At 32.7% G+C, this 72,089-nt stretch overlaps 3 protein-coding genes and 2 non-coding genes across 5 annotated transcripts in view; 2 read left to right on the top strand and 3 right to left on the bottom strand.

Moving 5' to 3' along the window:
- The first annotated feature begins 617 nt into the window (after positions 1 to 617).
- Positions 618 to 690, top strand: Trnar-acg. The gene has a single exon. It is a non-coding gene; the product is annotated as a tRNA-Arg (tRNA).
- A 1,247-nt stretch (positions 691 to 1,937) lies between these two features.
- On the bottom strand, positions 1,938 to 2,010 carry Trnar-acg. The gene has a single exon. It is a non-coding gene; the product is annotated as a tRNA-Arg (tRNA).
- Positions 2,011 to 9,785: 7,775 nt separating this feature from the next.
- LOC111028793 (fibroblast growth factor receptor 4-like) lies at positions 9,786 to 47,446 on the top strand. Its single transcript, XM_022307550.1, is given in 17 exon segments — positions 9,786 to 10,260; positions 37,896 to 38,018; positions 40,474 to 40,630; positions 40,714 to 40,997; positions 41,274 to 41,450; positions 41,546 to 41,745; positions 42,057 to 42,189; positions 42,261 to 42,452; positions 42,654 to 42,845; positions 42,995 to 43,182; positions 43,848 to 43,986; positions 44,089 to 44,330; positions 44,434 to 44,665; positions 44,762 to 45,060; positions 45,227 to 45,420; positions 46,251 to 46,391; positions 47,112 to 47,446. Coding segments are annotated over 16 exon segments (3,081 nt in total). The 5' UTR covers positions 9,786 to 10,260; positions 37,896 to 37,906; the 3' UTR covers positions 47,311 to 47,446.
- Positions 47,447 to 51,103: 3,657 nt separating this feature from the next.
- LOC111028824 (cationic amino acid transporter 2-like) lies at positions 51,104 to 61,332 on the bottom strand. The gene is made up of 14 exons (XM_022307585.1): positions 60,848 to 61,332; positions 57,505 to 57,730; positions 56,365 to 56,493; positions 55,858 to 56,013; positions 55,341 to 55,445; positions 55,094 to 55,249; positions 54,891 to 55,015; positions 54,422 to 54,519; positions 54,185 to 54,324; positions 53,986 to 54,088; positions 53,762 to 53,904; positions 52,940 to 53,106; positions 52,619 to 52,727; positions 51,104 to 51,352 (listed from the first exon to the last, which is right to left on the bottom strand). The coding sequence occupies exons 1-14, from the start codon at positions 60,872 to 60,874 to the stop codon at positions 51,258 to 51,260; spliced, it is 1,779 nt and encodes a 592-aa protein (XP_022163277.1). The 5' UTR covers positions 60,875 to 61,332; the 3' UTR covers positions 51,104 to 51,257.
- A 373-nt stretch (positions 61,333 to 61,705) lies between these two features.
- Positions 61,706 to 72,089, bottom strand: part of LOC111028817 (cationic amino acid transporter 2-like) — an 11,332-nt gene continuing 948 nt past the window's right edge. Inside the window, exons 2-14 of the mRNA XM_022307580.1 lie at positions 68,500 to 68,725; positions 67,926 to 68,054; positions 65,641 to 65,796; positions 65,123 to 65,227; positions 64,875 to 65,030; positions 64,660 to 64,784; positions 63,987 to 64,084; positions 63,757 to 63,896; positions 63,565 to 63,667; positions 63,331 to 63,473; positions 62,566 to 62,732; positions 62,237 to 62,345; positions 61,706 to 61,959 (exon numbers count right to left, since the gene is read on the bottom strand). Of these exons, the coding sequence (XP_022163272.1) occupies positions 61,865 to 61,959; positions 62,237 to 62,345; positions 62,566 to 62,732; positions 63,331 to 63,473; positions 63,565 to 63,667; positions 63,757 to 63,896; positions 63,987 to 64,084; positions 64,660 to 64,784; positions 64,875 to 65,030; positions 65,123 to 65,227; positions 65,641 to 65,796; positions 67,926 to 68,054; positions 68,500 to 68,725 (1,752 nt within the window). The 3' untranslated portion in view covers positions 61,706 to 61,864. The remainder of the gene's footprint in view (positions 61,960 to 62,236; positions 62,346 to 62,565; positions 62,733 to 63,330; positions 63,474 to 63,564; positions 63,668 to 63,756; positions 63,897 to 63,986; positions 64,085 to 64,659; positions 64,785 to 64,874; positions 65,031 to 65,122; positions 65,228 to 65,640; positions 65,797 to 67,925; positions 68,055 to 68,499; positions 68,726 to 72,089) is intronic.

Genomic DNA, 72,089 nt, shown 5'->3' on the forward strand with positions numbered 1-72,089 from the left:
CCTTCGACCGTGCCAATAATATTTTACCTGTAAAGGCGTTGTGCAGGATGCAAGCGCCATTATTTATGAGAATATATTATAATTATCGTTATGGGCACTTAAATCTACTGTTTTTTATCCTACGATTTAAAATTTATTTTTTATATGGAAATCAGTAAAATACATTTTTATAGGTTCAATAACGTTTAAGCGATTACCGCATTTGCCTATATGGTTTTACCTGGTAGTCCGTAGTCGTATAGTAAATTATTTCACTGCTTCTTCGAAATAAGAACATTACATTTTTCATGCCTGCATCCACTATAATACGTATGTTGTAAACTAATAAATAATAATAAATAGGGATTAGAGACTACATTTCATATACAACAACCTGTTTTGATATTATAATACATATTTTACTATCGGCATTATTACCGTAAAACCAACACCTATTAGTACCTTTATTATAATATTATCTGTACATAAATTAATTTAAAAAAAATTTAACTAAGTTTAGATCCATCGAAACAAAAATGAAAATTGTACCATATGACTGTATACGTTTCACGAATATTGTTATCTATGCATTCGACAGGTCGTTCTAATATATTAAGATCGACATGACGTAGGCAGCTGGCCCTGTGGCGCAACGGATAACGCGTCTGACTACGGATCAGAAGATTCCAGGTTCGAATCCTGGCAGGGTCGACGATCACACGTTTTCTATGTTTTAATTTTGTGAAACGTTACCCGCCACCCTATTTTTTTTTTTTTTTGGCACACGCTCTCAACCGTAGCGGGGGTACCAATTTTGTCTGTATCTCTTTAAAACTAGTTTTGTGATTCAAATTTGACGGGTATATAACACACAAGGACTAAGACCATAATATATTGTTCTACCTAACCACGACGACTGAACATCTCCGATATCATGTTTAAACAAAAAAACCACGAATTTCCAATAATGATTTAATTTTATGATATGCCGATAAAACGATAAAGACAATACGCCTTTATTCGTTGTTTGATGTGATCCAGCAATAGTGTTTCATCAACATAGCTTGTACACAGAATGTATTAAATGTAATGGTCTAATGGTGTCGCTGTCAAAATAATATAGTAAAGAGTAAACCATTATCAAATTCAATTGCAGATCGTGGTAATAATATGAAAATTATTAAACGTCCTACTGTCTTAGGAAAAGTTGCTATTTTTGATTTGACACTATTTTCACAACAACCTCCAATCTCGACCGAAATAACTGCGCAATACAATATTATATCCTTTTTCCGCGGCAAAGGATTTGAATATATTTTGTTTTCCTCGCGCAATATAAGGCCTGGCGTATATTCACTCGGCTTGTGTAGTCATACTAACTCCTTAATCGCCATAATGTGCGTGTTATGCATGTAAACAAATAATAATGGGTAACATAAATGTGATTTTAAGTTGAATGTTACAAGTGCTTATAACCTGGCTGGGTTTTTGACGAAAAATATTAATACTACGTTGTTGTTAAATAATTAAAGTCGGGTAGGTCGCCATAGACTATAATATGTCACATCGTCAATTTTAATATTCTAGTGTTGCAGGATATTGTAATGGGTAGGTAGTTTTTTTTTCGTAGGTTTGAATCACTTACGTGGTAGGGAAAACATCTTTGGAATTTCCTCCTCGACTTTTTTTTGTAGTTGGTATTGTGTACTCAGTAGTCAGTGAAATGTTCTATAACCATATATTACGTTACTCATTTATAGGTTATATTCTTACACTACATAGCAAATTGACCGAGTAGCACTGTACGACCATATATAAATAGTAAAAATAAAATAATGATCGTAACACCAGAAAGATGTATAAACAGTTTAAACCAAACTTATTTACTCAATACATATTCAATATTATATACATCACCCATAAACATTGTTTGAAATAAAAATGCAAAAAGTATACGCCGACCTTGCCAGGATTCGAACCTGGAATCTTCTGATCCGTAGTCAGACGCGTTATCCGTTGCGCCACAAGGCCGTATGATGTAATGGCAAGGAATTAGATTATATTACATTTTATATTATTATTAAAAAAAGAATATTATCATGTTTCTAGTTTTATTCAACCCTAGAAGAACCATGAATCATGATCATTATTATGATGTAAGATATTTCGTATTCATTTTGATAATATTATGTTTGCTCGTCATTAAAATTATTAAACAATAATATTATTAAATAAATATTTCTTCGTTTTTTTTTTTTTTGTTTTGTTAATAATCTACACAACATTATTTTTTGGTCAAAAATTATTTTTAGAACTATACTGTTATTTATAAAATACACTTATTGAAACAATATTTAAAAAAAATTATTTAATAATTACTTATTACCTACCTACTTTACTGCATGAGTTCCAGTGATAATAAAAAGATAGACATGTTTTCATTCGAATTTTTGATTAAATGTCAAGACATTAAATAAATAAATAAAATAAGAGAGAAAAAAAAACAATAAATAAATAAATAAAATGTATACATAGGTACTATTTCGATTTTTCGATACTTGAGGGTAAAGCCGTAAAGGTATATTAGTATTATTATTATTATTATTAGTAGTAGTAGTAGTAGTATTACACTATTATTGCCTATAATACTTTTAAGTTTTCTACATATTATCTATTTATTATTACACTTAATGATATGATTTTGTTTTGTTTATAATTAAAACAGAGTATGATCAAGTGCACCTACTTGTGGTTATCAAGCGGCCATGCCCCCTGCCCCGTTGATTGTATTCAATTTTTTTCGAAATTTTAACAGCATCACAGATAATATATTATATTAAGTCGTGTCCAGATCGTGTATACATGGACTAGGGAGTAGTACGAGTAATTTGTAGCGAATGACTGTAGAAATCGTTTTTATTCATTGCCCCCTCCCCATTTTATAAATGTCCCGAATGCGCCACCGAAGTATGCGATGGGTAATGACGTACCGCACAATAAGTAATGTTCAATAGCCAATAATCTGTGATACATTTATAATCGTAATTTATCGTTGGAAATATTTTTAAAATTGGGGTTTTCATTATTTTCTGTTTTTAAGAACGATTAGAGTATTATAAAAATATAACGTCACATTTTTAGGACTGTTAATGGTTTTTCTACAACCGGCTGTTTCCTAAGCAAATCGAGAGTTCGACGGAATGCAGTCATTGAATCTCGGATATTTAATGCGTAATACTGCAGTTTGTCTGCATTTAAAGACATCCGTCGTGGGGAAGTATACAATACTATACTACCTAACACCTATTATTTTATATTACACGAGTATGGTATCCAATATTTTATAATATATTATACAGCCTCAAAATCATGACTCGGAAACGTCTGCACATTTCGAAACACACGAGTAGGTACTGCGCACGGCGAGCTGCGGCGGCGGTTAGGATACACCAACGGTTTGGGACATATTTTTTTCGTATACAGGTCGAATTTCGGAAAACTCAAAAGGCCAACGACGACGTCTCGGGTCACACGCGATATCGTTATATTATATATATTTTGTAATAGCATATATATATATATATATATATATACGGATACTGCGGAGACGACGACGACGGTGAGCCGCTGCAGCGTGTGCGCTACATGTGCAGGTCATCAAATGTCCGCGGGACTCGTATAGAGTCACCGAGCACAATAATATATATATATTATAATATACACGTGTGTGTGTGTGTGTGTGTGTGTGTGTGTGTGTGTGTGTGTGTGTAGCGAGAGCTGTATAGACGAGCACGTCATTAGAACAACGTTCTGGTCCCACCAGAAACCCATAAAACCATATTATATACATGTATTACGAGTTTAATATTATAATATGTGCTATATAGCACGACAACGATTCCTACCGTCGTCGGGTATTATTATTATTATTATTATTATTATTATCATTATTATTATTATTATTGTTCCAGTCGCGACCATTTGGAGTGCACGTGGATGGACGGCCGGCGAAGAATATTACACACACGTCAACTACTCTCGACGGCTCGTCTCTATCTGCGGTGTACGGAACTATCGTACACATGCAATCGTAATTGAAGACATATTTTTTTTTCTCGTTTTTACATACCCTCTTCCGATATGAGCACCTTTGCGTATCGTTCAGACGGGAATCAACGGCGGGCTTGTGTGCGCAACACACGCACACATATACGTGTGGGCACCTATCCTACATAATGTTATAATGCGTGCACCTTTACACACATCGTGCGCGCCCCAAATCCGTCTCCCCTTACCGCGGTACCGGGTGCGTTCACCGGTCCCTCCTCGGGTGGTATAATATTATCAGCTCGTCGGGATTGCGTGTCATCCGGCCCCGTGTACAATATTATATGTAAGCCGCAGAAGCTCATCGCGGGGGCACGTGCTAATTTGGCTGGAGGTCTCAACAGGGCTTCCGGACATCTTGATGATGATCCGTCGGAATTGTATACGATAATAATATATTATAGGTATATTATATTATCGCGACGATGTCAAACAGTTGTCGTCGTCGTCGCTCTCAAACCGTTTCTCTGACATTTTATCTCAAACACGTGTCAGAAACGCAACGCGTAGCCGGTACCTACGCGTATCTGACACGAGTTACTGCGATGCGCATCGGTACTTTGCAGAAAAATATAAGTAATTAACGCGGCAGAAAATATAACTGGAAAAAAAAACCACGCTAAATGGTGTAGGTATGTGGTATACGGTCGTTATTATATTATATTTTCAACCCCAGAAACAGCGTGTGTACGGCATAAAATATCACGACGTCGTGTTCCTAGAATACATCTCCACGAAACTGTTTTTTACCTTTAGGAAAATATAACGAATAACCGATGTACGCATATTACATAATACATTATAACTAAACTTCGTCCGTGCTGGTCAGCTAAAATTTTAAATGCGTGTAAACAAACTCGTACGAGTTAGCTGCAGTTGGATTATTATATGGTATAGGTGGGTATAAAGGTAATGGGTACATTAAATTTAAATTACCATAACGTATACAACAAATACGTGTAAGATATGGCTTAATTTAATTTACATTTCGTGTTTTTATTATGCCGATATTTTAAAATTAATTTGAATTAATAATAATAGTCGTAAGTAGGTAATAAATTTAAATATAAATCACCTTATTAGTGAAATCATAACATAAAAATAAATAATTTATTGTTGCATACAAACGGAATTAGTGGTTGCGTTGATAATTTAAAATATCATAAAAAATGCTGTCCGCTCTAAGTTCCAATGTCCAATAATAAAAAAGAGAGAAAAAAGCTATTAAAGTAAAATAAATCATTAGGTGGTTACTCAATATAGATAATTTTTTAAAATTGTCTACGTTATAACGACACTTTTGAGTGCATAAAACTAGAACATATGTTTTATTTATAATAAACAAATGGACATAAAACCAGTTATTTACGAGTTTGTGTTTATTATTCCAAGTCGCGGTTGATAGCAACTGCGCTCTAGGCGACTTTGAGTAATTGTACGATTTACACCACTAGCTATGGCACCATATTATATACATAGTTCATCGTAGGCCTATATATGTCATTTTTTCGATGGTTTTTGTAATTTTAACACTAAATTTCACATTTTCAAATATATTTCCTTATGCTGTTAAACGTCTGAAACTAATTGAAACACGATATCAAAAAAATGACTCAGACTAAAGTTTTATCGAAACCTACCTCTATTTGTTTCGTGGTACAAATGCAGACATTTACTATTTATTATATTATATATTATTCTATATTTATTTAGAATGTCGTTTTGGATCTCGAATGAAATAGTGTATTGATTTTACAAGGGGAGTGGGAACGTGACGAGTGCAGCCTTGTTATGAAGTTTCCAACTCGTCCCTGCAGCATCCGCAGTGCTTAAAAATGAATAAAAATTGAAGCAAAAACATAAAAAACAATTCAAGTATAGGTATCCGAATATTTACAAGCAGATTGAGACTTGACGAGTGCCTATGAATTTTCCAACTCGCTCCTATATATATATATATATGTATTATATATATATATGTGGCTATATCTTACACGAGGTTATATAATTAGTTAAATTTTTTATTAGTTAATATTATTACGTTTGTATGTATAATATTGGAAGAATATATACCTGGAAACAAATTATAAAACGTCTACTTGGATAATTTCAAATTTGAACGAGTTGAATAAAAAATGAAAACTGACGTTTTATAACAAACTAATTATAATTCAATCTAGATTATAATATCATAGGTATGTACTATATATTAAAATGAACAAATATAATATATGTATGTACAAATTAATGGGGCCTATATATTATACACTTTGGTAATAATTAATGCACATAAACTACCGGCAATACTACATGAATAATGATTTGTCCTATAAATATTTGACACATTTTTAATTTATTTGGTAGATTAAAAGCATACGTATATATACTCCGATATTAATGCCTTGTACTTTCACGGTTAATTAAAATATATTTATATCTTTGAGTTGAAATATATTTAATTATTATGCATATATTTTTTTTTATGTTTCGCGTGAACTTAAAAATAATATCTGATCCACTGGTGTTAGATAGTACAGAAGTCAAGTTCTATTTATACGGCCAGTTGACCGAGTGCGCCGTTAATACTCCCAAATAGCGTCTCCTGATTCCAACTTTATAATATTATGAGAAATGAGAATTTCATATTTTATGCCATTCAATTTCGAACTTTATGATTTTTCAAGTATTTTTAAACTATTTTATTTTATGTGTACTTAATAATCTGCGGTAATCCAAGTAGGTATAGGGTTTTAAAAACTCTAATGCAAACTTCTCAGTTTTTAATTTAATGTAATAAATTTAATATAATACTATTTGTTCTTTGTTGTATAATATCATGGGTTCTTATAACGGCTGTTATGACAACATAAAATATTAAAAACGAAAATGTTTGACTTCAAAAAAAACAACAACATAATTTTAGCTGATAATAGAATAAACACACAAATCTTATAACATTATGTTACCTACTTTATTATAACGGGTGCAATTTAATATGAGTTTTCTATGTTCATGTATTGCAAGCGTATTAACTATTTACTACTATAGTATATAGTACATATATGAACCATAATTAAATTGATTGATGACCGTGTAAAATATTTACTAAATCGTATTATTATATTCACTGATAATTAAAAGTTCATTCATTTCAGGCAATTATAACCGTTTACACAATGTCGGGGAAACGAATCAGTTGAATTTTATATTAGGTACATTATATATTTAGTATCTGTTTGTATAATATATTAAAACGATATAATCATTATCTATATATAAACAATTTATACCACACCTATATTATAATAAGCAGACTGCTATTTATTGACTTATGACTTTTCGATCGGAGTAAATCATCTATTGGTCAAAGAAAATAATAACTACAACTGCTGCTGCAAAGTGTATAATATAACCATAAAAAGTTCGTAACGCGCGTATTGCGTATAAATTGAGATAACAGTATATATAATATTATGGTGGGGGCCATTTATGATGTTGTGAGCATTTGTAATCGTTGTGTGTTTCGCAAAGTTGTATTATTTTTTAATATAAAAAATTTAATTAAATCGTTTATTTACCCAAATTATTAATTATAAACAGTACGACCACGGGCCTGAAATTATAATAAATATATATACTGCTCTTGAAACATTACGGTGATATTCGATGTGCTCATATTGTATAATACATAGATGTAATATGAAAACTATTGCAAAGTTTAAGAAAAAACGTAATCTTGTCACAGGTGTGTTGTAGCCTTCATATGTAGACAATATGTTCCAGACATATTATAATAGGATATTAAGTAGTTCGACGAGTCGGAAGTGCACATAGTATGGGTAGGTATATATAATACCAAGATAAAATTTAGTGTGCTCGAGTGAAAAAAAATTCTTTGATTGGATTCGAAAAAATTGCAAGCTTGCACAGTGGTGGCAGCTTATTTAAAAAAAAAACGTTTTGAGTACCAGCTTCTTCTTGGAAAACGTGTCCTATGAATAAATAAATGTAAGTAGGGTATACAATATACATATACTATTATTTTTTTGAATATTTCAATCTGAACGTGAAATTTTATATTTTTTTTTAGTATACGCACTGATTGTTATTTCGAAATAGTTAATTATTTTTATAACATTTTAACACATCTTCAATCGTATTAATTTTATTTTACATGTCACCTATGTATGAATTACATTAGCTCTAAGCATTACGTATCTATTATGGTACAGATGCAATACAATTTACTGCTGTCCGATACAATATTACATTATTATAATAATATTACATATTTTAAGTTCATACAAAATTAACTGCAGTAATGCTCCGATACAAACCACGCGTATAATATAACTATTAGTACCTATACACATTATATAGCAGGGCAGGAAAGTATTTGAGACAAAAGGTTTACAACAAGTAATGCAATTCGAATAAAATAGTTCAATTTAATATTTTGATCACCAAATATTAAAAATTATTGATTTACATTTTTGAGAAGTTTAATTTTTTTTTAATGAATGATTTTTTTTAAAAAAGCAACGTCAACAATTTACAATCCAAAATATTTTATAAAATATTCAAACAAGTTTTAAACTTATAAAATTTAAAACATTTAAAAAACCGTTATTTAAAAAAAATCTAACATCATGGTTTTAAACGAATAAAAACGTTTGTTTTGTTTAATTTAAAAAAGCTGTTTTTTTTCAAACCTGCACTATAGACATCAACACCTTTCATATGTATTACTCAACTCCATTCGACAGTTCGACTACGGTACAGTTACCAGCTACTAACCTCGTTTACCTATATTTTATATAAGTATAATTGTTTGTACTTGGTAAGTATTTGATGGGCGATAAAAAAATAACAATAACAGCTGAAACGGAGGTTCCATTTTTATTTGTTTAAACACATTAAAGATGTATATTGTATCTACCTGCCCCTGGTTACGGTAGTCGGTAATTTTATCTACAACCACTACAGTCTCCACAACTCTCCCTGGATATCTTATATTTAATAACATTCCAACTTTCAACCCTCTGGTCACTTTAAAATGCATACAGTATTATTATCGAGCATTATAATGAGTATACCGATAAACCTAACCTATATAATATGTAGACAACGATACTCATCACTATCGAAGCTTACACAATTATGACGACAAATATTTCCATTTAGAATACATGAAAAACAGTAATTATTAAATTAAACCCAAGGTAAACGCTGCTAAACGTAAATAGACCTGTAGAATTCCACTAAATCTGAAAATATTTCTATAATAGAATAACGAATACATAAACACCGTAATTATTGTAGTCCGAATGCACGGGACGTGTTACAATAATTCAGAGAAATTTTTGAAATTTTCTCATTAGAAATTTCATATTAAAATAAAATTTACTATAACACATAATATAGGTACTATGTACCTATTGGAAATGTCCAGCCGAAGCGGTCGCCGTTGACTTGGCGTCCAATCACATATTTATGTAAAAAGTAAATATAATATTTATACTTATTTTATTATTATTTTTATTCAGTTTGTACGCACGACCGGCGTCTGCGTCGCTGGCGGCGGCGGAGGAGGAGGGCGACCGTTTACCCTGGCGCGGCGGACCAATGGCAGCGGCGCGTTTCCCGACTCTGGCCAAAGGATAATACAGCGCGGCGGCGCGCAACACAAGAATAGTACTTACGCCGCCGCCACCGCCGCCACAGTGTGTTTATATATTATTATTATCATCGTGTGCCACACGCCAGACACAGTCCACCCGTCGACCGTATCGCTCGTGTGTTCCGCGCCGGTGTGCATTCGATCGCGATTTCTTTCCGTAAAAAAACAACAATAATTTTTTGCAAAAAAAAAATCAATCGAACGGTGCGCGTACGACACATCGTGTTCGCCGTTTCGTCTCGATACGCGCGCCTACGCAGGCAGATCGAATTATTGCAGCACACAATCGATATAACCCACCCACATATCTGCGGAATAGTGGGCTGCGTATAAAATATCATCGCACCGGTCTAATAATATACGCCTTTCGACCATGGATTTCGTCGAGTCCCGCGAATTCGCCTGACGACCGGCGTTCCACAAGAGTGTGTGCATCAGAGTTATTATACACGTCATATAATAACAGACCAGACCGCAGTCGACCAGCTCGCCAAGTAAGATTTTACGCTCACACATTTCGCTTAATTTTATACATTTTTTTTTTTTTTTGCGCGTACAACTGCGACGTTGTTATGATATAGCTCGAGTCCTGCGGGATCCCTCTAAATATCCTGCATGTGCGTTCCACTTGTAGACTACTATACTGCTGCTGCTGCTGCTGCTGCTGCCGCTCGCTGCAGACGTTTGAAAATTTGCCGGTCTAATAATTACTATAATATTTTTCGCCGTGTAGAATTTATTAAACCGCAACCGACGCAAAATCGGCCGTAAAAAATTGAGATGACTTTTAGCCAGACTATATTTTTACCGCAGGCTTTCAGACACTATAACCATTTATCAGCTGAAATTTTGAGTAAAAGCGGATTTGACATTGGCGGCTGTGGGCAGCAATATATTACAGTGCGTATAAATAGGTCCCTGTAGGCTGTACAGTTTACATCACATAGCCATACATACGTATAGCACCGTATAAGTGCATTTAAGCGCAAATCATCGCACGTTGTTTTTCGATCGGAGGACACATGCGGGGTCGATCGTCGGTGCCATCTGTTTTTCTCGAAACGTCCAAAATGTGGACCATGTCAACCCTGCGCGCAAGAAAACACATTGCACGGTGTAAACAATAACACGTTGCAGCAAAGATAGACATTTTATTATACACCCTTAACACATATCATACCCTGAGAATTCGAATTGGATTAAAATTTGGAGTTATAACAACAATAATATTACAGTCTAATTTTATGCAGGCTTATATTATAATATACAAATATATTCAAATAGATGTTATATATTGCACAATAAATTGAACTGTTTTTTTGTTTCTCTTGTTCGTAACTAAATGTTGACTGAATTGAGTTAGGCGCATATGATCGCAGGCAATATTTGATTACAGTTGTGTATCCCTATTTATAGATTATTTCGTTACATGTATTACATGATACAGATTACAGCTGGTTATTTACTTTTGATGGAGCTTGGTTTTAAATTATTGCGTTTTTAATCGAGATTTTAAAGAGCCGATGCCGTTACGACGTTACCTGCAAATACAAAAGTTTAAGTATACAGAGCTTGTAATTAGATTAGAAAACTTCACGGTGCTTATACAATATATATATTTATACCGACGGGAATATTATAAATCTCCAGTTTAATTGGGTTCTGGAAATGATGTAGGCTCTGTCACGTATAAATAAAAATCAGAGCTCAAAATAATTCATTAGCCAGTCGTTTTCTCCTACTCCCTAGAACACCGCTGCAGCATACGTACATAGAATAATGTAGTGGCCGCCGCCATAAATTGTAACACATTTAAACACCATCTCCTCGATCTCCCCACGTTGATCATAGCTCATATTTATCACATTAATATATAGGTACCTACATGCACATATAAAGAAGATTCATAAATTTATCGTCGTGATAACATGACAACCTCCGCAGTATATTATATGTTTTTCCACAATAAGATATTAGTACCTAAAATATTATTTATATACATGCATATAGCTCGGACGCATTAATTCCGAACCATCAATCCATATAATAGATAAGACGTGTGGGTACTAATCTTATTAATAATTCAGTATAATACAGTATCGTACGGTTTTATGAACATTTATTTAGTTCGAATTTTTACACACACTACTAACCTGTGCGATTTGTAAACCTGAATATGAATTTATACAGACAACAACAATAATTATAATCGCAACTTATTCTTTTGTGTAAGTACAGCATTATGGTTCGTGCGACTCGCATTATGGGCAATAATTATTGATGTCGGATAAAACCGCATTTAAATATTCAAACCTCGGTCGTAGACACATCTCGTCGATGCTCTCGAAATCCCATACTTCAGTCTGTATCACACGTATAAACCAAATAAAATCGTCTCGAGTTACGATTCGCAAACGTGCCCCGGACGTAATCTTTTCATCCTCCGGCAGTCCGTCTACATACAACACCGTATTATATAGGTATAGTGTGTGTGTAATATGCCACAGCGAGAAAGAGACGTTTTGCGACCACATCATCACGTCATGATGTCTTCAAGCATACATCATAGTATATCCGGTTCGGAGGGAAAAATAACAAATCCATCTCGACGGACGGACATCACGAAACGTCCTCTTTGTACCGTTTGACTTCCATCGACACCATGCGTATAATTTATTATAATATAATATGTGTTTCTCGTTCCCTAAAACCATGTATGCACGTTCGTAACGACTCGCATTCAGACAATAAATTTCGGCGTTTATAATGTGAATCGGTCACACGATACGGTTTTTACGAGTTCAATATGATGACAGCTCACTGAATCTCGAAATTAAATTATTATACTGTGAAAATAATAATTGTGATCGGAGCTCCGTTCACATGCTAATCTCACACACACACACGCCGCACGCTGACTTATCACATGGTGTTTGTGGTCGTATATAGTGCGACTTATATAATATATTTTATTATGTATATTATTATGAACAATAATAATTAACTCAATGACCGCGGCAACCAAACATCAAGACCGCGTATCATTGAGTTATAACCCATAATATATTATAAGAGTGTAGTCACTTGATTTGATGGTTTAATGGTCGTGTATATTTCGAATGAATATTTTTTTAATCTGAAATACATAATATACGAATACGATAAACTGCACCGCGGATGGGTCCGTTGTTGACGAGCGTGTAAAATTATACGATTCCATCGTTAGGCTGACCTTTGAGTACCTATATGTCCTCAAGTGTCGGCAGGGCAACAACCATTATTCATACATACATGTATATTATAAGCCACTCGCAGTCACAGACTATGACAAAGTGTATCACAACAATATTGTAATAATTCAAGACTCCGGCGTGTATAACTATATATATATCCGTTCGCGGTCGTAAAAAAGTTATATTCGTTCGTCCAAAATGTTAACGTAGGTAATATGTTTTCGATAAGACGCGTACGAACAAAACACACACTTATCGTTAATAGTTGAATAATAATTAAATTCAAAACGATTAAATATTTATTATCCAAAATATGTGCAGGCACACTTTAATATAATAATTGAAATAGAATTTGTTTCACTGATAAATGCACGCGAGTAATAAATTACGTGTAAGCGCGACTACACCGCAACGGTTCTGTTATAAAAGAGCGAAATAAGTCACAAGTGAAGTAGGTAAATATAATAAATGATTTTAGGGGAAAAAAAAGAATCTGTACACTGGTTTTTAAGCCTATATCAATATACACACCGACACCGCTCGTTCAAACATAATATTATTATAATCGTCAAAATCCAATTAAACGATTAAAAAATAATGCGTTTTATGTATATGCGATGAGTTTCGAACGTATAATGTCTCAATAATAGTGTTATTTATTACGATTTACGGGTACCGGTTATGGCGACGCCATGTCGTTCGAAATAGGTATTATGAGGGAATAAATCCGTTCAGAAAAACATCTCTTTATATATACCGCGATCGTATTATAATATTATTATATTAAGAATTTTATGACATTTAAAATATTAATTTAAAACATAACACAAAATGTGTCGTTCGGTAAAGAACCGAGAAAGCTGCATTCATAACTGAGAAACCAATCTCTCACCACTATTAGAACAGAATTTCAACTGTGTCGTGGCGTTTTTATTTTTTCAATAGAAGACCAATATATCGAAAGTTATTTAAGTTTGGCAGACGTAAAAATATCAGATTTTTAAAAGTATTATAACTTTTTTTCTAATTAATTACATCGAACAAATAAAAACGACACAATAAATATCACTTCCTACATTAAGTGAGCTTTTGTTGTCTCGCCTAGGACTACAGACTGGGTGGTTACTTAGTATGGATGGGTGCGCAATGAGTTCGTTGACGTATTGTGTGTAAACACCACAGACCAGACGGAAAATGCCCATCCTCGAGACACAATAATAATATATTAAATCAAATACAGTTTGTCGAATATTTGATGGTATAATAATATATAAGGTATATTTGTTTAACCTTCTTTATCTCGTGTTCGCTTTTATATTTGTTTAATCCTTGTACGCCGTCTATAATCGCAGTGGCAGGAGCATCGGCAGCAGTGGGGTTAATCTCGTATCATTTGTGACGATTTTGAACAGCCAACAGGTATTTAGACCTACAATCCATACACACACACACACACACACACACACACACACACACACACAAACACACACACACATATATATATATATAATATGTATATATGTATAAAGTGCGTAAAATAATGTAAATCTCGCTTCCGTCACACGCCCGTCCGTCATTCGTCGTCGTCGTCGTCGTCGTCGTCTCAATCGTCACTGCAATATGACGAGGTACCTATAAATATGGAAATGTAAAAACCGTGTACCCCTCGTCTCGGGACAGCTCAAAACATTGCGTTATAAACTCGGCAAGCTATTTTAGGGAAACGACTCGCGTCTTTCACACAGGGGTGTGCATGCGCGCTGCGGGGTGGGTTTTTTTCCGGGGGTTGGCCGCCGCCGGGTGGTTGACGGACTCAAACAGGTGTTGCGTGCGTGCGCGCCGATGCTGCAGCGCGATGATGATAAGGGACCATCCCGGGATAATAATATGTATTATTATATTGTGTTATTGTTGGAGGCGCGTGCTCGTGTATCATGCGTATGATATACGTAAATATACTATTTTATAACACACGCGGGTGTGTGTGTGTGTGTGTGTGTGTGTGTGTGTACAGAGCGTACATAATAATAATAATAATAATAACGTAGATAAACACCGGGCCGAGACGATGTGCAGACGATGTGTATAATATATGACGCGCATCATACATAGTATTCTAGGGTGTTGATAAAACCATTAAATCCGTGACGGCCGAGCGTAGGACGGACAATAAACAGATATCGTCGTCGCGTATCGACGGACGTTGTAATGAGTTATATGACGCATAAATGTATAAGTGAACTAGTACAACAATAATAATAATATGCAGGTACGCTAAATTGCCTCAGATATCCATCGTAAAATAAGCGAGATGTCTGAATCTCAGATCATGTGCGGTGCATATAATAATACGATCCAAGGCAGGGGTCGCCAATTAGGGTTTTTGAAAGGCCACATTCTGGAAATCGTTCGAGAGCCATTAAAATTGCAGACGTCGGTAAAAACCGATGGACAGAAACGATAAACGACAACACTAGAACGCACCCATATGATATTATGATATTTTGCTTTTTTTTCTTGTCTGCCATTTGGTGACCCCTGATCCGAGGACTGTCTGCTAATTTATATTCTGTTACTGATAATAATATTTACACTTGATTATGATATGCAAATTCTGCTGAGATTAGAACGTACAAGTGGTCGTGATAACTATGATATGCGAAACAAACCGGCTGCCCCCAAGTATTTAAGGTATATAATCGGAGTATTAAAATATTCCTATATTTACGGACGAGTTAGTCCTTCGATATGGACCTTCGCTATTTTTTTCATTTGTAAACCTGATGATTCCTTCTCGGTCCACTTATGCGATTCCACTCCATTAATTTGCACAAACTACAAACTATACCTACGGCCGTAACCATCCAATCCATGGTAAAATAATATGATGTGTTCGACTATAACGAATAACACGTATCTCATACCTAATAGAAAATATTTCTTTGCACTTCAGCAGATTACTATGTGTATTCTTCAATATTCTCGTGATGAGCCTGTTTTGTAATAATATAACTGAATAAATTTGATTTTAGTGTCACGCGAGTTCGGCGGGGAAGTTTGGTGTAGGCATCGCTTGCGGGTGACGCACCGGTGACGACCGAATGTCGGACCGTGTACGTCTCTTATCTACACTCTTTTGTTCGGTGATACCTATGTCGCATTATTGTAATGTGTACCTTTTCCCCCAAAAAACACTGCGCCCACATTATGTATTATGTACCTATAGTATATACGCACTTTACTCGTCGACGTTTCGGATATTACATTATTATATAGGTGCACGCACTCACGATCGAGTAAATCAATAACAGCCACGTTGGATGTAAAAATACAGATATCGGTTTTCGTGTGCTTCTATTTACACTCGGGAGACCAACGATAATCACACCGAAATCGGACGGCGTTTTTATCTAATCTCCCGACGAATAACCATCACCGAGCCCGGGCCAAAGTACCTACCCAAACAATATCGTACACTCCGGCAAGTTTTTTTTTCAATTTTACGGTGCATTATATCGTGTAAACATTATTTTACCGACTCGAAAGCGGTCATCGTAACACACACACACACACTCGCACACACTCACACACTGCATATATACCCTCGTGTGTCGTAATGCACACATGGCACGACATCGCGGCACCACCGCACCCCGACGGACGGGGAAGAAATATGACGAATAAAAACGAAAAACCATTCGTTGGTATATTTTATGATATAATACAATAATAATATGTAGGTAGGTACGTATCATTACAGTAATATATATATATATATATATGCTCGGGTTATCCGTCTGCAGCATCATTAAAACATGGCCGGCGAATATTTTATTTGAAACACGACGCGCGGGGTGTATAATAATGCGAGCCACTCTCGCTGTATGCGTTATAACGATGTGTCGGGTGCGATATTTCACGAAATAAAATATATATAATTAATAACGAACGTCGAATGGTAGGTAATAATATGCGCTGCGCCGTTCCCCAAATTGGCGTTACACGACGACCCGACGACCCTGCAAAATAAATCGCCTAATATCGGATTTCACGTATAACGTATTATATTATTATATCATTATACTATTTCTGCTGCTATGATGTTGCGCGGGAGTCTCGTCGCCGCGACGGTCGCCGGGAGCTATACCCAAAAGCGCGGGGGATGATGGAAAAATTTTCAAAAAATCCGGTATTCTTCCGGTTCTGTTTGGGGTCCCGCTATCCACTGGTTACCGGTTAAATGGTTTCGTCGAGACGGAGGAGGGATGAGGATTGTGCGTTCGATTTACCAACACCATTATTGTGTGAAACATCCGAAAGGGCCCTGAACGGGATATTCCACCCCCCCCCTCCCCACCAGTTTGACTACGGCCTACAGTGTATATACCTATACCGCGACTGCGCTTATAATCGATGTTTCGCAATAATATTCCGATGGTTGGTTTCACGAAACATCAGACCCCTCGAGTCGTCGAATTGTACAAACAGTGTTTTTTTGATTTATCTGAAAAGCTTCTTTCCCTGCGCAACCAGAAGCGGTTATCGGTTGAGCCGTACCTTATCGAACGTGTCGCGACACGACATATTTGGGAAATCTCAAAATGTTCAGTCGTTCCAAAACGACGACGTGCCGCCTGACACGAGAGCGCCGATCTAATATTGTGTTTGATTTAAAAAATCTACTCCGTAAAACATTACAATATTTATTTTGTGCCGCACATTTACGACGTCTTAAGCCCATCGTTGAGTGTCGCTGGATTTACGATCGAAACTGTAACGTATTTGGTATGATTGCGTGTACAACAAATAGTTGTACATCATAGCTGTATACCATAATACTCGTATATAATCCTCTATACTCTCGTCAATTATAATTACATCAATCCGAGTTATAAATTATAATATATATACATTCTATAATATAATGGATAATATTATAAAATAGCCTTTCGGGCCATCGCTTTCCATTCACTCATCGTTTAAAAAATATATCACAATTATTTATAATTAGATACACTGAATTATTAAACTACCTATTGAAAAATAAAAGATATTTTTTAATTACATTAAACGATTCCTGTAATGTTATAATATGTTTCTCGACGATTATGATAATTATTATATCTTTAAAAATAAGTCGACTGCGGGCATTACTCGTGTTTACTGAAATGAATCACGAATGATCTCACAGACATAAAAATTTAATGGTTCGTTTCAAAAATAAAACTGCGATTATTACCGCGACTATAAACTAATACATTGCGTCTTGCGAAGAGGTGTCAATAAAATATGAGATTATGTTTGCAGTGTAAAAATATGTGAAAGTATTGTGTGCCCATAATATATATATATTATATATATATAATCACACAAAGGCTGGCGACTTTTGCACAAGACGACCGTGTTGGAAGTGCCAACAAACAATCGAACACATCACACACACGCCATATTACGAGTAAATAATTATTTGTGTCGTGCAATAGTTATAACGATATATTGTCGTGGTTGCTCGCGTTTTTCCGTATTTCACCAATTATTTAAAATAGAATTGGATACGACACAGTATAATATATCGTAGTATATTGTAATATAATAATGGGACGCATATTCCAAGGGCCTAAATCGTGGAGGTAATATAATATTTGACACACATGTTTCGTGTGTTTTTTCAGTCACACGTGTCGAAGGAACGAGGTTGGGCGACCGACATATTATATGTGTACAGATTATTGTACAATATAATACACTATAAGGGTAGTTTATAATACGTAATAATATATAGTATATACAGGGCGATTTACCGATCACGCTCACCCCCTATTTTTCTTCAATAATGCGTATATGGTTGTCCGAACTCTTTGATTCTTGTAATATACATTATATATATATATTCTTCAACAATATTCAACAATTCAATAATATGTAAGTACTTCAACATATTCGAGTCGATTATCCACTACGGTGAAAAATCCATAAAAATCAGAACATTCGAATAGATTCGTTCTTAAAAAAACGGGGGCAAGTATGCTCGGCGAACCACACCCTTTATACGATAAAACACATGGCGACTATAGGTCGCAGTGCGCATACCCTCGACGAGGTCTTACGAGTATACATGATCGAACAATGTGTAATTTTATTATTATTGTTCGGCAATGTGATTTAAGACAATATATATATTTTTTCGTATTTCAGTTGCACGTGTGCAGTGACTGCAGCGATGCGACACGCTTTGAAAGTGGTATATATATATATGTATACGTATATTATATTTACAAAAAATGGTCCACTGGTTTTCGTGGCAAAAAAAAGGCGTGAAATGCGACGCAGCGTTATTCGAATAAAAAATATGTATATAATATTTGGTTTGGTCGTGTTTTTTTCGTTCAACGGCCGGACGGGTCGAAAAGGCTCGTTCATAATAATATCGTAGTGCGTCACATAGATATCGCCATTATCATAATTTACAATAACAATAACGACAATAATATAATGCGATAATAATATAATACACATAAGATATTATATACACGATCGTTAGTTATATATATATATATATATACATTTTAGGGTACTTAATGATATCACAAATACTGCTCGTCGTCGTCGTACAACAATGACGTGTAATAAACCATATCGTGAAGACCTCTGTATACGACTGGTGCGATCGAGTGAAAAGGAGAGGAGAGAAAATCGTCACGTTCTCTTGAAATCCGACTATGTGTTGCCGGACACGCGTTATTGCGTTAATGCGGAGAACAGCCCATTGTGTCGTATATTTTGTTATGTCCGAGATGTCCGCCTGGTCGTCCGTGGTCCGTGGTTCATCGAAACGTCCGAAACCGCACGACCATATATACCATCGCGGTATATAAATAAAGCGGCGCGTATGATAGTATATTATATACAGGGTGGTACGGGCACGATGCAGGACACGGCCGCCCCGCCGTGTCATTAATAGTTAATTATTTATTCGGGTCTTGATGTTTGGAATTTTTAATCGAACTCTAAGACACCGGTTTTGAATACTCGGATTTTTATACCATTTGAGTGTCTGTAGTGTGATTCGCGTTTTTTTTCCAAATTGAAAACCGCCCTTTTCTGCGGGTGCCGCGTAATTTGTTGTTTAATTTCGACGCATCCAAATAAAAATTTTAACGAGTAATTTTTGAACTGTTCAGGCTCAATGTCATAATCTTTTTTGTCGACCAATTTCCACACATCTTCAGTCCGTTTTTCATACTTTATAGCCTGCATATACTCTTCAAAAATACTATCGACTTCAACTAAAGTTTCGTTCGCAAAAGTCTTTAATTTGTATCGACGCACAGGGCCCCGTACCGAATGAATCATTTACGGTTTTTGACACTCGGATACTTGAGGGGTCGTCATCGCACTGTCCTGCCCTGTCCTGTAGCATATAATATGCGTTTCTGTTTTAAAAATAACCGTCATTCGGGTGTGAGGCGTTTTCACGGGAGACGACCGCCGCTACATATTACGAGTCCGGACCGGGGAGTCGCAACCGTATACCGGGTTTTAACTACCTTCGCAGATGAGGAGTCGCCCGTGGCCATAAAACGACGACAGAAATGGTGTATTCCTCGGGGTCTTGGGCACACACACGTGAACGGCACATGTGTCGCGGGGTTGTCGATAATCTCTGAGTGCCCCCGCACTGCGCCTGCGCTGTTGTACTTACATCGTAGAATTATATAGTAAAATGAAATGTACGTTCGGCGGAGGTACTCTTTGATTCGGGGTCGTCCCAACGGAGAGGAGGGGGGCAAAGGAGTATTCGCCACCATAACAATTTTTAATGTATAAAATTACTCTCATTGTCAACAAAATAATAATTATCAACATTTTAATTTGTACCCCTCCCCCCCCCCTTGAAAACTGTCTGGGACGCCACTGTTTTAATTTCTATACGATTAAACGTTCTGAGTCCAGTGATGACCCAACCTATTTTCCCCAGCGGTAAACCCATTATAAAAGTACGAATAATGTCAATCTTAATCGAATAATATAATTTTGTTGCAAATAGAAGATATCTACATGTTTTCTCCCCTTTTATTGACTATTGAAAAATTAAAAATGTATGTTGAGCAATAATTCTCCGAATATTTTGTTTTATTTTAAAAATTTCGGACGGGCCACTTTTTTGGCACCACTGAGTCTTATATACTGCGCGGAACATATTTAAATTGTGGAGAGCAAACAATTTCGGTGACAAACATCAAATTGTCATAATATCATCACTACTGGTTTTAGTCATTTTTTTTAACCGTCTATTTAACCCGTCGGAATTCAGCCAAACACGTGCGCTAAAAAACGGTGAAAAAAGGGCGTTAAGTGCTTTACCGCGGAGCGGGCGCGTCTACAACAGGCAAGAAACAGTATATGATTATGTGGCGGGTGTTCGAGACGCTTTTACGAATTTTTTTTTTTAACTGCTCGCCATCATCGCCGCGCGTATATTATTATATTATAATAATATACGTCGCTCGCGCCGTTTTATTTATTTTTTATTTTCGGGAAGACGCTCAAAACTTCCTCCCCCGCACACGTGTGACAGCATCGCGTCGTCGCCGCCGCTAATCGTTTCCGGTCGAACGTCGCCGAAATTCGTATTCCTATACGCATAAGATATAATATTATAAAAATAATAATAATTTGTTTGTGTGGGTTATTATTATGGAAAAAAAAAACGAATCAAAAATAAACATCGATGACAAGTCCAAAAACTTCATCGTCACGTCGATTTAAACTCATACGCGTTTTCCGGTCGTCGCCGTCGTAATAATAATATTAATATATTATTATACATTTCAGTCGTTGTTATATTATTATTGTACTGCGCTAAGACGCATACAGGGTGTCCCTTGATTATATACCCACTAGTCGTAGAGGGGGATTCGGGGCCCGGGCAAAAATCGGTTGTTTGCCCGTTGAGAGGTCGACATTTTCAGAAAAATAAACTCTACAAAATGGATGACTATTCAGTACCGTTTCAAAATAAAAAAATAGATTTTTTAACGTTTGCGCCAAAAAATTTAACTAAATATTACAAAACAAAATATTACAATATGCAATCCTTGTCTCTGAGAGTCAACAATAAAAAAAAATAAATACATTTATATCATACTTATTTTCTCAGGAGATATCGCAATGGATAATATTTGCTGGACAACCTGTATCTTTGCGTGCAAGTCGGCAAGGATGATTTTATGCAACACTACGTCGACGGTAGAAATAATACTATTTACTCCGAAATGTTGATGGGACGGTTAAAGTCCGATAAAGGTCTTTTTTTTCGTAATGAGATTTCCCGAGTATTATAATATCTCGACAATTATTACGAATATACAACAACCATTGCGTATAATTTGATAAAGCTCACTAGACTTCAAGGCCAGATCGGAGTAATAGGTACTTTTATACGAACGCTGTTTGAATATAATATATAGGTACCCGCGGAAAAAGCGATTTTCGAAAAAATAAGAGCCCGAGCTCCCATAAATTATTCCGATTGTATATTATGTTTACGTACATTTCGACCAAGCTAGTAGATAAACGATCCGCTGGGTCTTAACAGCCCACCATAATTATTGACGTATTTCATTCTTAGGACCATGATCTGGATTATCTATCTGAGATTGACTCTTCAGTTTCCGGCGCTAGTGTACTCCCCGGCCTGGAGAACTCCAGGAAGTCGGATTTCGTGGTGAATTGTAGCGTATATTGGTGACGTTTGAGTATAAGGTTCTCAATCTTTTGGTAACCAAATACAACATTTTGAAAAATTTCTCTTACCGCTATTCTTAGTAGAACAACCTTTATTTTTTGCTTATTAAAATACAAGTTATTTTACATGTATGCGGAGAGGCTTTTACTACATAATTGTGTAGGTATGAACGTTTAACGCACACGAGTAAGACGAAACATGTACTCACAGTTATTTTAATAATTATTATGGTTTAAATATATACTTAAATGAGACGATTGGTGATGTGGCTCCGTGGCAACTTTAAGTATTGAACCTTATTCTTGTTCAATTCATTTCTATATTTATTGTTCGCGGCTATATAATGTATTTTTCAAAACGGATTAGAAACTGTAGAGCTCGTCTGGACAACACCGATATTAATAATAATTCCAAATTGTATTGACGAAACGCTTAAAACCTTTATGAGTTTTTTGCTTAACACAAATTGAGAAATGATGAGTAGGAGATATCATGTCTTACAGCACATATGTTAAGCCTCACAAGTTGGGTTCGATTTCTTCACACGTCTTTGAATCATCATTACGACGACATTATAATATTGAAATTGCTTTTTTTTCAATTCATTTTGTCCAAGTATAGAAATTGATTGAACCCCCTCTCAGTACTTACAATAGGTATGCGGGAAGAAATACAAACGTACCGTCAACAATCACGGTGTGAGTATACCTATAGCAAAAAAAAAAAAAAACAACAGACGTAATCAAAATTTATTTTTGTAAAACAATTTACAAGGTACATCGACCGCCGAGGGTAAGTACACGTATTATATAGTGTGTACACATCGTACTCGTTTCAAATTTAGCAGAAATATTATTTCCGCTGCATATATTACAAATCACAATACCCAGTGTATTATAATATTATTATTGTGTTTACGAGGCCACCCCGGTGTCTGAAAATACACTTTTTCAACGGCGGCAGTCGTATATAGACGTGGTGAAAGAGAAACATACAAAAACACAAAAACAATAATATATATATATATATATAGGTACCTATAATAATAAAAAACGCACACGTGTCCCCCTCGCGCGCGGACGCGGTCGTTTTACCTAAACAGAGAGAGACGACTGTACTTGCGGTCGGCGCGCGCGCGCTTTGGAATATTAACGAACCGAATAGAAAGAAAAAAAAATGGTAGTCTCCACTTGGGTACCTACACACACACACAAAGTTTAATATTATCGTCGTGTACCTACCACATAAATATAATAATATTATAAATAAAATAAAAGTGCGCGGAGTTTATTATTATTATAATAATGTGTAAACGACAGTGCTCACACACACACACACACACACACACACACACACACACACACACACACACACACACCACACCGTGTGTGTGGGACTATTGTGTGTGTGTGTGTGTGCCGTGATGATACGAGGGTGGAGACGCTAATTTACGGCACGGCCGGCCGTGTCAACGCGCTCGGACGTTATATTATCATATTATACTATTATCGTACCTGCCTACCTATATGTTGCAACAGGTGTACAGAATAATATATTATGTAAACGATGTTTTTTTTTTTTTTGATTTTATTTTAATCAGAAGACCATTGTCGTCATCGCGTGCGCGAGATGATTTACACCTCCACCTGCCGTACAAGAATAATGATAATATTTATGTGTTATTATATATGTAACGCAGTCGCAGTAAGTGTATACAATAATATGCGTAATACATTATGTACGTACACACCGCGATCCATAACCTATCCACTGACCTGCAGTCCTCCCCCCGCTCGAGGCGACTCTCACATGTGGGTATATACAGGGTGCTCAATCGAGTACGTATTGTGCACCCCCTTTATAATCAATTAAGTCAAACTCTGATTTTTTGAGATTTTCAAATGCTCTGAAAGGCTATATTATCTCAATAAAGTTCTCGGATATTATTTCTACTACTTAAAGAGTTGGGTATAGTCATTTTGAAAACAGAAATTTGTATCTCCACAAGATGCGCATCACTACACGGTTGAAGTAATCAACTTCACGAATTTAAAAATATTGTGGACTTTAAGTGCGTTTGAAAATTCCAAAAATCGGGTTTTTCATAACTGCGGCGTGTACTATTGAAGAAAAAAAGGGGTGGACATTTTTGGCGAATCGCACTGTATGCATATTTGCTCGTTAGTGATATAAATTATTGCATATCACAGTATCAATAAATCACATTATTATAATGTTAAAATGTTATGTATATAAAGCGTAAAATATATTATTATATAATATTATTAGAGTGCGAGTCAAGTACGTAGCCCGTATAGGTACCACGCCATTACAATCCTGTGCGAGTATAAAAATAATACCACTTCTTTGAAAATCTTTATTTATCAAAAAAACATGATGGGACTTTTGGTAAATCAATGTCTGGAGTAGATAATTAGAGTTTATTTTCAGCAGAACAGCCGTCGTCGATCCACTTTTGACCCAAACGATAAAAAGCTTTCTGTAGAGCAGTTTCCCCATCATAAAACCCTTTAAATATCTTTACACAAACTAACAACACAAACCAACGAGCCTTGGGCATTAAATACGGTGAAGGACGCTCATAGGACATCCTCGGCGAAACAATCGGGAACTACAGATAGCCACCCGAACGACGAGGGGTTGCCCTCAGTATTACCGACCAACAGAGATATAGATTTTCAAAGATTTGGTATTTTTTTTTTTTTTTTATTCGTGGCTTACAATATACGAGTACGTGGTCCAAGAATGTTTGTATTTTCTTTTCTTTTATGACCAGTCGAGTTCTACGATATTATATAATATGTAGACCACATATTTTTTAGAGAATTCTAACGATGCATGTAATAATTATTGGAGGGTTGCAGAGCGGATATAAGTGCCAGTATATAAATGTAAAGACGTATAGGTAGATAGGATTTTTTTTTTTTTTTGAAAAACCGAATATATTGAACGGATCAAAGCGGTTTTTTCAGCAAAATAATAAATCAGAGTATTCTTTTCAGTGATGCGAGCATTTAATAGAGTATAGGTGGTTTTATATAATTTGAGTCTTGCCACGAAAAGTTAGTAAAACGCACTTGAACACTTCTCAAATGTCTGATAAGTGAACGATGAAATAGTCAAATATAATATAATTTGTTTGTAAGCCACGTCACCACTACGTAGTTTTCATAGAATTTCAACAGTGTCATAGTTATACTGAAGGGTCGCAGAGTGGATATAAGTGCGGGTACAACAATATGTATAGACGTAGAGAGGATTTTTTTTTTTTTGAAAAACCATATTTATTGAACAGATCAAAGTGTTCAAGTAAAACATTAAGCCTGTCAAAGAATTATTTTCAGAGATGCGCGCTGTTGATGGTTACATGAGTTCTACCACTTGACATCGCGGATTGTGAAAAGTGTGAAAAGCTTGTAAAACTCACTCGAACGAGTCACGAATTTTCGATAGGTACGTCGACAACCAAATAGTAATACATCATATATTATATTTACAACTATCATAATTTTTTTAAATCGAACTCGTATAATGCAGAACGGTTCATATATGATATTAAATTATAATTTAATATCATATTATAGAGGTAAGTACCTACTGCAGGTCAGTTGGTGGTTTTTAATTGTATCAAAACCTCAAACAAGTGAAATCTATTTAAATAAAAAAAAACGTAACAAATTTTCCAATCTTTATTTGAACCGTTCAAACGGATTTTTAGTACACGTGTATATTATATGCAACAGGTAGGAAGTAGGTATACTATACCTGCGCATAGTTAGATTTCAGACGTTTATGTAATAATTTATAATTACAGGAACGATCAATATAGTGTCTTGGACGACGACGACAAAGAATCTGCGTACGATTTCGACTCCGTGGAAAAATAATATTTTTACCTACACGATGTCGACGAAATAAAATAATAATAATAAACTGATTTGTGTAGGCGCAGGAATAATAATTGTGTCCGCAATTATTATTACATTTTTAAATGCCGGAGAACGCGTTTGTAATCAACGTTTCGAAATTACATTAATTCGACTCTCGTGATTTATTACATCTTATTAATTTTAGTCAATTTTAATTGCGCTTGTTTGTTGAAAACGTGCAGCGATTTTCCTATTAGCTTTAAATACGAGACCGCGGCGGGTGTTCGACGACGATATGTATAAATATTTTTATTTCTTTAAGCATTTTATTTGTAATTATTATTTTATTAACTGCAAGTCCCATTTTTTTTTTTAATTGACCTTATTACACACATTTTTCGCCCAACAAATAACTACTGGCCGCGCAGCTCTCGTCCAACAATATTATCAACTGCTCTTTATTTACACAATCTAAAAATGTCATTCAACGGCGGCAATAATGAATAATGCATTCTTAATTTGAACACAAAAGTAAAATACCATATTGTGTGACCTTGTACATATTTTGTATTTTACATAAACCATAATGTTCAAACAGTTTTTTTCTTCGAAATTACGTTCCGTCTGTTCTTGCCATAGATCAGTTTAATAATATTTTAATAACTTTCATAATCACACCCGATCAGTTCATATTGTTTGCGAGTTCTAACTAAATTATAATAAAGCCATTCCAATGTTGAAAATCGTTAGAAATCATTACACTCTTGCTGCGGGCCATTTGTCGTTTTCACCCAAAAATAGGCACCGCAGCTGAATTTTTTTTATATTTCAGTTGATTCGATTTGGGAAAACTCTCACGGTTTTTGCGATCGCATCCATGAAAATATATGTTTTCCGCTTCAGCGAACATGACGTATGAATTGCGACATTATATTAATATAATAACAATTATTCGTCCAATCGATTCGATTCAAAGTCGTAATGTGTGTTTGGTGATTTATCGAATAACGAAGACGTTATTATTTATTCCGTTTGAATCGCCGCAATCCTACACGAGTCGTGTCGAAGAATGCGTCTACATGGCTACACGCCGTATAATATTATATATAATGTTACGATTGATCGAATCGTAAGACCAGAGTTTCTATACTCGTTTCGCATTTTAAAACTTATAAAATATTCGGTTGTGACACATTTAGCTTCTGTTGATAATTGTTTAATATAAATAAGCCAATGGACGACGTCCACACGCGGTCGTATAAAAAAACGTTTTGAGGAAAATACATTTGTGGGTACTCGTAAAAAGAAAAAAATGAAATGTTCGAGCTCGTCGTTACGATAATGATTCGACTTACCTTAATCGGTAGTAACTGATCAATATGAACATATTATTATCAATGTTATATTAAAAAAATAATTAAGAGACGATAATAAATGAGGTGTAGATATTGATGATTATACTTCTTACTTTAATTATAAATCAGCGTGTTTATCACTGTAACAAAAGCTCGACCGCGAACGACGGTTTTACAGAATAATAATTATTGCCGACCAGCGTACATGTCAGTGCTAGCTCGCGTTTGGGGGGGGGGGGTCTACAGGATTACGCAATGCGCCAATAAACATTGCGAGCGATGTATGTTTCATATTTATAGTAAGTAATAATTAAACGGATTCGTATATTTCCGTTGCGTTGTTAATAATAATTGATGTACCGCGAAATACAACGACCCAGCTGCATTTCCCTCTCTCTCACTCATTCACCACCAGTTGAAGTCTCTTTCACTCTCTTACATTTCTCTCGACGAAATCGGTCTGATGCGCGCGCACCGTCCACTTCTGTGTACACATAATATGGGTTAATCAAACGCGGTTAATTTATTTACTATATTGTAATAAAGAGTATATATATACATATTATTTATATAATGTTTATTGTACATACATAATATAGGATTCAATTATTGCATTATTATTCAATTACGCATGACGAGGGGCCATTGTGCGTGTGCGTAATATTTAGGTACGCGCACGCAAATGTCGGGTCAGGCCGACCATTGTCGCGAGTTCATCCCTCCGGTGGAGGTTTTTCGAACCGTAAGAGGGTAGTCATATTGTACGGCGAGTGTACGCCAGCGAGATGTTTTATTTATTTTTTTGTAATTTTAAATTACATACATATTGTTGTCGACAAAACGGGACGAGGGTGACTGTGCGGTGGCGACCACCGCAACCGGCGACATATGTGGCGAAGAGTGCAGTGTGTGTGTGTGTGTGTGTGTGTGTGTGTGAAAATATTGTACCGTTACGGTTGTTCAGATATACATATATGATACCATATAAGCACGTCACACTATCGGATCGGACGGAACAAACTCTTTCGGCGAGCCTTGGAGCTGCGACGAGGAGTCCATGTCGCGTGTATAATAATATACCGTTTATAGTTGTTTTGTTCACACACCCGTTTACGTCGATGTACGACCGACATAGTGGTGTGTAACTCGGGGAAAAAAATGTTAAGTCGGGAGAGGATACGAAAGATTAAAAAAAAAAAAAAACAATGTATTGCAGCATAATTTCAATGTGCCCCGTGTGTTCTAGTTCCGTACAAATAAGAAGTATAAGCAGTTCGAGTTTCATTGAAATCGAAACAGATAATACCGAAAAAAAAATTATAGTGATGTTATTGGATTCTACCACATTTTCGGTTATTACCACATTATTGAATGTGCAGCGTGCATCTGTGCGTATTGGAAGGACATAAGCGTTTGACCGAAAATCTTCGGCAGAAGCCATGTATATTATTGTGTTCTCGAACCGTCTGCACATAATTTTAAATGTATATAAAATTATTGTTATATACTATATTAATACCGTAAATTGTAATTACTTGAATAATTTTTAGAGAAAATTCTGCAATGATGCTCTCTCGGAGACCATCACAATAATGCAACATCGGACTGCGTTTTACAGACAATTTTTCAATATGTTTTGCTGAACTACATACAATGTACACTGTCACAATATTTTAATGTAATACCTTCCCATAGAAACCGCCGTGGCGCTCAAATAATTATTTACCACCCTCGTTCGTATAATAATAATAATGATGATGATAATAATAATAATAATAATAATAATAAATAATGTAGACAGTCATTGCGTCTGTTTTGACGACGGTCCACGCATCACACTATCTAGATCCTGTCGATGGGGGGAAGGGGGCACACCGTGTACGAACAAGGTAATTACATTATATGCTCGTAAGCCTGCAGGCTCAAGGGTAGCTCATCGTCATATTGTACGATAACAACGACAACAACAATAATAATAATAAACATAATGTTTTACACGCCGCCGCCGTTATGGGAAAAATAATAACACTCGACAGACGCGCTCCGCACTCGACTGTTGTACACCACTCTTGTCACCATACATGTGTAATATATATATAGTTTCTGCGATCGTATCGTACTCGGTCTTCGTCTTGTATGGTAATAATAATATGCGTAATGCACGTGGTGCATACGAGGCGCATATATGTATAATATCTGATTGACGGGTTTTGGGAAGGATTTATGAGAACGGGTCGAGGACGACGACGAGCTAGGTGTCTGTCGTAATGGGGTTGAAGGTGGTGGTGATGCTGCTGCAGCACTCTCTCGTCTCAGGGTATCCTTATAATAATAATAATGATAATGATATAACCATACATCGTATGTGAGTACGAGACAATATCATAATAAAGCCGGTGAGGTGCGGTCGTGCAGGAGCGATATTGTGCGTACCACACAGCTGATATTATCAAGGCTGGGCAATGGTATTATCGGATTTGTTAGGGGAAAAAGTTAGTCGAGTCGATCTGCTATATATATTTTCTGTAACTCGGCGGAGTTAAAAAAATAATGGATAATATAGTATTGTCCATCAATAATTATCACTTGATAAAAAGGTAAAAATTTACTTTCGGCACCTTCAAAAAAAATAATAGCTGGTAGGCACCGATTCGAAACAAACGACCGTCAATCCAAATTATCACCTATCAATCGTGGATTGATCTATAATATTTTTAGTTTGATTCAGCGCATTGATTTCCGAAAATAACTACACTTTCGTGATACGCTGTACTGCACGTGTACAATTTTATTTTTATTTATAATTTATTTTTATTTCGTTTTAATGTGTTTTTGCAAGCACATTTTTAACGGCAAAACTGTTAAATTGTTTGTAACGACTTCAACCTAAAATCATACCTTTAGTGCTTTCAGAACGTCCAATACCAGAATTATAAATATGTACTTGGCACATACTTAAATTGTTAAAAAAAAGGTACCGATAGGTATTAAAAGTAACGATATAGTTACTTAACCGCGCGCTGTAACTTATTGATTTTAATTTTTAATTTTCCGATGAAGTCCTGCGTCCTTGGACATTACGTATACCGAAGACGTCTCGTCGAAGGATTTTTACAGCCAGCATGTAAATACTGTAATATTATCTTAAAATAATAATAATAATAATAATAACATGTAAACATTGTAAACACGCGTGTTCCCGCCACCGAGCGTCCGAGTGCTGTATAAAATACATAATATTGTCGTATACCTAATACGCAGTATCAGCTGTGTGTCGTTTTCAAAATAGATTAAATCGGCCATTGTATATACAATTACAGAATAGATAATGATAATAATAAATTGAATGTAATATATTAAATTTGTTATATCGGCAGAATATAATAGACGTTTAGGTCCTGCGGGGGAAGTCGATAAAAGCCATTATATTAATATGTTGTATACGCTCGTGCGACGGAACACACACATAGCTAATCAAACGCTATCGTTTCGGATACACAAGATAACCTCTTTCTTATCCGGGACACACACAAGGTTTGTTTTCAAAAAAATAATAATTTATAATATAATACGACAAATTGAAGGCTATTAAACATTGAAACTATTTCGGACCCTGTCCCCGCAACGGCGGCAGTAGACAACTAGAGAGAACGAAATATTCGTTCCTTCCAAAATATGTGACTGTTAGATCGAGTATTTGTGTACCCGGGTATCGGTAAACAGCTGCTATCCGTGTAGCTATGCTCAAACCGTAAAATCGATTTTTATTTGAACTGAAATTATGTGTTATTCAAAAATGGTATGCATGATATTATATCTTCGTGATGTAATTTTGAGTATTTTTCCTTATTTGATTACCAATAACATATTCCTAGAATTCTTCGAAGTGTTGTGCGCCTGCAGCTGGGTACGACTAATGAAACTTAAAAAATAATAGTTTAATGTCAATCGATTTAAAATATAAATATGATTTATTTATTAAACGTATGACCTTAAATATATAGTTCGTTGTTGTACATTGCATATAGATTTAAACATTTTATTGAAAACAGTATATTAGAAGTGTCATATAAATTAATAAAATATATCATGTTGCATGCCAGCAACGAACTATGTTTTTGCCAAAACACCTTAAGCTGTGGAAATTACTAATGTCGATTTTTCAAATTCAAAAATAAGTTAATACTTCTATAAAAAAATCTGGGAAATGTAGTCCATAAAATTGAATTACATGTAAATTTACGTGCACGTAAAATAAATCCTCGCCCTAATATTATCACCACCAGCAATAAAAACCAGATTTTACTTATTCTCAATAATGTTGTTTAGGTATCTTAAATTCTGTAGGTACATTTAAATATGTAGTATGAGATGGGTAAGTTGTTTTCCTAGTGTCCGACATTTAATTATGTATTCATCGTCAGTGTCCACTATAGGTACCTATTCAGTTAGTTAAATTATTTATACATTTCAGGCCACCGCAATAATGCAGACGCAGTCGTAATGTATAAAATATACAAATAATAATAATAATAATAATATTATAATAAAGTGTTAAAAATCACTATGAATTATTTATACAAAATATCGTAAGTGTTATGACACAGAATATATAATAATATAATGTGTTTTAAAAAAAGTATTTATTTTTTTTTTGTTCGACTGACCGTTATTAAATTTTACTTTTTTCCGTCCATCTACGTGATGTTTGCTTTATTCAGCTGAAGTACAAAACATCTATACATGTTTATTATTATATTTTGTGCGGCGCAGTACAATACGTCTATATTTAGGAAGGTGGTAACCTCTACCAGCCGACCGATTTCGAAAAATAATAAATAATAATAATACACCGATGTTTTTTAAGTGTTTTTTTTACGGGGGTGTGCGTTTTGTACATTATATTTTACGGTTTCATTTAAGAATTTTGTTTTTGTCCGGTCGCACGTATGCACGCTTATAGGAGAAGGTTCGCAAAATCAATTTCACGGTGCATCGTCCCTCGACCACCGTACACACAATATAATGCTAATAATGGTGACAATAACAACGTAAACAGTTAAAGCATATTAATGCCAGTAGAAAATTTTAATTTATAAATTTCTGATTTCACGTTTCTCCAAGACAATTTTAAAATAAATAAAATGTATTTTTTGCATTTATTTTTGATACATATTTAAATTCACAAAATTGCAATTTTAAATTTTGTATCAAACATATTGTACATATTTCAGTTTTGTATAAGTTGTCTAGTTTGGTACATACCTAAAGTATAATGTTAGTACAATTTTAAAACAAATTATTTTAATATTGGCAGTGTACCTATTTTTTGCATTTCTTTTGGACGCATTTTCAAATTCAAAAAATCGTATTTATACATTTTGTTCCAAAGACGTACATTTTTAAGTTTTGTATGTTCGGGTATTAAATTTTTTAAATTTCTTCTTGAAAATTTTTCAAAAATTAAGTCACCTACCGTAATAAATTCTACATCATTCTCTATATAATATTGTTATTCAATAAATCAATAATGTTACACAGTGTCAATATAATATATTATTTGGAAAGTGTAGGCCGACGTCTACATTATGTTTGCATTGTGCGTGTCGGGAATTGCGAGTCAGACGTTTGGCAGCGTTTAGTTACAAAAGTCCTTCACTCACCCAGTCACCCCCATAATATTGACCTCCACACGGCGTCACATCGCGTAGGTACATAATATATTTCGCTTGAACCTCTGCTACTTATATAATAATATGTATAACTGTATATTAAAATATTTTAATCGTTTAGAAGTTTAAAAAAAATACTACTTACCTACCATATTATTATTGTCACCGGGGCGCATGCCGCCGAACCGCTCAGGGAAATTTCTGGAAATTTTCTCGTTTTGTAAGCTTATTATCGATTCTACAAATAGTAAATATAGTAAATAATAATAAAATGATCGTTAAGTACACGGGTGCCCGTATTATACATTTATACATCGTTGTATTATAATATAATATTCGTCGTCGTCGTCGTTATTATTATTGTTATTATTCGTTCGGAGGGGAAAAACGTAAGTACACAAAATGACGACGACGTACCTAATACCTACCGATGAAATAGGACCTCCCGAAAAATAAAAATTTACCCATAAAAAACGGTATGGGCACATAATAATACGAGCTCGTTTTTTACGACCAAAAACCGTATAAATGTAACAACCTAAGAAAGAAAACCGCGGTCCTTATAATAATAAATATAGAGGTATATACATTCTAATATAATGATTTCGTATATTTCACATAGGTACTAAAATAACAGAACAGTAGTATAGGTATACGTGTACATGGTATAATAGTGGTTGTAGCTGTGGGTTTTGTGACCTATGATGTGGGATTATTCGACACATAAAAAACAAAAATTACTTTCGAGTAGCTCGAGCTACACCGCAGTCTCCGCGCCATAATATATAATATTTTAAACGAATATCCCATATAATATACATGTTTATCATATTATTATTATTATTATCATTTATGTACGCGACGGTAATAAAACGCGGACCGATATAGCTATATATAGTAGGTAGGTAACGTATGTATAATAATAATTAAGCGATCTAATACAATATACTAATATAACATGATGGGATACCGTTCACGAGCGGTTCGTATATTATCTGGTTACTGGTTTGTGGGTGGAAGCACGTCGGACGCATATCGTAATAATATAATATAATATTCTACAATTATATACCGCTCGATCACATATTATTATTATTATTATTATTAAAATAAAAACCAATCCCGCACAAACTACCGGGTCGGGTCGAGTCGGACAGCTTAATAATAATTAAAACCCGATTGATTCGTTTCGGCAACTTTTAATAATATATGGTAATAATAATTATCGTTTTAGCAGCAGCACCGGCAGCAGCTGCCATTAAGTCCGATATAATATTATTAAATGTTATGTTGTAAAATAATTAGCTTTAGCAGTATAATATAATATTATATCTATCGGCAAAAATAATAATAATAATAATAATAATAATAAAAATAGTTGCCGAGAGACAAGCGTTTATAATACCACTCTGGCAGAGATACGAGAAAATAAATATCGTTTTTTTAGATCATTTTTCTAAACTACACATAATATATCTACTCGTGTACAACTTGATGTACTTTAAATATTGAATAATATAATTGCGCAAGCAAATAATTAATACTGAATATTACCTGATAAATGCTAATCACTGCAGCAAAAATAATAATTTCCCTGCTGTGGCTGCACGTCGTTTGTGTGGGAAATAACTGTGCCAATAAATTATGAAATTAATTCTCGGTAATCATAATATCTTGTTTAACGGACAAGACCACAAGCCGTTTGGGGTGCAGCAACTTGATTAAATAAAAATGATTATTATTAGTAATTATTTATTTATATTAACTACATTTGGGCAAAACGGGGAGGGTTATTTTTAGGTGAAACAGGTCCTGCCCATTTTTATAAACCAAAAACCCATGAAGTCAAGTGTTTGAATAATAGCGATAAATATGGCTGATCCGAATCGGTATTATGACGGTTTCTTTTGATTTTTTTTCCTACAACAAGTACATTTTTAGAGAAATTTATTGTATGTGCCGTGACTTTGAAACCGTTCAACTTGACGAATAAATAAATTATTGGTTAATACATAATATTATATTGTGCAAATATGTCATCGCATCGAGGGAGCTCCGAAACGTACGTCTTAAGGTCGCCTAGGTTGCCTAAGTAGTACTAGCTGAATTACCCGGCTTCGCTCGTGTGTAGTTTTGTTTTTTTCATATTTTCAATATATCCCTATAACTTCTCGCCTCTTTCTGAACAATTCTTGTCTACACGACGGACAAAAAGGACAGGTTGCAGATAGCTGGGAACCCGCGGACCGCTATGAGCCGGCTCCGTGCTGCACAATACGTGTTGGCGATGAATAATTATAATTGTAAATTATTCCACTAAAACGCAACATTTTTGAAAATCCTTTCTTAGCACTGTGAAAATATGAAAAGAATCTCTATTCCAAATTTCAAGCTCGTACGTTGCGTAGTTTTTGAGTTACAGCGATCAGTGACTAAGTGGTATTTGGATTTTATACATTGTATAGATTATTTTATTTTTTGAAACTTCGACGATTTTCGATTCGATCGATTCGTACAAATAATGTTTATGTTATGTCGTCTGCAGCAGTCTTTTTTTTCAAATCGATTGAGTTTTAATATTATGTTTGCTATTCGCGTGTCGTTGTAATCTGCCGCCGGTTAACGTTTTATGCGCCTAAGTCTTAATCTGTGGTATAACCTTGCGTTAACAACCTCAATAATGTTAAATGCAAAACTCAAACGTGCCAAGAGTAATACAGCTTTATTGAATAAATAAAATGTGTAAGTGCTCATAGACCGGGTATGCGCAAATCGTATTTAACCGAACACAAACCTTAAACGTGAATGATACCATACATACGGTCACTCATTTTGTCGTTTATTGTGCTCATTCAGTCATAATATTTATTATCTCGTACGATCCCATTTAACATTGTTTTTTAGCCGAATAGATAATCGAAACGTTAAAAATAGTAATTTTATCACAAATAATGGTATAGTATGCGAATAATCCTTAAATTAATACCGTTCGAATAATTTTGCCATTTTGTTTTTGTGTTTATTATTGCACCGTTTCTATATAGTGACTAAGATTCATCCTCAGAGTGTTTTCTATAATATCATTGTGACATAATTATATTATCATATAATATGCCTTCGGGGTAATCCATTTAACGTAAGACACTTATTATTACAGAAAGCAAATCAGTCAAGTTTTTAAAAATATTTCTTTCATATAACATTTTGAGTAGTTACCAAACAAATTCATTTGATAAAAAAATTATAATTTTTACTATTCTAATTTTTATATTTTTTAAATATTTTATTTAAATACATTAATATACAGTTTAGTTTAAACTTACTCTAATATATAGTAAAATAAAATAATATATCTACCACCTTTAAGCACATGCTTTTGTTGGTAGCAGAGAGTCAAATTAGTATATTATGAATATTTTGATTATAAAATTTAAAAATAGATAACATATACAACAACTTTATTGTCATTATTTTCTAAACTCTTATCCTGTTGAATGACAATGTATGTATACATTTTTTATTTCATATTCCTATGCAGAACATTGTTCGGAATTAGCAAAAGGATAACGATAAAAAATATTGTTCTTTTAATCACTTGAATAATTTTTTAAACAAAAATGTTCACAAATGATGATAGATTTTAAAATAATGAGTGCCTTGCGTTAAATGGATCACCCGGTATGACGTATAATAGGGGAGCCATTACATAATAATATATAATATTGTACATAGGTACGTGTTTTGTAAAAATTTTTACTCAATTACCAGAACTCGTACATCATATTATTATACTGTGCGCCTTCGTTCTTGTAAAACACACGTTGAAGTGCTCAGCTAGGCCGCTCCTAATCGTTTAATGGTGGTTTTATTAACAGACAGAGATAACGACGACGTCTCGATGTGCCTCTCGTCTGGCCCTCGTGCGGAGGAGACAATATAATGATTGAGAGTGTATTCATGTAAATTGAGATAAAAGCAGGGACGAACGGAAGAAACCAATCTGACGGTACGCGATAGGTCCCTACTTGAACGACGTCACTCGAGTGATCGTCTTGAGTCAGAAATAAACATTATAAATGCATAATGTAATCTACTTATGGTCGGATTGAAACGAAATATTACACTACTGCACTTGTATTATATAATATATTATTATGATATTATATTATATATTAATTTAGCTTTGCTATGATATATTATCGTGCTAAATTAAGAATGTTTTTTGTTTCAGAAAATAGAAAAATGATCAATCGTCGGATTTCGTTGAAAATATTACCAGCGGTAGTTGTGGGCATCGTCTTCCTGGTCGAAGGATTGTGCCTACCAGCCCAATCGAAAAACATAATATTAGAAGGTACCATAGAGTTTAATAAATAAACGTATAATGTGACATTGTTCTTCAACTTCAGGTCGATCGTTTTGTTATTCTGAAAACACAATACAATCGTTTTAAAATTTATGTTATTTTAAACGGATAATATAACAATTGGAAATTGTCGGTTCTACTCTGTAGAAAATTCTTTTCAAGTTATTATTATACTACGAGCAGAAATTAAATTTAAACTCTGTTTGAAAAAAAAATAACAACTTACTCATAATTTGATAAAAATATTATAATATTATTCTATAATAATACGGTCAGGCGGGTTTGAAAAAAGGGTATATTAGTCACAGTGCGTTTTGAGGAAAACACACACATACACAAATTTAACATGTGTATGATTCATTAACAACACAGACGGAGACAAGTTTCAGACTCGCTATAACATTATGTATATGTATATCACATGATGGCGTCTAATATCCGTATATCTGTTATTAAAATAATTATTTTACTGCGATCTAAACTGGCGCCGATTCGCGTTATTCGTTGGCAACGGACGATAGATCATTATAATAATACGGTGGTCGTTGTTGGCTTATAATAATACTACCATTATACTACATTATATTATTAATATTCCATAACAGTTTAGCAACGGACCGACATCGAAACAAAACGATCGTCGTCGTTCGTCTTAGCACCGGGATTCGGAAATCGACAGAAGAAAATAATTACATTATACTATAATACGTCTCACGTCCCCACTTTTTTGCACACATACACACACGAGAAACATTATATTTTATATTATTATTAAAAGAGTGCGCATTGTCGCGTGTTTACGTTCCATTATATATAAAAATATCCGAACGCCAAAGGTTAGTAGTCCACGATGACCTTTGGAACGTGTCCAGAAACGGGTACGGGATATTGCCGTGCGACCGTTTGATTTTTTACGGTGTTCTTTATATATTTTTTCTCGGAAAGCGTCGACGCAAAGAAACTAGTGTGTTTTTCGGAATTGCGGGAGGGTCGCAGTTTAAAAATATGTTTCGAAACGGTTTGCGGATGTTGAGTAAAAATTAAAAAAAAAAATCATTTTCAACTCGGACGTTGAGTATTGCCATAATAATATTATACATTATACGTCGAATAATATAAAAGTAATAATAATAATATTTATAGTTGCATTACGCCGACCGAAGCTTAGAATAATCATAACAATATTTCGTGTGTTTATGTTATTATTACATGCTACCTACGTAGTTCTTAGAGTATAATAATAATATGACACTTTGACGGTATATTATATTAAGTCCAAAAAATTTTTGCGTATCATTTGAAAGTGGAATGTTTTTGGACTGGATACAAATTAATTTTCGGATCGATTTTGAGTAACGTTTTATTTATCGCCATTGAAACGCAAATCAAACATATTTTCGATTCTTCGATTTTTCTTGCAGAGGAGAAATATCCACTACGAATAATATTAGCATTATACTTTTTTTTTTTTAAAGGTGTCGGTTAAAAATATCACTTCTAACACGAAATGTCCCAGCACAACTATATTTACCATAATATTTTAGTATAAATTAATTATTCCAGTCTTAACGATATAGTATTCTGCGTTAATTTCATGTAATCTAAATAAGGTATAAAAAAATTATTATAACGCTCGTAAAAATAAGTTTTTATACGCTCGGAGCGTTCGTTTTACTAACCATGTTTGTTCAGTATATGCAACCACAGTGCCTGCGACTGCACGCATGTATAAATATAGAATTATAACGTTCGAATGTCTGAAAGTTTAAACCTTGTTTCCCAAAATACAAACTTCTAAATTAATTCTATGATATACTCCATTATGTTCTATAATATAAAAAAATATATGCAACCACATAAGACCGTTGAACAATACTCGTGCACAGAGCCACCGTCGATTTCATCAAAAAACCAAATCTACAAAACCAACCGCAAATTATAAAAACATACACAGATTTGAAACATCCTATCGTTGCTAATAATTTTAGCCAATATTCATATATTTCTCAATTATTAGAATTAAGTTTACTTTGCAAGGTACCATTGTTTCCCGACGGCCTAATAATATGTCGCCGTGAGTATTTTTATTAATAAAAAAAATATTCGTATGATAATACACTGTCTTACAATTTTAAATTAAATTGACAACACAATAATAAATAGTAATAACTAATGAGTATACCTAAAATTAAATTATACTATGATTTGTTATGAAAAATTAATAATTTATTCAGGATTAAAACAATCAAGGATAGGTTCACTTATTGTACAATGTACATACTACATAGACATGAGCTTATTATACTATTAATATATAATTAATTGGAATTTAAAGTTAGTAATGTATATTAAATTACTATATACTTAGGTGTTGTTACTGCAGCTTACAAAATATGTACTTGTTAATGTTTGTCTATAACCAGTTGTTTTGTTTTCATTTAAGATGAAGTGAGTACTGTCCCGGCTGTCGAAGGGGACCGTTTAAACATAAAATGCGATTATTCAGAAGCCAATAAGATCACCAAAGTCCAATGGACCAAAGAGTCAGACGACGAAACTGCACTTGACTCGCCGAGTATATTGTCAAAAAAATTGCAATGGTACACAATTTTTCAGATTGTCACTAAATAGTTTACGTTAATAGTTATACTTATCATACCTTTTGTTTTCGCCGATTCCATAGGTTGCGTTTCAAGAAAGTGAAACACTCCGATCACGGACGATATTCTTGCTTGATCAGTGGTTTCACCGAAAACGGAATGTTCTCCAAATGGCGTAATTTTACTTTGATAACGAACAAAAGGTCTGAAGTCACGGGTAATGGAAAATCGTTGAAAATGACGGCGCCTCTGAGCCTTTCGCACCGAAAGGACGGAGCCAAACCGAAATTTATCAACAGACTTTTCATGGACAACAACGTGGCGTTGTTAGTGGACGACTTTCTAACTCTGAGTTGTCCCTTTGAGAGTAAGAAATTCATATAATATTTTCTTTTTTAAACAACTACACAATCAATCGTTTCTTCTCTATGCTTTGTATGCGTCGACGATGTTGACATAGTTTATGTACCTATAATAATTTCAGCTTTGTGATTAGTCCGTCAGAAATATATGATACGAATTAAAGAAAATCATTTCAACACACATATTTTATCTTATTATAGATAGAGAGAAACATATATTATACTATATGTTACGTCAATTAAAATTAGTATTAATGGCTGGATATACTTTTAAATTGCAGGTACATCTGATGTTGTGTTTTCTTGGTATAAAAACGATTAGTTACTCGTCGAAGGGGGATCAGGCGTTAATAATTACACTTTGAGTCAAGTAAAATTGTCGGACTCTGGAAATTACACTTGCGTGGTGAAAAACGATTTCGGTTCTATCCAACATAAATTCAATGTGGACATTTACGGTAAGGACGATACGATTAAAATATTATTAATTATTAGTGTGCCAGTTTTTGTTCCGACTTTACTTAATGGATGCTAATGTTTAATTAATTCACAGAGGACCGAAACAAATTGCCTCTCTTGGTCGAATATCCACACAATTTGACTTTAAAGCCTGGTGATACTGCACGGTTTTCTTGCAAGACCTTTGATCAACTCCATACAAAAGTCGACTGGTACTTTTTAAACGATACAAATCCACGGGACATAGAAACCGAGGACCTCTTACTGTCTACAAAGATGGCCAACAGCCACAACGTGAGATTCTTATTACTATAATATATATTATTGAAACGTTTTATTAATATTCATTAATTAATTGACAGCAATATAACGCATATTCTTAAATTTAATTTTGTAAATTAGTATTAATAGTTTAAGTTTTTCTTTATAATGTGAGGCTACAACTAATACGAAAAATGTATACTTATTTAAAATTATCTCAATATACAGTTAAGACGTTAACTTTTTCTTTTTTTACAAATAATTTATATTCAATACGTTCAACGACAGTTATGAAATGTCTTGATTTGAATGTACAAAAAATAAATATCATTTTTTTTTTACAGGTTAAGTTGTTTAATGGAATATTGATACTGGAAGGTGTCACAATCGATGACATTGGATGGTATGTTTGTTATACAAACGGATCAAAAACGCGCGTAATGACGGGTGCAAAATTGGACGTGGACAAAAGTTTGGGTACGAAGAATTATATTTATGACACTAAGATAATATCCTAAAATTATTGAACTTTTCAATTTTTATTTTAGTTAATGATGCAAATGACCAAGACTTTGGAATCGAAGTAGAAGATGGAGAAATTATCGACAATTCAAGAAAAATCGGTTTTTTCAATGCAACAGAAAATTCCACTGCTCCTAAATTCACAAAACTCGATAGCATGCATAGGGTAATCGCAAAACCGGCCGGAAATATGTTGAAATTGAAATGTGTAGCTGAAGGTAAATGTCAAGTTTTTAAACTAACGAGAGTGATAGCTGTATTTAAAATTTAAAATTATCCAATATTTACTAATTTAATGCGAATTGAACATAACATAATATTATTGTGTTCAACATTTACGGTGTATATTTTACATATTTGTGTATATTATTATAATGGTGATCTTTCAATTTGTTACAAATATGATTGTGTGTACATAGGTAATCCTTTACCGAACGTAACATGGTACAAAGACGGAGTCACACCCCCCCAACGACAACTGGGTATAGCCCGGTACACTCAATGGGCAATCATACTGGAAGATTTGGTAACGACAGATTCCGGTAATTACACGTGCAAAGTGAGCAACGAGAACGGATGTATAGATTTCACTTATAAGGTTGAAATAATAGGTAAGCATAGCGATTATCGTATTTTAGTATAATATCGTTTGTTAATTGATAACATAATACTATATTATCATTAAATTGCTTTTGAAATTAAAAAAAAAAACCGAAATATTGAAATTAATTTTACGAAATAAACTCCATAATAAAAACAGAAAGATTTCCGCATAAGCCCTACATTAAAGAAGGGCAGCCTCATAACGTCACCACGCTGGTACACACTAACGTATCGTTTGAATGTACTCCGTTGGCCGATCTCGAACCGTACATGCGATGGTTCTATCATAACGCCAGTGTCGGGAACGTCAACGAAGAAAATCTAGAAAACGGCACTGTCATACAGGTACCGAAGCCAAACTTTTTGGAAGTCGGTGGCATGCTATGGTGGTGTTTGCGGGTGGTTTTGGAGCTTTTTTTATCATATTAATTATGTAAATATAAATAAATGTATAATATAATATGTATTATTTGTACACATCGGAGCGTGCATATTTTGAATTTTGGGAACGGAAGCTACATTATATTATTATAATGACGATTGCATAAAATTGTTTTACGCGTGTTTATCTGTATTTTGTTTTTATTATTTTAGAACGGTTACACCATCGTCCGGTGTTTACGGAAGCGCCTCACAACCTTACTTTGGTGTTGGGTGGTTCTGGTGTTTTGGCGTGCAAGGTGTTGTCGGACTTGCATCCGTACATCGGATGGTATATTGGGGAAATCACAGTGGAGAATACTGAAAACTTAAACTTAACAACAATGGTGAAGGTCGAGGTACGCTTGGGAAACGACAAAATTGAGCTTTTTGGTTAACTAACACGCTTTACGCTTATATAATATTATGTATATAGTAACCGTCACTTGTTCGCAGTAATGGTAATTTTTGCTCGCTTTATTCGTATAGCCGGGTCTTCGGGACATAATATTATATATTTTTTTAAGAATATCACACATTCTTTATAATTGCGTAAATGAATAGCACTTGACCACTCACGTCTATTGTAGAACGGAGCTCCCAGCGAAGGCAATCCGGAATTATTGCAACTGTCCAACGTGACTCATTTGGACGAAGGATGGTATACATGCGTGGCCGGTAACAGTCTGGGCATGAGCTACGCCAGTGCCTATTTGAAAGTGGTTGACGGTAAGTAATCGGAGAAAATCAGAATTTTACTAATATAATATTATATAGGTACACTGCAGGTTAATTGTTAACATAATTTAATATGCGATGACAATATTTTAGAATTGGAAGATCCGATAAAAATCAAAGCTTTTCAATTGCAAACTTACCAATTGGCCGCTCTGGGCATTAGCTTCGTACTGGTTATTTTCGTGTGCATCATAATGCTGGTGTGCAGTCAGAGGAAGAGGGAAAAATTGAAGGAGTTGGTGGCCAGAGAATCGGCAAGAAACGCAATGATCACTCAATGGACCAAGAAAATAATCATCGAAAAACAACAGATGGCCGATGCCAGCGAACCATTGGTGAGTCGAATTTTATACTCACAATATTAGGTACCTTATATGTACAGACATATTTTTTTTGAAATAAATAATATGATAATATCGAGTTAATTTTATATTTCAGTTGATGCCCGTAGTGAAAATCGAAAAACAAAAAAGTAAATACACAAAACTAGACCAGGCGTGCATGTCCGAATACGAGCTGCCTCTCGATCCTTGTTGGGAATTTTCGAGAGACAATCTATCACTAGGTAAAACTCTCGGCGAAGGCGCATTCGGTAAAGTTTTACGTGGTGAAGCCGATGGAATTTTATGTGAAAATGTAACGAACACTGTGGCGGTAAAAATGTTGAAAGGTTAGAAAATTATCTTTTTAAAACGTCCAATTTGACTGCACCCATATTTTTAATATAAAACTTTTAATTTACTAATTTGATTTACGGTTTATGCAGACGGACACACTGATACCGAAATGATGGATTTGGTATCCGAAATGGAAATGATGAAGATGATCGGCAAACATGTGAACATCATAAATCTATTGGGTTGTTGTACTCAAGACGGACCTTTATATGTATTAGTAGAATTTGCATTACACGGAAACCTCAGAGATTTCTTGAGACAACACAGACCATCTTCAGGCTATGAACCGGCTATCGGATCAAACCTCAAAGACACTTTAACGCAAAAGGATTTAGTATCGTTTGCATATCAAGTAGCTAGAGGAATGGAGTATTTGGCGTCCAGAAAAGTGAGTCAAATTTTTGAACCGACAGTCTGTAACAAAATATAAAATAATACTTGGTTTAAGGACCATAAAAAATCGATGTATACGATTCCATGATACATACTTATGGTTTATTACATATAATATTTAATCTTATCTAACGACAAGTTTTTTGTTATTTGCCATGTAGTGTATTCATAGAGATTTGGCAGCAAGAAATGTCTTGGTAAGCGATGATTTTGTAATGAAAATTGCAGACTTTGGCTTAGCTAGAGACATTCAAAATCAAGAATACTACAGAAAAACTACCGATGGAAGACTCCCGGTAAAATGGATGGCACCAGAAGCTTTATTCCACAGAGTGTATACAAATCAGTCTGATGTGTAAGTTAAAATTAAGTTTGGTAAAAAGTTATCATAGATAAAGAATTTCATATCATTAAAACCTAAAACCCCTTATTAATACTAAAATTCTGTTAAAATCAAGAACATTGATTCCGGTCTCCTGGTAAAATAAAAATATGTAACCAATGAATATTTATAATATAATTAGACAACATTTAAAAGAGTTAAACGAAAATTTGTTTCAATATACATATTAACAGTTTTTTGACAAACTTAGTTCTAGTTTTTCAACCAAATAAAATTAGTTCAATCTATAGTACAACATGTTATATTAATAACAAATAATTATAACGTGTTAAAATCGTACGTGCATAGGAACATAAATACATAATAAATATAATATTTTCTTGTGTACTGCAGTGTCCAAATGAAAATGCTAATATATGTATATTTATCAAGAGATCTATTACTATTCTAGTATAACTAGAATTAATATTATTATTATTATATCTTTTTTATGTATATTCAATTAACTGTTGAGCTATAATAACTTTTGGTTAAAAGATAATAAAAAAAAAACCAATAGGTCATGAATAAATAACAATAAACATAAAGTTAAATTTGTTTTTTTGTTTGATATACATACATAATGAATATGCACCTATTAATGTGATGGATAGGTATTCACTATTTTAATAGTTCCATAATTTAGGACCGAAAAGTCCTCTTGTAACACTACAAAATAATATCATTGTAAGGTTATGCATATTATTTACAAATCTATTACAACATGATGGTTGATAAAAATATAAATGATAATATAAACATATTGTAATGTTTTTTTTTTTTAATGTAATAAAAATATATAGATGGTCTTACGGAGTGTTGTTGTGGGAAATTATGACCTTGGGAGGTACGCCTTATCCTTCCGTACCCAACATGGAACAGTTGTTCAATCTGCTACAGAGCGGACATCGTATGGAGAAACCGTCTTGCTGTTCCCTGGAAATGTGAGTTTGCACATACATTCTGTTATTATTATGGATATTTAAACTGTTGAATTAGCATAAATTAAATTCAAGCCAATTTGATGTGATCATCAAATTAAAAGTTCAATCCGCGAAACCTAGGAACAGTGCATAAATCTAAACGATATTATTATCCACTATTTACTACGATAATATCGATATTGTTGAACATCTCTACTTTGCTTGCCTTATACCTGCTTAAAATCTGTTTTAGAGAAATTGCTGTTTTTGGTAGTAAGATTGTTCTTCAGTAAATGTTTTTAATTTGATCAGTAACATAACTTTTGAGTTGAAAAAGTTTCTTCATCCAATCATTACAATTAAAGTTACTTTTTATTGTTTAGTTCAAAAACATCACTAGAGCTAAATGATTATAACATTATCAACACATGAACTGTCTATTGTGCAATGGTAGTCATTAGTATGGATTGTTGATACACTAGTTTTGCAATAATAAAATCTTTGATTCAAATAATCTATTACAAAAATGATAAATGATAACATTTTTGAGGGCATGACATATCGCTTTTATATTTTGTTTATGATTTATTGACTTACAATGTTTTTTGTACATTTAAATGATGTTTAAATTGTTTTGAGACAATATTTATACAAATCAATATGGAAGCATAACAAAATAATAGTAATTTAGGAATAAATAATATCCTTATTAACTCAACCGTCGCTCTATGTCTTTCACAGATACATGATAATGCGGGACTGTTGGAGTTACCATCCGAATGAGAGGCCCATGTTCGACGAGCTGGTGGAAAGTCTCGATCAGATACTGTCGGTGACGGCCAACCAGGAGTACGTGGACTTCGGGCTGCCGCAGCTGGACACGCCGCCCACCAGCCAGGAGTCGTTCGATGAAAACCTTCTGGTCAATTTCGCCGTGTGATTTCGCGTGTGTTTTCTCTCGCGATGACGACGTAGGATGTTTCATTGTACCGGCAGTGGTATCCGAGTACGAGTACGTCCCCCACGGCCCAGTGGACGAAAGTTTCCGGAGATCTCGGGACAGAAAGCCGCATCAGTATTTCCCATGACTACTATATATTGTATTATTATATTATTGTAATATGACGTGTGACGTCCCGTGAATTTTCACCTAAAAAGATAATAACGAGTACATGTAACATTATTTATTTTTATCACTATTATTAGGTATTATTATTATTAATAATAGTAGTAAAGATAATAATAATTACCGATTTGAAATAGGTACATATTGTAAATAATTTTAATGTAAAACGAATTATTGTGTTATGAATTTTAATTATTTAATTGTTTGTACAAATGTACAATACTAGTTTTGTTTTGTCGTTATATATTATTGCGTATGTTTTTGTTTGAGTTTAAACCGTGAATGGAAATTAGGAAAAATTGGACGGTATATGCGATTATAGCGAAGAGCGCGTCAAGACTGAATATCGTACGTAACCAAGACTTAATAACATACAATTATTTCCGTATGTAATAGATGTGGAAGATGTGGAGATATAATAATAATATTTCTACAGATTGGAAATGTCCAATAATCAAATAAGTAACAACCCTATTTTTACTATAAAATATTTCTATTATATTGTATTTTTTTAAATGTATGTACCTATTTATAATGTATTTAACCGTGATTATATTCATTAAGCAAACATAAAATATAATTTTAACTCAATCATAAGAGACTTCTAGTCAAGTGAGGCATTAACCGCCAACCTGCTGTATAGTATATTAATGTAATTACTAATTGCGTATTTTCTCAACCACGCGTAAAATTGAAAAAATGAAGTTTGATTTATTTATCGGGATAACGGTAAATAGCAATATGACATTTTTATCATTTATTTAGTTTTGTATATAAAATAGGTGTCTTAGATGTTTTAAATTCTTGTTTCACTGCTATTAAAATATCAGTCGATTACAAACGTGGTGACCTGCCATCTGCATTATTTCATTAATGTTAATAATGCCTAATTGTATCTCCCACCCGTCGATATGTATTTGTAATTTTCTTTAGAGATAATATTAAAATAGTGCATTAATATTGAGCAATATACCTATGTTGTTATTGTAAGATAGATTGTAAATATAAACTATTTTTTATTTTCAATATATTTAATTATTTATATTAATATATCATATAAGTATTTTTTTAGTTGGTAAGTAGGTACAGACTAAAGTAATATTATCGTTCAAATAGTATTTATATACTTATCACTTTAAAGATGTAACAAATAACATTAAAATATGTTAGACAAAGAAATAAGTATAAAAAGTTCGTGTAAAAATTATTATAAAATATATCTTTATTTATATAATTCTATTGTACGTGTGTAAGTCACTGAACTCTTCCTAAACGGCAGGGCCGATTTGAATGAATTGTTTTGTATGCGTTTGGGTGACACCCTGGGTGGTTTAGATTCACAATGGGACACGATAGGTCCGACCCGGGGAGTTGCTCAAACAGGGATTTTAAGATTTACGGATGAAATATTTGTTTGTATACGGTTGCCATTGGTTATAGGAGAAATATAAATATATTTAATAGAAATGGTTATTTTTTTTTGTTCATTGGTTGCCTGCAGTGGTTCATCGGGCAGATCAGGTATAAGCGTGCATGCAATTGAATTTTCACACATTGCCTACCAAGGTGGTTCGAGCTGCACTTATAGCCGCTCATCGGCGTGTCCACAATCAAAATAAAAATAAAACATACTATTTACATAAATTATTCATCAAACGAAATCCGCAATTTACAGCAGGTAGACATAATATAAAATACTGCTCGCATTATCACAATCGAGTCTCATATAGAATTGTCATTTTTAACGCTTAACAAAGCGCAAGGGATCAGCTAGTATAATATAAATTATTATTTTACAAATATACATTAAAAAAATTTTAAGCTACATACTACAAAACGAGAATTTTTTATTCATTTAATATCCATCATATTTTATTAACTTCGGAATTCCTTTCCAAAAAAATTAATTTAAATTAAACATAGTAAAAACTATTATCCTACATGTGAAATGTTAATTCAGTGATAAATGATTACACATAAAAACATGCTGTGCAAGAGTACACCATAACCTTCGACTTAAAGTTTATTTAAATAGCTTCAAAAGAGTAAAAATATTTTTTAAATTTAACGTCCCCAAGACAGTTAATTAAATAACAAAAAAAAACGCAAAATAATTTTGTCAAAAACAGGTTTTGCATAAAAAATTTTGATTTTTTGAGTAGAATTTTGTTTGTTTTCCACAATTAAATTTTTATCAAAATATAAAGACATAGTTAACAGATAACAGCCATAAAGTAAATACTTTGTAATGTTATTTTTTAATATTTGTGTATTTAAATCTAAAAATTAATAAATACATTATAATATGCAAACTAATAATGATTTTTTTAATATTTTCAATTCAATAAACTATTTATCGTGTAAACAGACATAAAAAATAATTGTGAAAAAAACACACGTAATATCACTTCATTCATCTATCCGCTCCGAGTCTAAAATGTAAAACCTTAAATACCTATAAATGCTTTTTTCACATCACTTAGATAGTTAAAGTTATTCAGTTGCCATGTTTAGTACAGTGTTGTATGCCGATCATAATAATTACTAACTGAATTTCGATAAAAACAATACAACTGGTTGTAGTCATGTAGATCAAACAGTTTTCGATGAACACTTCTTGTCATGTGGCGGTAGTTCAACAACGACCATAAGTATTTTGGATCTTAACTATTTTATGAAGTTCTGAATTAAATCTTGGTAATTAAAATATATAGAACAGAATATGTTGTTAAATACTTAATGCATTTGTTGTACATAATCAATAACATCACATAATATTATGGGAATTTATAATATTGTCAGTTGTCACACATCAGTCGGTGTACCTGAATTGTCTATCTGATGCGCCGCGTAATATGATTTTAAAATTGAAATAATGAAAAGAAAATATAATTAAAAAGCACTCGAAAATAATTTTTTTATGTTTAAAATGTCATTATCTTATAGAGTAAATATAAAAAAATGTTTTTATTGTAACATGGCAAAAAAATATGGAACTGAGTTCAAGGTGAAATCATCGACGTCAGTGGTGTATATAACAATAATATGAAGTGTATAGATTATCATTAAATGAACGATAATATTTAAAAATGTATGTAAAAACATAAATACACAATGCTATCTCATCTAATATGTCATTGTATTATTATAATAATATAATTTAGAGTAGAGTAAATAATAAGTTATTACTATGTATATCTGATTTGAGTGGCTGAATATCATAATCAGCCACTGAGCATCATGCCCATGTCATACAAAATATAGTTACATACCTATCAAAAAGATGTACTGGATTCATACTTCAGATAATTTTTTATTAATATTTATATATATTTATATTAATTTGTATAATTGTTTCGTTATGTAAACTTATGTGCATGCACAGATTTCGTACTACTAAATGTCTGTGTTTCATATCCATATAGTGCATAATTATGTGATTTATAAAAATGAAGTTTCGTTTGCAGAATACGTACAACTTTTCTTCATTTTTCAACTGATCAGAAATTCAGAACGTCTAATAGATGCGAAATTTATATTACATTAACATAAATACATTTTGACATAATTATATTTTTGGACTATGACGTTGATTATAATTACACAAATACGATAATTATTGGATATGTTAAACAAAAATAGTATATAAATACTGTTAAGTACTTAGGTATACAATATAAGTACATAAATATTTCAAAATAGATGAGGAATCCAACGGAATTGATTCATACGTATGAGTAATTCTATAAGTATCCAGATAACTAACTCAGTTTGATTTGAATTGTGTTTTGGTGAATTTTTTGTTTATTGCCTTCCAAACTATGACCGATGCCATAGAACAAATATATCAATAATCCTGTAAACATTAAGATAATGTAAAATTTTTAAACAAACATTTAGAGTAAAGAAGAATTTAATAATCATTGTTTGAAAGATCGTATTCTATCAATAATTATAATTTATAATCAATTGATACATTGATTATAATACCTACAACTAAGAATAATTACCCAAACGTATTTTTGTCTGGTAATTCCTAATTACTAATTGAATACGTTTTTCCCCGATTATCTAATCTAGAGTAATAATTATAAAATTTACTCTAATTAATAAATTCAGTTATAACCAATATTTAACGAACTGCAGCCATAGGTTTTAAATTTTCTATTTCAGATTTACTATGTGATATGCGAGTCGATCACGTGTTCACATGCCAAAAACATGTGTATTGATCACTTTAATATAATAACATACATTGTTACTTAATGATAAATGTTTTGGTAAAAAATGTTCGAAGTTAACAATAAATCTATAGGTGTGGAATGTGGAAATCGAGTATAAGTTTCTATATCACTATAGGTTATCACTGAAAATTTAAAATTATGAATTTCTTAAGACACTGGTATAGATTTGTTGAATTAAATTTTTTTTAATGATATATCATTGCGTACGAAAATCGACCGTAATTGGAGATAATCTGTCTGCCTAAGTACCTATAATCCATTATACATTTAGGTATAATCTTACTATATGGTATAGTAATTATTTTTACTATAATAATTACAGTCGGTTCAATTCGTTAGGTTAGGTTAGGTAGGTTTGACGAAAACATTGGATTTATAATAGTTTATATATAAATCATATATTATTGTTATTAACTTTTGAATCAATACTGACTAACCGTAGAATAGTATGAATAAGTTTGTGGTATAAATAGGCAATAATTGAAAATGAATTTTAATTTTTTGAAAATTTCAGTGTGTATTATATTAAAATATGAAAACAAACGTAAGATTTTAAATGTCAATGAAAGTATGGAAAATATTTCATACATAATTAATCAATATTTTTTACTTAAAAACAAAAATTGTATCATACGTAAATGATAAATCAAAAAAAATAAAGTAATCAAATAAAATCATAGAACAAAAGAGACGCTAGACACAGAACTGATCTGAATCTAAAACTAGCCACATCATAATTTTCACTTGGGGTGAATTTTACTCAATAAGGGTAAAAACATGCAATAGACGTAATGCACTTTCACGAGTTTCAAGCAAAAAAGTATTGACAGCATTCAGCATATTTGGCTAAAAATGTAAGTATAACTAGATGAACTTACCACATAAAAGCCACACACTAAAACTTATCCAAGTTTTGTAGTCTATTTCCATCATCAGATAAACATTTAATACAATGCTCAAACATGGTATGATGGGAACCAAAGGTACCTAAATAAAAAAATTAAAAATAAATCGAATTACTTTAAACATTTTTAGTATTTTTTCAGCTCGAAAAATGTCAATCGATTATTATTTATATATGTGTAAATAGCATGATTTACTAGAATAAACATCAATGCATCAAACATTATTCTTAAAACTAAATTTGAAAACCTAGTACGTAAAACTGTTTATAATTTTTTTATCAGAAATACTCATACCTTGAACGATAGATCTTCCACGGCGGTCGGAAGTCTACCCAGCATGAACAACGTGATCAACAACACCAAAAGTGCTATTAAATTTACTATCATGAGTCCGTTCCTCGTGTTTCCATAATGTGATTCTATATTTGCCAAGCTTATTCCAAACACAATTGTACATACACCTATATTGAAATACAGTTTGTAACTCAACGTCTTGCATTTCGGCTAACTATACAGGCATCGTGCTAATGAACATAATATGTTAGTATATTATACACATTGTAATACATTTATTTGTACTCCTTGGCAGAGATTTTATTTATTATTTACAATAATTTGAGTATAATATTATAAACTATTTTGTTGGTAATTGTCTGTTAGTGTCCACAGGACCGACCACTCTTTGTCTTTGTTAATATAATAATTATATATATATATTAACCTTATTATATATATGTACAATGTAAAATATACATATATCAATACATGGTTTATTGCAGCCTTACTGGGTGACTTAAGCTCTAATCGGAATGTTCTAAGTTTTGGTGTTAACTTTTCTTACTGTTGGAGTCTTACTCAGCTGGTTTTCTCCTCAAACTATAATAAACCTCCCAAGTTATTTTCAATTAACCACTAGTTTTTTTTTATTCAACCCCTTTCAGCATATATATATGTTTTTATTTATGAAATCTATAGTGATCAATCTTTAGTACCTATTTAATTAGTTAAATATTAATACACACACAACAACGCAGGTTAATAGGTACAAGAAAAGGTAGATTCACTTATTTTGAGAGGATTGTATCATAATAATGCAATAATATATTACACACATACTAAATATAAATATCAACGCCCTTGAAATGTATTGAGTGTCTGAGTTCGGCACTTTTGCGTTCGACAAATTCAACCATGTGAAAACCGTGATACTTTTCGACATAGCAAAGTTGTCTTGGATGGACGAACTGTTATCGGTGTACCTGTTAAACAATAATACATTCGTTTCGCCCTTAAAAAACGTAAACAGCTGCTACAGACTATCGAAAACGCCTCAGACTAACCTCAATATCAACACGCAAATGCAAACGATCGTGTAAGCCTGGAGTGTGCCGATGGACGCCATATCGATGAGCTGCTCGAGATTGAATACGGCGGCCAAAGTACCTGATAACATAGAAAATAGGTATTTATAGGTTATAAAAAAATTCGATTACTGGCAGGTGAACCCAACGACGAATATTTGCATCTCGGGTATATTACCAGCGAAAACTCCGCAAATAATAGTGGATATCAGAGGGGTCTTAGTCGTGGAGTTGATGTTTGACAAGAACTTGAAAAGCAGACCGTCGCTAGCCATCGAGTACAAGATACGAGGTAGTGGAAATGTTGCACCCAAAAGACTGTATAATTATAACGAAAGGTACAAATAAATAAAAAATAAAATATGAGTTGTTACATAGACAGCACTGTGATACGTCGTCTAGGAGGTGAACGTACCTCGTGCACATTGCGAATATCGCACCACCCGAGACTATAATTTTTATCGTCGTCATACCCAAATTTTCATAGAGGGCCGGGAGTGGTGCATCCGGATCCTGAAAAACAGTAAATCGATATTAATATTATGAAATAACATTGTGTACTGTACGATATACGTCTTCTCTCACTATCGACTTTTCACAAAATATTTTCCGGGATTGTATTTATAATACGTAACTAGTATTAATTTTTTGGTATTGATTCCTCACCCCCCAACCACAACACTGACAATACTAGTGTATATATATACACGCGGTCCATACAGACTTGATATAGCAAATTAATAGGTTTTTTAATTGAAACTGATGTCAAACGAATGTTGCAGAGCAAGGGTATACAATATACATACTCCACGAACGGTGTAGGACAATATTTTTTATACACAATCAATCGTTAAACAAAAAAAAAAAATGTCATACCATCATACCTGTAAATAGTAAGGCCACATGAGTGTTATAACAGTGGCCATGCCACAATAAGCGATTGTGCTCAGGAACAGAGACGCGACGATCGCAAGCGGTATGTCTCTTTTAGGATTTTTCGTTTCTTCGCCTGTAAGAATAAAAAAAAACCATCATACACAGACTACAAAATTGATTTTGATGGAATATAAAATTATATGATACTCACCAGTCGTGGCGATAGAATCGAAACCGATGAATCCGTAGAAACATTTTGCAGCTCCCGCTGCTACGCCGACCCATCCGAATGGTAAGAATCCACCTTCACCACCTTTTGCTTCTTGTGGTATTTCGCTTTTCGGAATAGACCAGTTTGAATAATTTGCTGAAATTGTGCGTTTCTACTTAGTTGTTATTGTCGTTGTAAAACATTAAGCGTCCTGCGATTGGGTCACAATTTTGATTATAACACTTACCTTTGTAAAACCCGGTGACAATCACGGTGGAAATAGTTAACAAATTTATTGCAGTAAATATGTTGTTGGTGAACGTCGATTCACGAACACCCCAAGCCACCAATACTATGAAAAATAACGTAAAATAATCTAATCAGATAAGTATTGTTCCAACTACAAATTGATTATTAAGGTTTTATTACAATAAATTGTGTAATTAATTCATTGAATTCAACAATGAAATTAAGTATCCAGATAATTTAAATAGGTTCAATATATGAATATCCGTTAATAATTCTTTTCTTTTGATTCCCCGAGTCACCTAGGTAAATTTCATGACATACCTATACAAACTAATAACTATTTAGTAACTCGATAGTTTTAAATACTTTTTTTTACTTAAAATATAAATTTTTCAATTAAATTTTTTTTAGTAATAATCATTTTGAACACATTTATAATATATTATTCACTTAAATATATCGTTGTAACTGTATAGACACTCCACGATATTGTATGCAAATATATTAACACTTACGCGCGACGATGACGATCACAAAGAATGACGCCAAGTCGGGATAACTGCCCAAGAATCCGATGTGTATTGGAAAATATTCAGTCATGTATCTTTTTTGTGGGTTGCCCAGCAAAGAATCGCAGTAATTACTCATAGCTTTGGCTACTCCCGCGGTTCCTGTAAATAAAAAATAAAAGCCGGTAACAAACGAATATGGCTATGACGAGGTTAAAAAATTATAAGTTAATAATATTGCATAAGTATTAAAATTTTAAACGCCTGAAAATCGCAAAATTCAAAAACCCAATACTTTAATAATACTATCATATTATACAGTTTAAATGCAATATTATTATCTAGGTCAACTACTTTTGGTTGAGAATATAGCATGTTATTCGGCCGTTGATGTTATATGGGGGTCTAAGCCAGTGGTTTTTTTACCTATATATTTAGTTACTTGGCTTAAATTTTTTTATAAAATTTGTGGTCAGTTCAACTATACAATAGAGAAAAATAGATCGATATTACCAATGACATATTCGATGATTAGATTCCAACCAATGATAAACGCGGTGAACTCGCCAACCGCCACGTAACTGTAGATGTACGCTGATCCAGCTTTGGGTACTCGGCCAGCTAACTCAGCATAACACAGCCCTAAAGACGTTTGTGTGAAAATTAAATTGGACCTTAATTTTAATTTTCTTATCACAATACAGTCAAATCATGGTTATTTAGAAAAAACAAATCGCATCACTGGAGAACAGCTGGACTCATTTGGCTATTTGTTAGAAAAAAATATTTGTAAAAGTCTCAATGAGGTTTTCACAGAAATAAAAATTTGTAAAAGTCGCTGGAAAATATAAATCTCTGAAAAAAAACTAAGTCATTTTTCCTGGAGATTTTTCTATACGTTTTCGTTTGTTTGTAAATGTTATTAGTTACGTATTATATAATAATAAAAATTAATATTTTTTTTTCTATATAAATGGTGACAAATTTTAACATTAAAATGTTTATTAGGTATGATTGAATATAATAATTTTAACTTATAATTTTTTTATTTGGTCACTTTATTGTTTACTCGAATTGTTTGTTCGAAGTTAATAGACTGAAAAACTATTGAACGGTTTTCAAAAAATTCACATCAATAGATTCATTAAAACTTCTAGTTTGTTTATTGGCTTTGTTTGACGTTATAGGTACTCTATAAATTATAACCTCTATAGGTAGTTAAAGGGTAGTTTATAAATTTTTCTTGAGTATACAAAAAAAAAATTGTTTTATTTTTTATTTAAATGGTTGCAGTTGAGTACAATATATTATTTGACTAATTTAATTATGAGTTAAAATATTTTAACATTATAACATTTTTTTACAAATATAATATTTAAAATAAAAAAAAATAAATCTTTGGTACAGGCAACGCCTGGTAGAACAAATATTATGATATAATAAAAATGAAATACTGTTCATTAATGGGCTACCATATGTGTTCCCTATATACTATGCCTATATCTCTGATATTATTATACCTTGAGCCGAGAAGTAAGTTAATATCCAGGAAAAACTTCGAACTCCCTTGATAAAATTATCCAACGTCGGAATATTTTGACTCTGTTTTATAGGCTTGAAACTTAATTCCACAGAAATCGGGGATGTCCTTACCGGAAAATGCAGACACCACTGCGGCGATGACAAAGGACAGGACTACGGCTGGGCCGGCGATAGATTTGGCCACTACTCCGGCCAACACGTACACACCGCAACCCAATGTACAACCAGTGCCCAATGCCGTCAAGTCAAAGAAGGTCAATACCCTGTTGAGTTTTTCTTTACTCGGTTCGTCCAAATTTGACTTTTTCCTCGTTAACGCCCACGTCAACGAATCCGTCTGTTAAATACATAATATCATAACGGTAATATTAGACTTGATATAATGAGTAGCCCATACAAAATCGTATACTATATATTATATTATCAGAAGGTTTGATTTTTAAGAAATTACGATTGAAATGCAATAATATATCATCGACATCATCATATATAATTATTAAATAAGTAATAATATGTTACAAAATCATGGTTTTGGGAGGGGTGAGTTTTGTGATGGGTCGTTCTTTGAAGTTTAGAATTGAATTTGTTGTTGTACCAAGCAAATACTAACATTTTCAAATTAATGTTAATTAAAATGCATAAAACATATGACTGTTTAAAAAAAAAAAAAAATTTAATGAGAGAATGAGCCCATCGTATCATTAAGATTATGCAATTTTAATTTCTCTTCGTTTTATTCAACGCATACTTACTTCGTACATTTTTTACGACGATGTTTTATTATAATTATTATTACTTGAATATAAGTTTAATATCTCATAGTTCATACATATAATATTAAGCCGCAGGGAGTGCGTAGATTAAGTTAGATTAAAAACAGTATGTACCTAGCCGTTGGGTCCGGAGCCCTTTTACGCCACTCACCACACACGACTTGTAAAATATATTATTTTTTAAACTTGAGTTTTTCTTGAAATAAACTATCATTTGCTATTACCGTTGAAGTAGTTATTATTTATTATTTAAGTCTATTTGATATAAAATACATTTGATTTTTGAGATAGCTGTTGTGATAATAATATAATATATAATTACACTTTATATTATACAATAATACTTAATATGTGTAAACAATAACAATTTGTGTAAAAAAAAAACTACTCTGTGAACTCGAGACTACATCTCCTGAGACCGCTATTAAAATCGAAACTTTCTCTAGCCATCAAACTTACGAGTTACGATATACAAATCGATAGTTCGTCCGGCTTGGGTTTACGGCATCCAACTATGGGGATCAGCAAAGCCATCAAACACTAAAACCTTGCAAGCTTTCCAATCCATATGTCTACGCTTAATAACCTTTGCCCCTTAGTATGTAACCAACAAAAACCTCCACAAAGACCTTAATATTCCAACCGGCAACCCTCAACGACTTAGCTATATCCCATTACATAAAATTTCACTCAAAACTTCGCGCTCATTCAATTCCACTAATTAAAAATCTATTCACTACCTCACTCATTCCTAGAAGGTTAATAAGAAAATGGCCAAGAGACCTGCTCAATGCTTTAAAAAAAATTACTAACTAAAAAAAAATAATTAAATTTCTGGTCAGGTGGCACTGCTGGCCTGTCAAATTATGTATGTCAACACGCTTACTCATTATACCATTGTATCGTACAGATTCTAAATATATTTTTAAAAAAAAATTGATACTCAAATGGGAAAACTTGTACTTTTCTTTATAAATGCTTTTGAACACGTCACTGATGTTATTCAATTTTCATTTTCATTTTATATAAAATAAATGGATTTGAAGTGTATTTACAAGGTTTATGGTTATGTTATTCAAAATTCCGAGGATTATGTAATTATAAATTTATTCTGATTTCACCAATAACTTCTTTATGTCATCACACACCGAATGAAAAAAAATCAACATTAATTTACATAGCTAATGTTTAAGATAACACTTTAATTCAGTTGTACATGGTTTATAAACAATAACATATAAAGTAAGTGCGATACGTAAATTATGATTTCACCAAAGTGTTAAGCATATAAATACTAACATTTAAAATTTAAAATTTTGGTTTTTTAAAAAAATTTAAAATTTTGAAGTTTTTGTCCATAACTTCCAAATGAAGTTTGGACGACTTTTTTTGAATGTGCCATCAAATTAAACATGCAAAAACAAACATTTTGAAAGAAATCAGTTAGGATCTAAATTGCATTTATGCCTAATTTTTATTAAAAAGCCTCTGTAAACCCTATCAATTTTTCAACTTAATTTGATGAAGAATCTTCTTTAGATCGGTCGGAGCACAATACTATATTTAATAAAATTTAATAAAAAAAATTGTAAATATTTAAAATATTTTTTGATAGATACAAAATTATCTTGTTTATGGATTCAAATATTTTCACATTTTTTAAATAGGACCTTTGTTAGTAAATACATTATTGTTAGGCGTATAGGTATTTCAAGTCCATAAATTGATTTTGAATATTTTGATGTAATGACTAAATAACATTTGTAGGCAAGTGTGTAATATGTGTGTACAGATTGTATATATGATGATTGGTGAACAGTATACACACATTAATAATCATTTACTAAACAATAAGACTAGAAGTGACTTTAAGGAACGGAAGAATTGCCTAAACACAGCTCCTAAAAAATGACACGTTTTTCCAATATAATAAAGTATTGTATTGTGTCGCGTGCGCTATATGTATTGTTCTCTGCCCGTGTCCCAGGTAATACAATTCTATTCATTATTATTTTGTGAAACGATAATGACTAAACTACTGCCGCTATCGGTCAATCATTTTAATTGTAATTTTATACAGTCCCGTCGACTTTTACCATTTCTATAAAACGTCAGTGAGAATTAAAGTTTTCAAAACTTAAATATCAAAAATAAAATATCAGAATAAAATATTAGTATAGATATAAAAAGGTTATTACAAGTATAAAATGAAAAATAAAGGACATTGTTTAAGGATTGAAGAACCCATCATCCCATCCTCCCATTGGAGGAACTAAAGTGGAAGATTAATTATGCGCATAAAAATTCAACAAAAAATTAATTTTATAGTACTACCTTACAAAAGTAAATTTTTACACATTTTGAATAGTTTTCTTTATTCTTCAAGAGGTAAACAATATTCCTTGAACTTGAAGTTCCATTTGTAAGAATTTCATAATAATTTAAATAACGAGTTTGGCAAATACGCGCGTATTGTCTTCGATTACATGGTTAATGTATACCTATTATACTATACTGCAGGTAGCCAGGTAGGTATAGTTAGTTAAAAATATTGTGTGATATTATATTATGTTCTTGATTTTCAAAATTATTTGTTTTCACACCTATAACTCTGGTCATTATTATCATTTCGCAAGTTGAAATCGATTATTTTTAGATAACATATAAAACGAATGACTTACCGATTTGTACCAAGGATCATCCATCATAAAGTATTATGATATCAATATAGCAAGTGTGGTGATCTTCGAATACGGTGACAGCTGAGACGGAAAATCGGGTAGATCCGATTGAAACTTTACCTCTGACGTATATTAAATGGTAGGTGTATTAATATATTATGTTTTTAAAATATCGGAAAAAAAACTAAAAATTGTACTCAATGTTTTCCGTAACTCCGCAAGCACACTAAAACATTTAACCAAACATCAAAATAATATTAATAAATAAATACTACGACGATATCACATGTGGATAATACGAGGTTTCAATACGATCATAACGATCATTATAACAATGATGCGCGAACTTTCACGGTGTAAATAAATAAATATTATTTTTGGTGCAGCGAACGGACGCGCGGTGTGCTGCCGACGAAATACGAGCAATATCTGCTCGCGTTCTTCTACCTGACAGTAGTAGGTACTATGCACGGTGGTTTAAGATATATCTTTAACCATGGAACAGCGGTACTCTTTAAGCAGCACATTGCAAACGAAGGAAAATAATAGTATACAATAATAATAATAACCTAGGTATAGGTAATTATTCTAATATTTCTATGGTAATAGACATGGAAGAAGTTGTGACTGCACCGTGATTCAGCGAAAAACGTTCGGTAATTTTCGTATTGTTAAAATTCCGCTGCCGCCACCTATATGGCCTCGAAAGATTTCGTTTTTTTTTACATTTTATTTGTACAGACGTATTTTTTAAAAATAAATCTGATATGATAATATCAAATTAATTTTATTTTCAAATAGATGTTACATTTATATTACATTAACTTAAATACATTTTGACATAATTATATTTTTGGACAATGGCATTGAATATAATTACAAAAATAAGATAATTATTAGATATGTTAAACAAAAATACTTAGGTATACAATATAAGTACGTAAATATTTTAAAATAGATGAAGAATCCAACGAAATTGATTCATGCGTATGAGTAATTCTATAAGTATCCAAATAACTAACTCAGTTTGATTTGAATTGGGTTTTGGTGAATTTTTTGCTTATTACCTTCCAAACTATGGCCGATGCCATAGAACAAATAGATCAATAATCCTGTAATCATTTAGACGGACAATATAAAATTTTAAGTCAAAATTTAGAGTAAAGAAAAATTTAATAAGGACTAAGGAGTGTTTGAAGAATCATACTATATCAATAATTATTCAATAAGTATATTGATCATCATAGATAAAACTAAGAAGCAATTACCTAAAAGTATTTAGCTCACGTAATTCTGACTACTAGCCACTTTCATGATTTGCAAGAAAATAAGGGTTGACAAAATTGATTATATTTGGTTAAAAATGTATGTATAATTAGATGAACTTACCACATATAAGCCACACGCTGAAACTTATCCAAGTCTTGTACTCTAGTTCCATCATCAGATAAACATTTAATACAATGCTCAAACATGGTATGATGGGAACCAACGGTACCTAAATAAAAATTTTAAAAAAAACCAAATTACTTACTGTAATTTTTTTTTAGTATTTTTTCAACTAGAAAACTTTCATTCGATTATAATTTATATAATATGTGTAAGTAGCATGATTTTTTAGAAGAAATATCAATGCCATCTTACATTATTCTTCAAACTGAATTTGAAAGCCTAGTACGTAAAACTGTTTGTATTTTCTATATCAAGCATACTCATACCTTGAATGATAGATCTTCCACGGCGGTCGGAAGTCTACCCAGCATGAACAACGTGACCAACAACACCAAAAGTGCTATTACATTTACCATCATTAGTACGTTCCTCGTGTTTCCATGATGTGATTGCATATTTGCCAAGCTTATTCCAAACACAATAGTACATACACCTATATTGAAATACAGTTTGTAACATTTCAGATAACTAAACCGGCATCGTGCTTATACCTAAACCGGGTAATGAACTTATGCGTATTGTAATGCTTTTATTTGTACGCCTTGACGGCGATTTTATTCTATATTTACAATAATTTGTGTACATATATTATTTTATTGGTAATTGACCTTTTGTGTCCACAAGACCGACGGCTCTTTGTATTTCTCTATATATTTACATCTATCAATATATGGTTTATTACGGCCTTACAACGACTGAAGCTCCTGTCGAAATGTTCTAAGTTTTAGTGTTAACTTTTCTTACTGTTGGAGTACTTAGCTGATTTTCTCCTCAAACTATAATAAACCTCGCCCAGTTATTCTCAATTAACCACTATTTTTTTTTTATTTAACTTCTTTCGACATATATATATTATATATATTTATGAATTCTATAGTGATCAATCTGTAGTACCTATTTAATATAACCAATGATAATACACACACACACGATCGCGGGTGACTAGGTGCGGGACAAAGTAGGTCCACTTATTTTGTGAGGATTGTATCATAATAACACAATAAATAGCCAATAATATATTATATACATACTGAATATAAATATCAATGCCCTTGAAATGTATTGAGTGTCCGAGTTCGGCACTTTTGCGTTCGACAAATTCAACCAAGTGAAAACCGTTATGCTTTTCGACTTCGTAACGTTGTCTTGGATGGGTAGGCTGTTATCGGTGTACCTGTTAAATATTAATGAAATATTACGTTCATCATATTTGTTTCACCCTTAAAAACCGTACGCAGCTGCTATTGAAAACGCCTAGGACTAACCGCAATATCAACACACAAATGCAAACGATCGTGTAGGCCTGAAGTGTGCCAATGGACGCCATATCAATGAGCTGCTCGAGATTGAATACGGCGGCTAAAATACCTGATAAGAACGAATATAGATTTGTATAGATTATTGAAAAATGCAATTGACTTTTCAAACGATGAGTTTTCGTAACTTCAGTATATTACCGGCTAAAAGTCCGCAAATGATTGTGGATATCAGAGGGGTCATGGTCGTAGTGTTGATATTCGACATGAACTTGAAAAGAAGACCATCTCTAGCCATAGCGTACAAGATACGAGGCAGGGGAAATAGTGTACCCAAAAGACTGTATAATGATAACGTAAAGATACAAATAAATAAGTATATATATTAGCTGTTACAACGCTGTGATACGTCGTCGTGGATGCGGACGTACCTCGTGCACAATGCGAATATAGCACCACCTGAAACTATAATCTTTATCGTCGGCATATCCAAATTTTCATAAAGAGCTGGAAGTGGTGCATCCGCATCCTAAAAGCCATACGTTGATATATTAATATAATAAAACAATGTGAAGTACTCTACGTAATTATTCCCTGATGATCGACTTTCTGAAAATATTTGTTGCGATTGTCTTTAAGTTTTAAGTTTTAATTAGTTTGACATCGGTTAGAAAATTTGGGGGGGGGGGGTTCTATACGATTGCACACTTTTTTCTGTTTCGACTCGACTGAATACAGTAAGATTGCTCATCAAATTCGTAACACAATTGCATCCCCATCCCTTTTAACCTATTAAAATTACAGCACACACATAAAATTATATTTGTAGGTATTGTGTATAAAGTGCTTACTACGTACGTATACGCATGTATGTACAACATAAAATAATATATACAGTACATATTTTTTATAATTTTCATTATGTGCAAAATCAATAACTTATCTTATTAATTAACTATTTTCCTTCCCAATTATTATAAGCTTATTGAATGTACATTATTTGAATGTATACTTACATAATTAATAGTCAACCATTTTTTTTTATTTATATAAAAAATATAAATAAAACATAATACATATGTAAAAAATATGTGAAAAGCATACTTGTGAATAGTAAGGCCACATGAGTGTCAAAATGGAGGCCACGCCGCAATAAGCGATAGTGCTCAGGAACAGAGATGCGATGATCGCAAGCGGTATGTCTCTTTTGGGATTCTTCGTTTCTTCACCTGTTGGTAAGAATAAAAGAAATACATCGTATGAGAATTATTATTTTTATTATTATTATTAGTTTGAATGTAATAAAATATGATACACACCAGTCATGGCGATCGAATCGAAACCGATGAATCCGTAGAAACATTTCGCAGCTCCCGTTGCAACGCCGACCCATCCGAATGGTAAGAATCCGCCCTCGCCACCTTTTGCTTCGGGTGGTATTTCGCTTTTCGGAATAGACCAGTTTGAGTAATTTGCTGAAAGTGTGCGGTGTTTAAACATACTTGTTATAGTCGTTATAAAATTTAGCGTTCTACGATTGGGTCAGAATTTTGATTAGAACACTCACCTTTGTAAAACCCAGTGACAATCACGGTGGAAATAGTTATCAAATTTATTGCCGTAAATATGTTATTGGTTAACGTCGATTCACGAACACCCCAAGCCACCAATACTATGAAAAATAACGTAAAATAACCTAATCAGCAAGTTATTGTCAAACTTCAAATAGATTATTATGTTTTTATTACAATAAATTGTGTAATTAATTCATTGAATTCAACAATAAAATTAAGTGTCCAGATAATTTAAATAGGTTCAATATATTAATATCCGTTAATAATTCTTTTCTTTTGATCCAACGAGTCACCTAGGTAAATTTCATGACATACCATACAAACTAATAACTATTTAGTAACTCGTTAGTTTTACCTACTTTTTTTTACTTAAAATATACATTTTTCAATTTAATTTTTTTTTAGTAATAATCATTTTGAACACATTTATAATATATTATACACTTAAATATATCGTTGTAACTGTATAGACACTTACACGAATATTGTATGCAAATATATAAACACTTACGCGCGACGATGACGATTACAAAGAATGACGCCAAGTCGGGATAACTGCCCAAGAATCCGATGTGTATTGGAAAATATTCAGTCATGTATCTTTTTTGTGGGTTGCCCAGCAAAGAATCGCAGTAATTACTCATAGCTTTGGCTACTCCCGCGGTTCCTGTAAATGAAAAAATCAAAGCTGATAACAAACAAATATGGCTACGACGAAGTAAAAAATTTATATGTATAATAATATTGCATGTGTATTACAATTTTAAACGCCTGAAAATCGCATAATTCAAACACCCAATACTATAATAATATTATCATCAACGACGAATCGTAACATTATAATAAATTGTTATTTATCGCTGAGTTCTAGCGAACCACGGGACGGTCAGTATTTTTTGCGAGCACCGTATGCTTGGATGTGAATTGCATAACCGTCGTCGTTGCCGGGTTACGGACTTACGGTAAAAAAAATCAAATAGTTGAATAATAATTATGTATATATAAATAAATATAAAGGATATATCATGTATGCATCGTTAGAATAGTATGCAATTAATAAATGTATTATTTTTTAACTTTTCGAAAGATCTAACTCTGGACATGGCAACACAAAGTTGACAATGGTCCATGACTAAACACAGGTTTGGGTAAATATAAACCTACTTTATCTAATGTTTTACCCTGTACAAAAGCTATTCGAAAATTGACGACTGGTAAATGAAAAGGGAAGAGTAGAAACTGTCGGGGTTAAATCAATTCTGGGCTATAAAATACGCTGACCAGCCAAAGGACCAGTTATATCAATAGGTTAGGTCCGAGTACTTGCGTTAGAAAAAATAAGATATATAACTGTCACAAGAAACACAAATAAACGATAGGTACAAAAAAAACGGACGAAGACACAATATTACAACACTGCTCTGTAGTTGTATTATGTGTGCGAGATAATTTTTATCGATCAACTTTTCGGAACAATTCATATCTACACGTCGATATAAAAAGGCCTAGTTACAGGTAGCTATGGAAACCCTAGGGCCGCCGCCTATATATAGGTATATATAATACGACAAACTTTATATTTCTAATTACTATTAAAATAATTAACTTTATGGACTTTTCTCTTTCGATGGCTCATCTCCACGCCGAGTACTTTCGTTTAAAAAAAAATTGTGAAAATCGGCCCGGTAGAACTTCAGATATAACTGTCACAAGAAATCGCCTCACGTTTCAATAATATATTAAGGTAAAGATGATATTAGTTTTTGAGAATATTTAAAACCACGACCGTTGTAACTTGTAGATAGTTCTATCTACAGCCGTATTGCAAAAATACAATTTTTATGGAGTTACTGATTGTAATTTTTTTATGTGTGTATGTAAATGTGTCTAATAAATTATTATTAGTGTGTGTGACTGTAGTGTAAAAGTAATAGCGGAGCTCTTCCTCACTCACGAGCATAAGACGTTGCCACGTCATGGCGTCGTGCACAATAATATGAATAATACAGAATATAATAATATAATACTCATTTGTATATTGTATGAACTTATTGTCAATCATTCAGATAGATCTATAGTAACTTGATCAAACTTCTAAAAACTGGTTTGAATTCGTGAATAAAATTCATTTAATGACTACTTGATGTAGATCAGGTCACATTTTAGGATATGTTTAAATGTATATTTTGAATTATAAGCACTTCAAATGTCATACATTTTCAATATTCGAAATTTCAAACTTATAGGAGTTGTAGAGCAAAAATTCACCAAATTTAGTCTGATCGATCTAGAATTAGATTTAATAAACAACACTCATATATAGGACCGCATTATTAGGTTCATTGGTAATTGACAGTAAATCAGTACATTTGGATTGAAATAATCGACCGTATGCAATATTCGTTTGAGAGGACACCAAACCCGTGTGACGTGTCGTCTCTGTCTAATAGGAAAACACGGACAATTTTCCATTCATAATAATGCATATTAGTAAGTTTCAAAATTAATTGATTTATTATACAATTTAAAGGTAAGATTATTATCTAGGTCAACTACTTGTGGTTGAGGGTAGCATGTTATTCGGCCGTGGATATTGTATACTTGTATGGAGGTCTAAGCCATTGGGTATTTTTATCAGTATACTTAGTTACTGGGCCTAAAATTTTTTTTATAAAATTTGTAGTCCTCCCAACTAAAATCAGAGAAAATGGATCATTGGGAAAGTTATATGTGCTTATTTTTGGAAGTAGCAAACACAAAATATCGTAGCTAAACTATATTAACGATCGATATTACCAATGAGATATTCGACGATGAGGTTCCAACCAATGATAAACGCAGTGAACTCGCCAACCGCCACGTAACTGTAGATGTACGCAGATCCAGCTTTGGGTACTCTACCGGCTAACTCAGCATAACATAGTCCTAAAAACGTTATTGTAAATATTAGATTGGACCTTCATTTTAATTGTTTTATCACAAAACAGTCAAATTGTAGTTATTTGGAAAAAAAACAATTTTAGAAAGTCTGAGGTCAATTACTAGATTTAATAAATATTTTTATAACATGGTAATCTTTCTTCTTCCTAGATATATCTATATAATAAAAATCAATTAATGCTGTCCGCTGGTGGTAACCGCATCACTGGAAAGCAGCTGAACTAATTTGTCTACTTTATAGAAAAAAATTGTTATAGAAGTCCGAAAGATGTTTTTACAGAAATAAAAGCAAGTTGTATAAGTCTTGAGGTAAGTTAATATCCTAAAAAAAATTTCGCTTTCCCTTGGTAAAATTAACCTTTTTCCGAATATTTTGACTCTGTTTCATAGGCTTGAAACTTAATTTCACCGAAATCAGTCAAGTCCTTACCGGAAAATGCAGACACCACTGCGGCGATGACGAAGGACAAGACTACGGCTGGGCCGGCGATCGATTTCGCCACTGCTCCGGCCAACACGTACACGCCGCAACCCAATGTGCAACCGGTGCCCAATGCCGTCAAGTCAAAGAAGGTCAATACCCTGTTGAGTTTTTCTTTACTCGGTTCATCCAAATTTGACTTTTTCCTCGTTAACGCCCACGTCAACGAATCCGTCTGTTAAACACATAATATCATAACGGTAATATTAGACTTGATATAACGAGTTACCTATATAGTATCATATATTTTATAAGACTGTTTGATTTTTAAGAAATTACGATTGAAATGCAATAATATACGAGATCATCAACATCATCACATATTATTATTAAATAATATGCAACAAAATTGTAGTTTTGAAAGAGGATAGTTCTGTGATATATCGTTGTTTAAAGTTAAGCATTGCATTTGTTGAAATTTATTATTGTACCTAGTACCTAGTAACATTTTCAAATCAATGTCAATTAAAATGAGCAAAATATATTATAACCGATTAATAAAATAAAAAAATTCAAATTTTCGATGTGAGAATGAGCCCTTAAGAGTTGTATTATACAATTTGAATCTTTCTTCGAGTTATTCAATACCTACCTGTCTAGTATATTTGTTAAGACAGATGTTTTATAATAATATTATTACTTGAATATAAGTTTAATATCTCATGCATGTAATATTAAGCCACAGGGAAGCCCGCAGGTTAAGTTAGGTTAAAAACTGTATATTTAGATATACCTAGCCGTTGGGTCCAGAGCCCTTTTACACACACGACTTGTAAGATATTTTATTTTTGAAACTAGAGTTTTTGTTGAAATAAACAATCATTTGCTATTACTGTTGAAATTTGCTTTTACTAATAGTTTAAAAACGTTACTATGTGTATCTCTGATAGGGTGCACTCCACAACATTTTTATTTTTTAAAACATTCATTATTATAAATATAAATCACGTAATTATTATTTATTATTTATGTCTATTTGATATCAAATACATTTGTTTTTTGAGATAGCTGTTGTGATAATATAATAAATAATTACACTTTATATTCTACTATAATGCTTAATACGTGTAAACAATAAATGTTGTGTAAATATTAAAAATTGATACTCAATTGGAAACACTTGTACAAACACTTTTAAAATGCTTTAGTACACGTCATTGATGTGATTCAATTTTAATATTTCATATTTTCTTCGTAGATTTTGCACTTATATGGCAATTTTTACATGAAATAAATTTAAACTTTACAGACACTACAATATAAGTAAAAATTAAATTAGTTGCATTTATATTTTACTAACTGATCCCATGCACTTTGTTGCCCATTGAAAATACTAACTCTGTACGATTAAATATTTGCGTCCAATTAGCCAATTAATGCTCGGCTGTTCAAAACTTCCCTCAAAAGTCGAGTGGATTTACTAAATGCTAATCGCCGCTAATGATTTTTAACACAATCATATACAAAATACAGGGCTGTTAAAATGACGACTGTCTCTTTTATCTCGATTTTTATAGAGGAAACCCTTTTTAAAATTGGCACCTTATAACCAATTTCTAATTTCTTATCAATGATACTAAAAAGTAAATTCTGTAACCAAAGCAACCCTATAATAAATAAAATTATATTATTATTTATTATTGTTTCTCTTATGTCTATAAAAATCCTCAAATTTGCAAAAAAAACCAATTGCTACTTATTAAGATAAAATATGGACCTAGTCTATACCATATAGAAGATAGATCCTATCCTTGAAATAGTGAAGCTTTCTGATGGTAAAAAAAAATTTTTATCGCTTAAGTCATTTCTAATGTTATACCCTGAATAAACGTATAAAAAGTTTTACTTTTTTACATATTAGTATTTAGTATTGATTATTATTGGTTAATCACAAAATAAATGTTATATAAATATTAACACTGCTATAATTGCATGATTTATATTGCTTTACTGCTTTAATTCTTATAGTTATGACGTATTCCTAAACTTATATAACACTTGATTTTTATATAATTACTTTTATATCGTGTGATAATTTACGATAGTTGGCAACTGTAATACGTGATATAAATATTTTTCCTTATTAAATTCATAAAAAGACCTGACGTATATCACATAATTTTCTGGTAATTTGTATTCAAATTTAGTAGATAAGAATAATAAATTAATATTTATCCAACCAATTTTAAATATTTACTTCAGTAAAAAATTGTTTATATTTGAATCAAAATTAGGTGAACCGTATAAAACGGGTAAATTAAATAAATATATTATGAAAAATAGATCAGTATTTTCTACCCATAGTTTGACTTCCCTAAAATTCCACTAGCTTCAGCTATTTTATTTTCAATTTAAATGGATCTATAAAAAAAAACCAAGTAGATAACTGCTCTGTTATACAAAAAATGTCGAAAGAAACTTGTCATTTGTAGGCACTGCACAAAATAAGTTAAAATTTGAATTTGATGATATTATGATACATCAATGTATACGATGAAAAACTATGTAGAGCTAGACCGTCTAACATTTTTGAAACTAAGGTTACTAAACAATTATTTTAATAATACTTATTTTTAATTTTTAACTAATGTTTGTAATATTTTTTAGTTTTTTTTTAATTACTAATTTAAAAAGTAATTACTGAGTATTTTTAATTTTTACCTCCCAAAAGTATCTACTAGATTCGGTTTTCTACCAGAAATCTTCCTAAAAGTTGATGATCAGAGTATTTTTCTTCTAGAAAAAGTATTTTCATATGTAAATAAGACACCCGCAATTCTGTAAAATCATAAATTATATATTTATGTGAATTGCAATACATTATTTGTCTTGTTCAGAATCTAAAAATTTGAATCACATTATTACTTTAGTGTCGAGTTTTAATGAGAGCGTAGTTCAACAATTTTTCACTAAAAAAATCCATATAGTAGGTAAACCATTAAATACGTTTCGTATCTAAAATACGAGTACATACTGAAAAACATATAGAAGCATTAGGGCTCAAAATCGGTTGCACGACCAAGCTGACTTGATAAGCTTATTTAAGTGTACTTAATGGAATTATAGTACACTACAACTACTTAAACATATTGTGTATAAAATAAATGGACTTGAAGTGTATTTACAAGGTTTATGGTTTTATTATTCAAATGTCTGAGGATTATATTATTATTATATAATAATTATCGGAACGAATGCAGTTTAATTCCCATTCGATTTTTTTTATAGAAGTTGCTTATGATTTTAACAAAGAATAAAAAAAAGTCAAAAAATTAACTTTGAGTTACATTGATATGCAAATGTTTGAAAATAGCTCTATAATTCAAATGTACATGGCTTATAAACAATAATATAAAAAGTAAGTACCTACGATAGAAAAATATTCTGATTCCACAAAAGAGTTAAACATTTAAATACTAACATTTCAAAAAAATAATATTCCAAAAATTTCAAATTCTAGTATTTTACACTCAAAAACACGATTTTAAGAAAAATTGAAAATTTTGAAGTTCATCGACCATGACTTCCAAATTAAGTTT

Source organism: Myzus persicae, unplaced genomic scaffold, assembly GCF_001856785.1.
Source record: "Myzus persicae strain clone G006 unplaced genomic scaffold, MPER_G0061.0, whole genome shotgun sequence".
In the NCBI taxonomy this organism is placed as follows: domain Eukaryota; kingdom Metazoa; phylum Arthropoda; class Insecta; order Hemiptera; family Aphididae; genus Myzus; species Myzus persicae.

Bases quoted from the DNA above. Each gene is read 5' to 3' on its own strand.
- LOC111028824 (XM_022307585.1), bottom strand. From the start codon at position 60,874: ATGATGGATGATCCTTGGTACAAATCG. The intron at 54,089-54,184 runs GTAATATACCCG...CTATGTTATCAG, and splicing joins TATTTGCGGAGTTTTCGCTG to GTACTTTGGCCGCCGTATTC. The intron at 53,107-53,761 runs GTATGTGTGTAA...ATTTCAATATAG, and splicing joins GGCGTTGATATTTATATTTA to GTGTATGTACAATTGTGTTT.